Raw genomic sequence first — 72,089 nt, 5'->3', positions numbered from 1 at the left:
CATATTCAAGTCATGTAAATAAATAACTGATTTAATTAGAGATTAATCAAATCAATATAGAAATATCATTTAAAACTAAACAAACAATTCTTTTGAATTGAACATGTCTTAGACCTAATTTAATTTTTTGGATAGTAAACTTTTTCAATCCAATAAATCCGTATCAAATAATGAATTCGCCCAATCTAACCATAAAATATTCGGTTGATTCGAGTTGTTCGAATAATTTACGAAAAAAAATTTAATAAAAAAATTACTAATATAGAAAACCTTTGTTAATTTGTTTTTAAATACTGATTTAGTTTACTTGGTTTGATCCTGTTATTGGAGTAACTATTTTAACACTCTAATACATATAAAATAATTAAAAAAAAAACAAACAAACAACAAAAACAAGATGCCGAATTTAAAACGATCACTTATTATGTTTCTTTGCACGTTATATTTTCCTAAACAGTTTGTTGAGCTAATATTTTTAATCAATCCAACCATTTCATTTACCACCCAAATTTTCACCCTTAAAGAAAAGTAATAATAGTAATAGTAATAAATCCCTTTCTTATTTTTTATTCCTATTATCCTATAAAATCATTTTCCCCCTTAATCTAAAAATCATAAACTCACCAAGAAAATTAATCATGGAACTTCTTCCAAAACCCACAAAAAGCAATGTAATTTTTCTTCTTCTTTCTCTTTGAATTTCACTTTTTTTTTCTTTGTTTCATTCTATTGATGGTGTGGGCTTGACTTGTTATTCTACTTTTCATTGGTTTTTCTTTCCGATTTCTTAAAATGATTATGAGTTTTTGTTCAAAATCGAGATTGGTTGATTGAAAAACTTTGTTTCTTTCATGTAACCAACACAAAGATGAACTAATAAACCTAACTGTCGTTTTCAACATTATTTTATCGAGAAACAAAAAGAGACTGAATCATCTGTGATTTTGTTCGGCAGGTTACCGCGGTGAGAATCTCAGCCGTGATTGTACTAGCATTGGTGAGCTTAGCCACAGTGGACGCTATGAATCCACGTCTAAGTTCGAACTCTCTGAAATTTCAGGCCATCAATTGCCGAAAACACTCGGCGTTGCTGACAGAGTTTGGCGGCGTCGGTGACGGAGTAACTTCAAATACTCACGCGTTCCGAAAAGCGATTGAACATCTCAGCACACTCACGGCAGATGGTGGTGCTCAATTGATCGTGCCACCGGGGAAATGGTTGACTGGAAGTTTTAATCTGACTAGCCATTTCACACTTTTTATCGATAAAGAAGCAAAAATTCTTGCATCCAAGGTTCGACCTATCGAGTATTTTATTTTTATAAAGCTAACTTTGGGAGTGGTGATTTGAGTACTTTAATCTATAAGTACTTCAATCCAAAATAAATGAGTCAAATTTGTTCCTCTTAAGTGCAGAATGAATCAGAATGGCCACTTGTGGAAGTTCTCCCATCTTATGGAAGGGGAAGAGATGCTCCCGGTGGACGGTACAGCAGCCTCATCTTTGGAACTAATCTCACCGATGTGGTTATCACAGGTGATTATTTTTCTATTACTTTTTCACCTTCTATTTTTTTTTTTAAATGGTTTGGAAAATTATAATGGCTTCTGTGCTATTAGAATTAAATAAAAAAAAATTAAAGTAAATGAAAACATAACAAAAACATTTATGTAGAAAATAAAGTTGGGTTGGTCACATGGTGTAGGTAACAACGGTACAATCGACGGGCAGGGATCTTCTTGGTGGGAAAAATTTAAGAAAGGGGAGCTCAAGGTAACACGACCATATGTGATCGAGATCATGTACTCTGATCAAATCCAGATCTCGGATCTCACTTTGATCAACTCACCTTCTTGGTTTGTCCATCCGATTTATAGCAGGTTTCACTATTTCACTTCAATCCCATTATACTTATATTTTAGGATTAGACTTGAAAGAAGAAAAAAAAAAGAAAAAAAGAAAAAAAGAAAAGAAAAAAAAAGTTAAAACTTGTAATAATATACCATTCAAATCATTCCAACTAAAATTATATATATATATATATATATATATATATATATATATATATATATATATATATATATATATATATATAATATAATATTATTATGATTTATTTTTAATCTAGTTGGGTTTGGTTGAGTGAAAATGAAGAAATGTGATTATCCAAGAGCTTACTATCTTGGCTCCCGTTACCGTACCCAACACCGACGGAATCAATCCAGGTTCCCTTCTTCTTCACCTTTAAAACCTTAGGGTTCATTTCTTTGTCAATCCCTCTCCCAAATTCTCTATTCGATTTATCAGATTCTTGTTCCAACACTCGAATCGAAGACTGCTACATTGTCTCCGGTGACGATTGCATTGCCATCAAGAGCGGATGGGACCAATATGGTATCAAGTTCGGAATGCCGACCGAGGACCTTGTCATTCGCCACCTCACTTGCATATCACCAGATTCTGCAGGTATCGCCCTTGGTAGCGAAATGTGTGGCGGAATTCGCAACGTCAGGATCAAAAACGTCACTGCAATCAATACACAGTCTGCTGTCAGAATCAAAACCGCTCGCGGACGAGGTGGTTTCGTCAAGGACATTTTCGTCCGAAGAATGTTTCTATCCACGATGAAATACGTCTTCTGGATGACTGGAGACTACAAGTCACATGCAGATGACAAGTTTGATCCCTCAGCATTGCCGGTGATTAAGAACATTAATTACAGAGACGTGGTGGCTGAGAATGTTAATATGTCGGCGAATTTGGCAGGGATATCGGGAGATCCATTCACGGATATTTGTATTTCGAATGTGAAGATTGGATTGTCGAAGAAGCCTAAAAAGTTGCAGTGGAACTGTACAGAAGTTGAGGGATTTAGTAGTGATGTGGATCCGCCGCCATGTGCTCCACTGGCTAAGGCAGCAAAAAGTGGTGGATGTGACTTTCCTCAAGATAAGCTGCCAATTGAGAATGTTCAGTTGAAGTCGTGCTCTGTTCAAATTCCTGCCTTCTAGTAGAGACTTTGTTTTTTAAAAAATTCTATAGAATAAATGGTAATGAAAATTTTAATGAAGATATAGATCAAATGTCTTTTCCTTTAAAATTTATAAAACAAATAATAATAATAATAATAATTTTGAAAATAAGTTATTTCAACTAGATTTGTAATATTTAGTAACACTCAAACTCAAAATCATCAAGATAATACTCTAAATTTGAAAAAATAAAATGAAACCTCTTAAATCCAAATATGTATGAATCTACCATGAAGTTTTTATGGTATTAGTACGACATTGTATCAAATTCTGTATAATCTTTTTTATGTTTTTAGTACAACAATTATATGGGGTAGGAATTGAATCTTCTATCTTAAAGAAGAGAGTGCATATCAATTACCGTAAAGTAACACCTAAGTTTGAAAGAATTTAGAGAATAAAAGAACACCTAAGTTTGAAAGAATTTAGAGAATAAAAGATAAGAATGAAGAGAAAGGAACGTAAAAAGGACTAGGAAATTAAGTGATGTTTAAAGAGAAAAAAAGGAAGAAAATATTTTAGAATGAATTAGATGATTTTATTTTAGTTGTTTTTAGGAAGTGTGGGTCCATATTTTCTCCCATGGGTAGAATAGTAAATAAACATCTAATGACCCGCTTAGGATAGTCACCTAAGAGAATACAACTTTTAAATGATAGGTCTCATTCATGATTGCATGTACGGAGTATTTGTTAAAATACTCAAGCCACATGCTACTTCCTACTTTTATTTTCTACATTTGCAAAGCATCATTGCACAGTTGACGGTGACATGGCCATTTCATAAACCATGACACATGTATAGAATAGTTGTATTTAATTTCATAGACTATAGGTTAGTATAGGGTATTTATGTTTTATTTTTACGGATGTCTATTTTAATTTTATGTTGTTTTGTTTTAAAGACTTTTTAATAAACATTAAATCCATGGCAATGTTTTATGAATACGTCTCAAATGATTATTTCCGCATAAAATGGTTATATTATGTACATGATAACGATTTTAAGTTAGTACTTGAAAGCCCATAAAACGGTGAAATTCCAACAAGTTTACAAGGAGTTTGAATGGAAGATGTGATGTGATCAAGCCTGATTTGGTTTTCCTTCTTGGCTTGATGTGCTCTCAGTCCTTGAATATCGAGACCTACACACTACCAACACCATTCAAGAAATGAACCAGCTCTAGAGATGTGCCAAAGTGCTAATAATTTTATGTTGTAGTGTAGTTTTGATAAGTAGTGTGTTGAGTAAGGCATCAATCATTTTTAAGCAATGAACCGGGCTTCGACATTTCTTTGGAATTCATGACCTTGCAAAATGTGGCTCTCATGGGAAATTAGGTGCTCTACTAAAAAGTTCTCATATGGTATATGAGTGAGTGTAACGACCCTATATTTCTACTAACCTAAAGTCGTTACCTTCATCATAACATACTTTCTTGTGCGGAAATAAACATTTAAAACTTCATCATAAAACATTTTCATGGACTTACATGATCGAAAACATCTTTAAAATAACATAATGAAATATAAAATAAAAAAAATAAACATTAAAAGTAAAAACACCCTACATTAAATCAATTAATTGAGCAAATTAATATTTCACATGAGGATCATGCGTGACTCAATCCTGTTCCTCATTGAGTTATGAATTTGGACTCCAAAGGGTTGTCTTTTGATTTGCATGGGTGATAATTACTGTAACGACCCTAATATTTTACCTATTTAATCTAAAGTCATTACTATACTTTGAAATGCGGAATATACATTTAATGGGCCCTATTCATAAATGCGACTCGCACTCGCCTTTTATTACCTCAGAGAAAAAAATGATTACAACGAAAAAAGAGAACACATTATTGAAAGAAAGGAAAAGTAACAAAAAACTAAAAATGAATATTTTATTCTACCCTAAGGTTTATTATGCCAATACATTTCATCCTATACTACCTATACTAATGATGCAATCAAATTCAGCCTAGACTACGAAATGGAAAAAAACAACCAACTACCCTATGCATGTGCCACGATCCTGGGGTGTACGATGCCGTCGTCGTTGTCACATGGGTGCCTTGCCCTTATCTGCAAAAGTAAAGTAGCACGAGGCTTGAGTATTTCTAGAATACTCAGTAAGTGACCACCTATCGAGGTTATGCGACAAACACATGCAATGAAATGATGGGACCTATCGTTTCGTTTCGTTTCATTTCGTTTTCCCTACGGTGTAATCCTAACAGGTAATCGTGGACGTGTACCATATACTCTACACGCAGCCCATACGTGCGAGTATGGGCTCACCAGCTAGTTCGCACACCGCTGGGCCACTGTCCCTAGCCAGTGGGCATGCTCTGGGGGCCTACCGGGACCCGTTAAAACTAAAACCGTCACTGCAGTGCTATGCAGGGCATAACGATCATTGTCCTGCCATTTTGATGTACGCGTCCGTACCCTCGTGATGGGATAGGGGTATCCCCCCAAATGCATGATCACACAAAATGCATGAGGTCCCACTAGTCCTACAGTCATCATTTAATGAACATAACCCTATGTCACGTTTTCATGCTTACATGTCATTCTCATTCCCATTTCGTTACATATCATACATATTCCTAGCGGGGTTATGTATCATGCAATTTACCGTATTTCATGTCATACAATTCATTCAGTTACATTCCAATACTCATACAACAAGCCATAATCGTACAAGGGCCACACATCGTCACATGCATTCATATCACATCAACTAAGCAGCATAAATAACATACATTCACGTTCAAAAGATTTCGTACTCAAGCACATTAAGCTAGCATACAATTTAATGACACGTGCATAACCACGGGCACGTGCCAACATACAGCAATTAACGCGTAACCTACAACGGGTTAGCCACTTACTTGGTAGGCCTTAGCCGAAGTACTCCCTAGAATATAATGTAAGCTCCTAGCTCCTCGTGGACGTTCTACGCTTCCGTTGGTGGTTGGTTCCTATTGGTTCATGAGTCACTTCCGTTAGTATTTCACAAATAATAATAAATTCCCAACTGGAATTTGTGAAATACGACCTTAAAATGTTCCCTTTTATCTTAAATAGGGCCGAAATCAGGTCCGAGAGGGTAAGAACGGTGTCAAACGGGCTGAAAACAGGTTTCCCGAGCCGAGGAGCCGCCACCGAGCCGAACCGCTTGAACCGAGAGGAGCCGCGCTGCAGACGTGCCACGTGGCACAATCAGAGAGCGACGCGTGTGCAGGCGTCTCGAGTCGAGGCGCGGGTTAACGAGTCGCTCGCGGGTCTCGAGCCGAACGCGGGTGACGGGCAGCACGGTGATGGGCCGGCTCGCGGGTGAAGGTCGGGTGTTTGGGCTGCGGGTAACGTGGGTTCTGGGCCGACCGAAGGGACGGGGTTCGGTTCGAGTTTTCTGGATCCGGATCTTGGGTTGGACTTCGTCCTCTTTGCCCGACTGCCTGCGCGATTTTCCGGCGATCTCTCTCTCTCCTCGGCAACGTCGTCCCGACGTCCTTTTTCCCTCTTTTTTCCCCCGTTCCCAAGATTATCCTTCACCCTAACCCCATTTTTGGTACAGATTTCGTTGGTAAGGGCCTCGCACTCCCGGATCTGGAGAAGCTCGGAAGTCCGCCGTTCCGTCTTCCTTGCCGACGGTGTTTAGCGTACGGGATTCGTCTGAAACCTACTCCTGATGTGTGTAAAGGGTTCTGGAATTACTTTTGTGGTGTAAAATGGGGGTTTCGACGTTGATTCGTACGGTTCGGCTTCGCCGGAGTTCCGTCGGTTTTCTGTTCTCTCTCCTTTTTCCTCACCGTTTTCGTTTCTTTGCAGGTTCTATCAGGGTGGCTGAAGGTCGGGGACGCAATTTGTGGCATCCCAGCCCTCGGCTGCCCTTTGTGGGTCGTGTGCAAGCGAAAACTCCGGCGTTCGCTGGAGTTTTCGTTTCTGCCGACGATCCTCATTTCTTTTTTTGGTTCCGTTACAATTACTTTTGTAGCCAATTCAATATGCCTTACGACTTTGGGGACCTATGCCTTTCCATTTTGGGGACCTGGCCAAATATGGAGTCGAAAGCATAATTTCACGAAATGGAGTTCACTTTTTTCCAATATAAGGTAAGTAGTTGAATAGTTCCCTTGAGTGTTGATTTCAGAACTTGAAAAATGGGATCCCATTTCTCAATGTTTCGAGAGGGACGTAGTTTCTAATTAGATAATAAATAAATTATTTATAAGAGAATCGATGGTACTTCAGGCAAAAAATGTAATTACATGAGTAAAATAAACTTTAACCCAGTTATAATTATGAACAACTCACAATGAATTGACTAGCCTTAATGATTATATTAATGGACACAAAGAGTTTAATTTTTAATAATAATTTTGGTTATTTGATTTATAACTTAATATTATCTATTGTATGAAAAATTCAAGATTATTAGTATAATCTTGAACAATATGTACTTCACTTATTGGAGTATCACGTTCGAGTAATAATCTAAACAGTTTATAGTAAATAGATAATGGTGAGTGTCTTATCCTCATAATACTAATGATACCCCCACGTTGTAATTATTAAAAATGATTTGATCCAAATTATTCACGTGGGACATGGGGTATCGTATACAATGAGTTTGTATAAGACTCACCACATATATTTAATTTCTAAAATTAATATTTCGCGTGATGATCCAACGCGACTCGATCTTAATCCTCACTGAGTTGTGAATTTATGCCTCTGAATGGTTGTCTTTTGATTTTTCATAGGGTGATAATGGCGTTTTGTATCCAATACAATGTGCCTACAATTTTGGGGTCCTAGCGAAATAGGGAGCTGGAAACATAATCACAAAATGGATCCCATATAAAGTAAGTTGATGAATAGTTCCAAGTGTTGATTTCGGAACTTCTTAATGTCTCAAGAGGACCTTATTTTGTAATTGCATGGATAAAATAAACTTTTGACCTAGTTGTAATTATGAACAACTCAGGAAAAATTCACTAGTTTGTAATGATGATATTAATGGACACAACTTGTCATATAGTACATAAAAGTGTAACTCTAGATTTATAATAGGGTATCCTATGGTTAATGAATGAAAATTAATTAATTAAATATTTTAATTAATGAACTTTTATCTTGCCAATTCATAAGACTTAATTTGAAGTGCTTAAATTAATATTTAGTTATAGGCCCTTACTAGACTCAATTAAAACACATTGACATGATAGAGTTGAGGTTGTCAGATTCGATACCATGTACCCTATAAGCACCGGCCATCATAGATGAGGCACATTCTTATGCCAAAGAGGTAGATTCAGATTAGTCTCACTCCGTTTAAACCTTACTTAGAACTCAATCTGTTTCGAGTATATGGTATCATGTGTGAAAATAAAGTAGAGACTCTTATCAAGATTTCTGCTTCATAAACCAACTTTGAATGGATTAGGGACAACATGAATACACTATGAGATAGCATACTTGAGGATCCCTCCCTCCCAGATTATGACATGATATTACGATCCGACTTTAGTCATCACCTATTCCATAATATGTATGCATCCGGTCACAATTATAGAACCATAATATCCCTAGACCATATATCATGTGCAAAAATGATTTTGTGCTTCAACGAGACCTTTGTTTTAAAACTAGTCCTTGGGTGGACCAGATACCATATGGATATATTATGAGATGGGAGAAACGAGTGTATGGCATGATGTTATGGTCCTACTTTAGAATTGTAACCACAGTTAGGTTTAATAAAGAAATGGTTTAATATATATATTAAAAATATAAATAACAAAAAAAAAAAAAAAAAACTGACCACCTCTCCTTTAATCTCTCAGACCCTCCTCTAAAATACCTCCCTTATTCAGTAAACAAAACAGAAACTGGAAGAAAATATTTTCTGGAGGAAAAAAAAATGCATACAATGGAGAGGTAGTTAGACAATAATGATGGAGATGGTTAGACAATAATGAAGAGATCCAGGATAATAATGAGATCGTAGACAAATAAAGGTAGAGAGATGTCATTTGAAAAGGTTAGTAGTCGGATTTACCTTTTCCTTTCTATGGAGAATATCAACGATTATTTAGATTTAAGTTAGAAATTTAGAAATTATGTGTTGCAATGATCTGAATTAGAAATTATCTATCTATCAAGAGTCCATTACAATTTGTCAGAAAAAAAGGAAGATCTGGGAAGATAGGGAAAATGGGAAAACAATTTCAAATAAAAAAAACTAAGATTTGGAAAACAGATGAAAAGAGGGGGAAAAAAATGAAAATAGGGAAAAGGAAGATGGGGAAAACAATTTCAAATAAAAAAAAAAATTAAGATTTGGAAAAAGAGGGGAAAAAAAATGAAAGAAAGGCTGACAAAGAGAGGAAGATTAGGTAAACAAATAAAGAGGGGGAAAAATGAAAGAAAGGCCGAGAAAGAGAGGAAGATTAGATTTGGAAATAGTAAAGCAAAACAAAATCTGGGAATAGAATTGAACGGATGAATGAACAGAATTAAACCATTTAAAAAATTAAACAATTTAGATATGAGAGTAGAATTAAACTGGATGAAGAAACTGCTAAAAACAATTATAGAATTAAACCGTAGGAAGAAACTGATTAAAAGAATTAGATTTAAATTGCTTAAAAGAATTAGATTTAAATTGCTTAAAATAATTAGATACGGAGGTAGAATTGAACTGCTTCAAAGAATTCGAGTTAAAAAGAAAAAAAAAAAAAAAAAACGGGAAGGAAAATGGAATGTTCATATGACAAGTACGGTAAACATAATTAAAATATAACAGAGAAGAGAAATAAAGTGAGGGAAGAAAAATGGAAGATATGAGAAATTATTATATTTATATCTATAGGATATAATATTAAAGGTTGAATTATCCAAGTCGCTTGAAATATTAATAATATTGACATATCTTTAATTTAAGTTTTAAGTTTTATTATTCTATATAATTTAGAAACAATGAAAACATAGAACTCGATTTTTATTGAGGTCGTTTAGAGCTGTATTTCACACTGTTAGTTGGATTATTAATTAAAATGTGAAATACTAACAAAAGGTGACGAACGATATGATATGAAGCAAACCTTGACAACATTTGGTGTAGTTCTCGAGGAACGGGAGCTTACGTTAAAAAAATTAGGGAATACTTCGGCTAAGGCCAACCAGGTAAGTGGCTCACCCGTCGTAGGTTACGCGTTATTTGCTGTATGTTGGCACGTGCCCGTGGATATGCACGTGTCATTAAATTGTATCTAGTTTAAGGTGCTTAAGTACGAAATCATGTGAACGTGAATGTATGTTATGTATGCTGCTTAGTTGACGTGATATGTTATGCATGTGACGATGTGTGACCCTTGAACTATTATGGCTTGTTTGTATGAATATTTGAATGTAACTGCATGAATTGTATGACACGAAATACGGTAGATTGCATGAAACATAACCCCGCTAGGAATATGTATGATATGTAAAGAAATGAGAATGAGATTGACATGTAAGCATGAAAACGTGACAGGGGGTTATGTTCATTAATGATAATTGTAGGACTAGTGGGACCTCATGCATATTGTGTGTTCATGCATTTGGGGGGATACCTCTATCCCATCACGAGGGTACGGACGCGTACATCCAATGGCAGGACAACGATCGTTATGCTTTGCATAGCGCTGCCGTGACGGTTCTAGTTTTAACAGGTCCCAGTATAAGGGGCTAGAATAGGATGTTTTTTAAACTTAAACTCTTATTCATTTTATTTACTCTTTTGTTGTGTCGTTTTAAAGATGTTTTCGAAACACGTAAGTCCATGCCTGTGTTTTAAGATAAAGGTTATGTTTTATGGAATTTAAATGAAGTCTTCCGCATTTAATATTTATGGTATGTATACAGTAGAGACCTTAAATTAAGTATAAAAATTTGGGTCGTTACAAGAATTGTCATCTATTAGTTAGTATGTATGTACACAGATATTATCAAAATCATAATGTCCACAAGCCATTAGTGCCACTCAAACAGAGGTCGTGCATCACCATGACATGCATGGATCACTATATGGTCGTGCCTCACCATGGCATGCATGGATCACTATATAGTCATGCCTCACCCTGTGCATATATATGTATGTATCACATAGCACACACGCGCATTTATAATAGATACATATCTACATGCATAATCATACATATACATATATACACATCACACATATATAACATGTATGTACTTATACATTTTTATAATTTTCATCTTTTTTTTATAATTTTAATATTTTTCTGTTTTAAATGTGTAAAATGTTACCATATATTCCCTCTGTTTTTTTAAAAAAATATTTTCCAAATAATTGTAAAATTTGGAAGATTTCTACATTAAATAACAACTAATAGTCTGATTATTATAAATACTTTATTATAATTTTATTTGATAACAAATGATATATTTTTTTTTCTTTTTGAAAAATAAAATTATAGGTCATATTCAATTCCGTTCATATCTACTACCTTTGTTAGATATGCACGCTGTACTAATTAAAAAAAAAGCCAGTTGTACTAATTAAAAAAAAAAATGAAAAGACAGAAAATGAGGCAGAAGTATGAAAAGGCAAGTGGGTAGGTCTGCCACCTACCCAAAATCTTCTCTTTAAATCTTGTTGAAGTTGTTTTTGAAATAAGAAGGAAAAAAAAAAAAGAAAAGGGAACATTGGTAAGAGTCGTAGAAGCTGAAGAAGGAAAGGAAGGTCGCTGGAAGGAAGGAGCTGAGCGTTGGATTTAACGAACCGTTGGACCCGACCCGACCCAATTAGCAGATTCTGATCCACTACCCAAAACTAGGCTCGAAGGTATGCATGACCCTCGGTTCCAAGGCCAATGCTCGTATATTTGGACTATTTTTAACTCGAATCCTACTCAACTTCTATAGTTTTGATATAGTTTCTCGATGTAGGACCTAATTGTAGATCTTTGAACGAATTGGAAATTTGTTGAAGACCCGAAACAAGCTCGAAAAGTCTACAACAAGTAAGTAACCCATGGAGCAAGTTCTAAGAAATGCTTGTAAGAGTCGGTTTGGATTATGGGCAAATGAACTAGTATTATACTTAGGAGTTTGGTTAACATTAGTTTCATTTATGGTACTTCGATAACGTGAGTGTTTATACCTTGATTATAGTTAGGGTTATATAGCTTCCGCATGCATTATTGTGAATTTCTCTGATAAGCGTTTGGGTTTATGTGTTTCCAAGGAAGTCGAGATAGATTGTTATTTCTTAATTTGCATGATAAGTACGATGTGAGCCTTGATACTTTGTGCTGTTTTGTTTTGGGGTGTGGATAGCCCCTTTATTACCCATGTGTGAATTGAACTATTTTGCTATGTGCTAGATAGCGTGAATTATGAATTTCGTAGACTATGGGTTACCGTCTTTTAGTTGTCATCTATTGTAGATATGGATGGCCTTAGTAAGTATCATGCTGTAGTACCACGTCAGGGGTGCCTAGTGGGGGACCCATGGCCTTTTACTGATCTAATCCCGACCGGGGTGTAAGACAGGTAGTTTACTGACCCAGCCCGGCGAAGCGTAGTGACAGGTAGTTACTGATTCTTAGGAACAGGTAGTTAAGACCAGACACCACTAGGGAAAATCCACTGATTTAAGCTCATTAGATAGTTAGGTATGGAAAAAAATCCATATCAATGAAACTCCATGAGGTCTTCTTTTGAGACCATAGTAGTCTTTGCTAGAGATAGATTCGAGCATATAGTCAAAGTTTCCGTGTATAGGATTAAGTTCGATAAGAGCCTACAAGTAGGTTGCTTACTGAGTATTTTTATACTCATCCCATGTTGTTGCTATTTTTCAGGTGCTAAAAAGACCAATGTCGGAGGCGGGAATGTGTGGAGCCGTGCGGCTACAGTGGAGACCCTTAGATCGAGTCCTCTTTGTCCATGTCGTTTTAATGCCATTTTGATGTTTATTGGGGGAAAACTTATGCTATTTTGTAACTGTTTTTCTTTTGTTGTGTTTCCGCGGATCCCGTTATGTTTTGGAACTATTTGGATTTTTAATGCTTATCAGATAACATCAATTTTATTGTGTCTCCCGTTTTATCAAATGAAAATGTTGTAAGGCTTTTTATCCTAGAGTCCACGTAGCGATTCGTGATTCGATGTGTCGAAGAACGGTCGTTACAGTTTGGTATCAGAGCCTCAGGTTATTAGGTCCTGTAGACCCTCCTTTATCTAGAGTGTCAGTTGGGTCCACTGCAGCTTTGCTTGTAACCACGTTTCCTCCTCGACTTGGTAATCAAGAGAGTAAGTTACAAGTAGTAGTCCATAGTTGTAGTCGTATCATAGTTTAATGTTTCTATGATGAGACATTAATTCATGAACCTGCTATGGTTAAAGGCTTGAGATAATCAACTTGTAACTTGGGTATTGATGATGTAGATATTATGACACCCATAACTAGAAGTAATGGACGAGGGAGAGGTAGGCGAGCAGCCAGTGCTCCAGAGGAATCTGATTCTATCCAAGACTCAGCTCCTGAACAGACGTTGCCGGTTCAGTCGCCTGATCGTGTGCAAACGCCGCCAGTACAGACTCAGGGGCAGATAGGAGCCCCACCTTCAGGCCTGGTATTGATTTCCAACGAGGCCCTTCAGGCGCTCATACGGGCCGCTGGGGCCAACCATGGGGGGAATTTCGCTAGCATGACTAGAGAGCAGAAATTCATCAGGGACTTTAGGAAGCATGACCCTTCGACCTTCAAAGGGAAGGAAATTGATCCAATGGCTGCAGAAGCATGGGTAGAAGCGATTGAAACCATATTTGGGCATATGAATTGCCCTGAGGATCAGAAAGTGAACTGTGCCTCCTACATGCTCAAAAGCGAGGCACACTTTTGGTGGAAAACTGCTCAAAGGACATTGAAGGGTGGAGAGGAAGATGAGGAACCAATCTGTTGGCATGAAATGAAGAGGGCGTTTTTCCACAAGTACTACCCACTAGTGAATCAGTATCAAAATGAGGCCGCCTTCCTAAACCTGAGGCAAGGAAATAGGAGCTGACCCGATTGTTCCGATTTGCACCAGAGTAGGTCGATACGGAGGAAAAACGGATACGAAGATTTATTGCAGGTCTTCGAGAGGAAGGGAATAGTGGGGGCAGTGACACCCACTACATATGCAGCCGCCCTAAATGCTGCCACCATGATGGACGCCCAGCTCCAAAAGATGCTCAGGAGATTTGGGGGTCAAAGGAACCTCCTAGGTAAGTGGGAATGGAACGAGCATTCTGATAGGACATCACGACACGTGAACAGAGGAAGATCACATAAACCACCTCCAATAGAAAGACAACAGGGTGTTAGAAGTGAGGCCCTCAGACTTGAGAGGCCTACTTGCCCTACTTGTGGCACCAGACATACTGGGGAGTGTAGGGCAGGTTCAGACGCATGTTTCTATTGTGGAAAGAGTGATCATAAGAAGGTTGATTGCCCTCACCGAAGGCGCCAAGAGGAGAACAGGGCGTCAGGGTCAGGGCAAGGAGGCCGAGGGGGCATGGCGCAGAATCGCGGTACTGCTAGGGCAACTACAGGAAAGAGGGCGGATGACATGGACACCGTGGTGATAGGTACCTTACCAGTACTTGGCTTTCATGCTTTCGTATTATTTGACTTGGATCCACACACTCGTTCATATCTACTACCTTTGTTAGATATGCACGGTTAGGACTAGAGCCTTTAGGATACAGTTTATCGGTGTCTACGCCGTCAGGGGAGATTTTAGTAGTCAATGAGAGGGTGCAAACAAGTCAAATAGTAATAGCAGAATGACCTCTAGAGGTGGTGTTAATCGTTCTTAACATGACTGATTTTGACGTGATCCTCGGCATGGACTGGTTAGCTGAGAACCATGCAATTATTGATTGCAGGGCTACAGAGGTGATCTTTAGGCCACCTAATGAACAGAGCTTTAAATTTAAAGGGGTAGATTCTCGAAGCACTCCAAGGATTATCTCTACTCTAAAGGCAAGAAAAATAATGGGCCACGGAGCCTGGGCCTTATTCGCTAACGTAATGGACTCAAGGAAAGATACTCGTAGTATGATGAATGTGCCGGTAGTACAAGAGTTTAAAGATGTGTTTCCAGATGAACTGCCTGGGTTACTACAAGTCAGGGACATGGACTTTGCAATCGAACTGGAACCTGGTACAGCTTCAATCTCCAAGGCACCTTATAGAATGGCTCCTGCCGAGTTGAAGGAACTTAAGGAACAATTGCAGGATCTCTTAGATCGGGGTTTTATCAGACCAAGTGTATTGCCATGGGGAGCCCCAGTGCTTTTTGTCAAGAAGAAGGATGGGACCTTGAGATTGTGCATTGACTATAGGGAATTGAATAAAGTAACAATAAAAAACAAATACCCGTTGCCTCGAATTGACGATCTATTTGATCAATTGCAAGGTGCTTCAGTATTTTCAAAAATTGACCTACGATCGGGATACCATCAGTTGAGGATAGAGGAGGTCGATATCCCCAAGACAGCTTTCAGGAGCCGATATGGTCTTTATGAGTTTACCGTGATGTCGTTTGGACTTACGAACGCTCCAGCAGCATTCATGGATATGATGAATAGGGTGTTTAAGGATTTCTTGGATACATTTGTCATAGTATTCATTGACGACATATTAATATACTCCAAGACCGAGGAGGAGCACGGGGTGCACTTGCATCAAGTGTTGTCAAGGCTAAGGGCACATCGACTTTATGCCAAGTTTTCTAAATGTGAATTCTAGTTGCAGGAAGTGACCTTCTTGGGGCATGTTGTGTCAGGAAAGGGTATATCAGTGGATCCAACCAAAATCGAGGCAATTATAGATTGGCCCCGACCTACCTCGGCAACCGAAGTAAGGAGCTTCTTAGGTTTAGCTGGATACTATAGAAGATTCATCCAAGATTTCTCCAAAATAGCCGCCAACCTCACTCAACTAACAAGGAAATGGAAGGTGTTCTCGTGGAATAGTGCAAGTGAGCAAAGTTTTGGTGAACTTAAGCATCGACTGGTTACAGCGCCAGTACTTACAGTACCAGATGGCTCAGGCAACTTTGTGATTTATAGTGACGCATCAGGGAAGGGCCTAGGTTGTGTTTTGATGCAGAATGGCAAGGTCATAGCCTATGCTTCGAGACAGTTAAAGGACTATGAGAGAAACTACCCAACGGATGACCTGGAGTTAGCTGCCATAGTCTTTGCTCTAAAGATATGGTGGTGAGCGTATACAGATTTTCACCGATCACAAGAGCTTGAAATACTTATTCACTCAAAAGGAACTCAACATGAGGCAAAGGCGTTGGTTGGAGTTAGTCAAGGACTACGACATTGAAATAATATCACCCCGGTAAGGCTAATGTCGTAGCTGACGCACTAAGCAGGAAAACAGCTCACTCTTCGGTATTAGTCACAAGAGAGTGTAGGTTGCAAGAGGATATGGCGTCGGTTGAAATAGAAGAGGTGACAAGAGGTGCAGTTGAAAGATTGAGTCAGCTTAGAGTCGAGCCGGATTTAAGACAGCGAATCATAAATGCTCAGAGAAACAACCCTCACTTATACTCAATTTGTAAGCAGAATGAGGCAGTGAGAGAAGAAGGTTTCACCCTGTCTTCTGATGGAGGGCTACTGTGGCAGGGACGGTTATGTGTTCCTGCAAATAGTCAGATCAAGGAGGACCTCTTGACTGAAGCCCATGAATCGCTATATTCAGTACACCCTGGTAGTACCAAGATGTATCATGACTTGAAGAAGTGCTATTGGTAGCCAGGGATGAAGCGAGAAGTTGCCCTTAGAGTTAGTAAGTGTCTCACGTGCCAGCAGGTGAAGGCTCCTAGACAAAAACTCTCAGGCCTATTACAACCCCTAGACATTCCACAGTGGAAGTGGGAGGATATAGCCATGGACTTCATATCAGGATTTCCCAAGACCTCGAAGGGATACACAGTTATTTGGGTGATTATAGATAGGTTGACGAAATCCGCCAACTTCATTCCAGGTAAGGCTACCTATACGGTGGATAAGTGGGCAAAGTTGTATTTGGAACAAATTGTCAGACTACATGGGATTTCGGTCTCCATTGTGTCAGACAGCGATGCACGTTTTACCTCCCACTTTTGGAAAAGTTTGCAGAAGGCAATGGGGACCCAACTCAAATTCAGTACAGCGTTCCACCCCCAAACTGATGGCCAAACAGAGAGATTGAATCAGGTTCTAGAAGACATGTTGCGGGCATGCGTGGTTGATTTCGCCTGCAGTTGGGACGAATACCTTCACCTTATGGAATTTGCATATAATAACAGTTACCAGGCAACCATTCAGATGACACCTTTTCAGGCCCTGTACGGGCGAAGATGTCGGTCCCCAATTTTCTGGGAGGAAGTGGGGAAGCGACAATTGTTAGGGCCAGAGTTAGTGCAACTAACTAATGCAGCCGTGCAAAAAATCAGAGTACGAATTCAGACTGCTCAGAGCCGACAAAAAAGTTATGCAGACACACGTCGTAAGGGCTTAGAGTTCGCCGTTGGAGATCACGTCTTCCTAAAAGTTGCACCCATGAGAGGGGTGATGAGGTTTAGGAAGAAGGGCAAGTTGAGTCCAAGATTTATCGGTCCTTTCGACATCCTGGAGAGAGTTGGGCCTGTAGCGTACAGACTAGCCTTGCCACCTGCTCTAGCTGCCGTACACAACGTGTTCCACGTGTCTATGTTGCGTAAGTATACCCCAGATCCTTCTCATGTGATAAAGTATGCAAACCTTCCCTTGCAAAGGGATTTAAGTTACGAGGAGGAGCCCATCGGGATCGTAGCTACGAAAGTACAGAAGCTTAGAAACAAGGAGATTTTACTGGTCAAAGTGGTGTGGAAGAACCATCGCGTCGAGGAAGCAACCTGGGAGTTAGAGAGCGAGATGAGGGCCAAGTACCCTATATTCTTCTGGGATTAGGAACTTTTGGGGACGAAAGTTCTTAAGGGGGGAAGATTGTAATAACTCGTACAGTTGGCATTAAACGAAGAAAAGCCAGCTGTACTAATTATAAAAAAAATATATATATATGAAAAGACAGAAAATGAGGCAGAAATATGAAAAGGCAAGTGGGTAGGTCGGCCACCTACCCAAAATCTTCTCTTTAAATCTTGTTGAAGCTGTTTTTGAAATAACAAGGGAAAAAAAAAAAAAAGAAAAGGGAACATTGGTAAGAGTCGTAGAAGCTGAAGAAGGAAAGGAAGGTCGCTGGAAGGAAGGAGCTGAGCGTTGGATTTAACGAACCGTTGGACCCGACCCGACCCAATTAGCAGATTCTGATCCACTACCCAAGACTAGGCTCGAAGGTATGCATGACCCTCGGTTCCGAGGCCAATGCTCGTATATTTGGACTATTTTTAACTCGAATCCTACTCAACTTCTATAGTTTTGATATAGTTTCTCAATGTAGGACCTAATTGTAGATCTTTGAACGAATTGGAAATTTGTTGAAGACCCGAAACAAGCTCGAAAAGTCTACAACAAGTAAGTAACCGCATGGAGCAAGTTCTAAGAAATGCTTGTAGGAGTCGGTTTAGATTATGGGCAAATGATCTAGTATTATACTTACGAGTTTGGTTAACATTAGTTTCATTTATGGTACTTCGATAACGTGAGTGTTTATACCTTGATTATAGTTAGGGTTATATAGCTTCCGCATGCATTATTGTGAATTTCTCTGATAAGCGTTTGGGTTTATGTGTTTCCAAGGAAGTCGAGATAGATTGTTATTTCTTGATTTGCATGATAAGTATGATGTGAGCCTTGATACTTTGTGCTGTTTTGTTTTGGGTTGTGGATAGCCCCTTTATTGCCCATGTGTGAATTGGACTATTTTGCTATGTGCTAGATAGCGTGAATTATGAATTTCGTAGACTATGGGTTACTGTCTTTTAGTTGTCATCTATTGTAGATATGGATGGCCTTAGTAAGTATCATGCTGTAGTACCACGTCAGGGGTGCCTAGTGGGGGACCCATGGCCTTTTACTGATCTAAACCCGACCGGGGTGTAAGACAGGTAGTTTACTGACCCAGCCCGGCAAGGCGTAGTGACAGGTAGTTACTGATTCTTAGGAACAGGTAGTTAAGGCCAGACACCACTAGGGAAAATCCACTGATTTAAGCTCATTAAATATTTAGGTATGGAAGAAAATCCATATCAATGAAAATCCATGGGGTCTTCTTTTGAGACCATAGTAGTCTTTGCTAGAGATAGATTCGAGCATATAGTCAAAGTTTCCGTGTATAGGATTAAGTCCGATAAGAGACTACAAGTAGGTTGCTTACTGAGTATTTTTATACTCATCCCATGTTGTTGCTATTTTTCAGGTGCTAAGTAGACCAATGTCGGAGGCGGGAATGTGTGGAGCCGTGCGGCTACAGTGGAGACCCTTAGATCGAGTCCTGTTTGTAACTGTTTTTCTTTTGTTGTGTTTTCGCGATCCCGTTATGTTTTGGAACTATTTGGATTTTTAATGCTTATCAGATAACATCAATTTTATTGTGTCTCCTGCTTTATCAAATGAAAATGTTGTAAGGCTTTTTATCCTAGAGTGCACGTAGCGATTCGTGATTCGATGTGTCGAAGAACGGTCGTTACAGGACCAAAGACCATATGGATATATTATGAGATGGGAGAAACGAGTGTATGGCATGATGTTGTGGTCCTACTTTAGAATTGTCATCTATTATTTAGTATGTATGCACACAGATATTATCAAGATCATAACGTCCACAGGCCATCAGTGCCACTCAAACGGAGGTCGTGCATCACCATTACATGCATGGATCACTATATGGTCGTGCTTCACCATGGCATGCAAGGATCACTATATGGTCGTGCCTCACCCTATGCTTATATATGTATGTATCACCAACACACACGCACATATATAATAGATACATTTCTACATGCATTGATACACACATACATATACATATATACGCATCACACATATATATGTATGTATGTAGTTATACATTTTTATAATTTTCATCTTCATTTATAATTTTCATCTTTTTGTTTTGAATGTGCTAAATGTTTCCATATATGCCCTCTATATTTGTTCATTAAAAAAATATTAACCAAATAATTGTAAGATTTCCAACATTTTATATCAGATAATAATCTTTATATTAAATAGTCTGATTTTTATAAATACTTTATTATAATTTTATTCAATAACATTGTAGGTCATATTTCACTTCGATTTAAAAATAATTTTTGAAAATTTCTTAAAAAAGAAAAAAATATAAAAGAAAAATTTTAACAAAAATATCAAAAATAATAATAATAATAATAATTTTGAGTTATTCTCTTCCGCTCATATTCAACTCATTAAATTTTAATCAAATCAATATAGAAATATCAAAAACTAAACAAATAAATATTTTTGTTGAATAGGTTCCTAATTTAATTATTTAGATGGTAAAAAATTCCAATCAAATAATGAATTCCGCTTAAGTTAATCATAAAATATTCATATTAGGTTGATTGGAGTTATTCGAATAATTTATTAAAAAAAATTAATAAAAATAAAATGTTAATATGGAAATCATTTTATAATTTGTTTTTAAATATTAATTTAGTTGCCTTGGACTTGGGATTCGATGAAAATGATGATTTCGAGCTAACTTTTGGCGATCTTGACGGTCTTTTACTTCCCTATGAGGCTGACGATTTCCTCATCTCCGAAGATTTGGATCAAACTACCAATTCGTTGGATCAAACTCCCATGACTACCAAACTTCTTGAATATCCTTAAAATTACACCTTATTCCAATTCCCGGAGATGAGGAAATCGTAGTTTGATCCAAATCTTCGGAGATGAGGAAATCGTCAACCTCATAGGGAAGGAAAAGACGGTCAAGATCGTCAAAGGTTAGCTCGAAATCATCATTTTCGTTGAATCCCAAATCCAAGGTCGTGAAATAAACAGAAGGGTCACTAGGGGCAGCATAATTCGCATCTTTTGTAGAAACATCATCTTGATGTACAACGTTTGTTGGCTGGTCAAGAACCTCAGTGGTTAAGCAGTATTTCCAAATTGGATCTGAAGAATTTTTTCTTACGTGTACAACATTTGCTTTTGATTCTTGCATTTTGACTCGGCAATTTGGCTTAATATGGCCTGGCTTTCCGCAACGATGACACACCACTTTCACCTGACAATCTCGTTTAAAATGTCAGGTTTTCCACACCTGTAGCAAGCTTTAAATGGCTTCTTTGACGACGGCTCACTTTTGAATTGATTCACATTACTTGATGAAGGCTTTAAATGAAAATTTTCTCCTTTGATCTTTTACATACAACGCATCTTCTGACTTTGGGGAAAACTCGTTGCCGCTGGTCATTTGCTTAACCAAGGCTCCCTCATTTGAAAGAAGATTCTCCAGTAAAATTACCGTAGGCTGATTTGCCCACCCTTGTATTGAGGAAACCAAAGGCATAAATTCTTTTCGTAATCCACGAATAAGATAACTGTAACGACCCTAAATTTTCACATACTTAGAGTCGCTACTAACGTCTCATGCTCAACTATAATGCGGAAATATAACTCTTACATGAACATAGTTGATAACGTAAACTTCAAAAAAAACGTTTAAAACAACTTCTTCTCTAGAAAACACAGCCATGGTCTTACGTGTTTAAATATGAAATACTGAAATTTAGAGAAAACCAAAACAAATACAAAATAATTTAAAACAATGAAATGGAAAACAACCTATTCTAACTTAAGACTAGAAATTTAAATATGAATCTACCCTATGCACGTGCCACAGTCTCTACTCGCAATGCCGCTGTCCTCCGTACAAGTGCGCCTTGCCTTTACCTGAAAAATGATGTGGCACACGGCCTGAGTATTTCAAAGAATACTCAGTAAGTGGCCCCACTATAGGGGGCCATGCAAATGCAAACACTTGCAATCATGATTTAGGGACCTATCTCTAATCATCTTAGGGGTGGCCTCCAGTCTCGGACAAATTGGATGTGTAGTACTTCCCTACACATGACTCACACGTGCGAGTGTGAGTCCCCAGGGCGCTCGCACACCCCCTGGACCCTCTGGTCAAGCTAATCTGTAGCGACGTCCGGAGGTCAGCGGAACCCCATAGTGTCATGCGCCTCATGAACACCCTCATTTGTGTGCTTTCGCACCTGTGCGCATTCGCGCTCATCATAAGGTGCGCGTCCGCACTCATCATCTCTAGGGGAAGTAGCCCTATGCTTATGAACATACAAAATGCATGAGGTCCCTCTAAATCCATCGTAATGTCTCTTCTGACACAACCCTCTAGTCTCATCTCTTTGTTACTCTAGGTAACGCATACTCGTGGATATTTATATAAATATCATTTTCATGCTCTTAGGGTTGTGTCCTACATTGATCTAACGACATGATGCAATATGACACTCATCATCATCTAGCATGCTCAATATGGAAAACATCATCATATTAAGGTAAAAATCATGCAATCATCATGCTCATCATAATGCCACAACGTGCGTCAAACATATCAAGCGTCACTCAACAAAATATGTATATACTGCACATATCATCAAGCATCATAATCCACACATCATCATAACTCATACAATTATTTAGCCTATCCTATAGTAAGGTCACTTACCTGGTTAGCTTATACGGGTGTCACCAATTTATCCTTAATGAAAGTTCGATTTTTCCCTTTACATCCAAGCCAACCTATATGAATCCATGGCATCAATTTCATGTTCAATTCTCTAACTCTTACAATGGTTCATGTGCTAAACTTCATGCGAGCATTAAAGACTTTGCATGGATAAAGTCTTGGAACGTTATAATCGATTCTTACTCCAACTCTTCCCTTTTATTTTTCTCTCTCTGTATTTTTTTTCTTTTGATTTTGTATTTTGGCTTCTCTGTATTTCTCTGTATTTTCAGAGTATTTTCTCTTTTATTTCTATTTCTGCTCTCCTTATTATTTTTTTTTTCCTCTGTATGTCTTCTCTATACTCTCTCTTTCAGTTCTGTCTTTGCATTTCTTCCTATCTCTCTTTCCTCTTCTCTGCATTTTCTCTGTATTTTCACTGTATTTTCTCTTTTATTTCTATTTCTGCTCTCCTTATTATTTTTTTTTTCCTCTGTATGTCTTCTCTATACTCTCTCTTTCAGTTCTGTCTTTGCATTTCTTCCCTCTCTTTCCTTTTGATTTTGTTTTTTTTTTTCGGTAGGTCTTCTATGTACTCTCTCTTTTAGTTCTGTCTCTGCATTTCTTCCTGTCTTCCTGTCTCTCTTTCCTTTTGATTTTGTTTTTTTTTCTCTGTAGGTTTCTCTATGCTCTCTCTTTTAGTTCTGTCTCTACATTTCTTCCTGTCTCTCTTTCCTTTTGATTTTGCATTTCTTCCTGTGTTTTTTTTCTCTGTAGGTCTTCTCTGTGCTCTCTCTTTTAGTTCTGTCTCTGCATTTCTTCCTGTCTCTCTTTCCTTCCTTTTGATTTTGCATTTCTTCCTGTGTTTTTTTTCTCTGTAGGTCTTCTCCGTGCTCTCTCTTTTAGTTCTGTCTCTGCATTTCTTCCTGTCTCTCTTTCCTTTTGATTTTGCATTTCTTCCCGTGTCTTTTAGTTCTGTCTCTGCATTTCTTCCTGTCTCTCTTTCCTTTTGATTTTGCATTTCTTCTTGTGTCTTTTAGTTCTGTCTCTGCATTTATTCCTGTCTCTCTTTCCTTTTGATTTTGCATTTCTTCCAGTGTCTTTTAGTTCTGTCTCTGCATTTCTTCCTGTCTCTTTTTCCTTTTGATTTTGCATTTCTTCCTGTGTTTTTTTTCTCTGTAGGTCTTGTGCTCTCTCTTTTAGTTCTGTCTCTCCATTTCTTCCTGTCTCTCCATTTCTTCCTGTCTCTCTCTCTCTCCTTTTTATTTTGTTTACCGTATTTGGCCTCCTATCTATATATATATATATAATTTTTTTTTTTTGTCTTTTCTTACTGATTTTGTTAACAATATTCTGGTCTCTCTCCATCTACTATCTGTATTTTTCCTTTATTCTAATTAATTTTCTTTCCAAATCTTTCCTTTCTCTGGTTTTACATTTTTTTTTTCTTCCTTTTAATTCTGTTATCATTCAAATTCACAGATATCACGTATAAATTCTTCTTCCCAAATCTTTCCTTTCTTATTTACTTGTTAATTTTTGTTTAAACCGAATCTTTTCTTTCCTCTCTGTTCTGTATTTACTTCTTATCTTCTATCTTTTTCTCTATTTTTTTTTTTATTTTATTGACAGATATATTATCCTCAGTTAGTTAATTTTCTATAACCTGATAACCAAAATCTAAATAGATGCACACAAAGAAGAGATCTGGTTCTGAATAATTAAACAAAGGAAAAGGAAATTGATAGGATAAATGAAAAAGAGATCTGAAATATGACTTACCAGAAAGCAAGATCTCTCTCCAATAATTAAATCTCTGGCTTCAGTTGTAAATTTGGTTGTTGGTATTTTTTCTTTTTTTTCATTTTTTTTCATTGTAGGAACCACAGATGAATCCTGGATTCTGGATTTTGACTGATGAGTTCGTTGAGGAGAGATAGTTGGGAGAGGAAGGGGTTAGTGGAGAGTAGTTTAGGAAAATATTATTTTAATTATTTAATTATTATTATTATTATTATTATTATTCTTTTATTTGGGTCGTTACAATAAAGCCGTAATCGAACATCACTCACTGGCAGCTCAGCATCTAATTCTGAAATTTCAGAACATAGATTTTTCAATAGAAAAATTACCTTGAGTTACCACAGCTAGTTCATTCTCTAGAAATTGCAATCGAGATATATTTTTCATAGTGAACAACTTTTGAAGGGTTTCCCACACTTGCTTGGGTGACTTTAAATCACGAACATTATCAATATACTCCTTGCTAATCAAAGTTCGCAAGGTAAATAAACTTTTCCACATTTGATCTTCCATTGTTAGCGTAATTTTGCATTTTGTGGAGTATCTGCTGAAATTTCTGTGTCATCACTTCCATGCATAACTTCCAATAACTATAGTTATTGACAACAATCTTTTTCATAGCTACACCCATAGAAGGACCTCCACCATTCATCTCGTTGAGTAATAATATCAAACCGTACCAACTTGGCTCTGATACCAACGGTCACAATATCTCACGCTCAAAGGTGGGAATAAATATGAAATTATTATTACTCAAAGAAGATAATACAGGAACAACTGAAATAATAAACCGTTTACTGTGGCTTGTGTTTTAATAAGGCGGAGGGCTCCTATTTAAACAAAAATAAATCCTAATAGCTCCTACAAAAACTCTACTGAAATAAACTATTCCTCCTAATAAGGATGAATGGCTTAACAAGTTGACTAATTCCATCTAACAATAAGTTGCACTAATTTTGACAATTACTTGTGTTTGAGTGTTGCACTAATTTTGACAATTACTTGTGTTTGAGTCATAGTAAGTAATTTTTGTTCTTTTATTGTTTTTGAAAATGTATTAGAGAAAGTTTGACTTTCAAATTTTTGTATAGCTTAGACCTCGGCTACAAAGAACATGTGTCTCTTTTGCCGAGTGGTTAAGGCGTGTGCCTGCTAAGTACATGGGGTTTTCCTGCGAGAGTTTGAATCTCTCAGACGACGTGAAATAAAATTTTAATGCCGAGTTAATAAGATATTTGTATTTTTTTTTCTTTTATTTTTTTTCAAAATCTATTAGAAAAAGTTTAACTTTCAATTTTTTGTATAGCTTAGATCTCTACTACAAAAGACATGTGTTGCTTTGGCCAAGTGGTTAAGGCGTGTGCCTGCTAAGTACATGGGGTTTCCCCGCGAGAGTTCGAATCTCTTAGGCGACGTGAAATAAAATTTTAATGCCGAGTTAGTTAGGCTTAGACTTCTACTACAAGGGACATGTGTTGTTTTGGCATACATGGGGTTTCCCCGCGAGTTCGAATCTCTCAGCGACGTGAAAGACTTCTACTACAAGGGACATGTGTTGTTTTGGCGTACATGGGGTTTCCCCGCGAGTTCAAATCTCTCAGGCGACGTGAAATAAAATTTTAATGCCGAGTTAATTAGGCTTACCGAGTGGTTAAGGCCTGTGCTTGTTAAGTACATGGGGTTTCCCAGAGTTTCCAATCTCGTAGGTGACATGAACTAAAATTTTAATGTCGAATTAATTAGATATTTGTTTTTTTTTTCTTTTATTTTTTCTTAAATCTATTAGAGAAAGTTTGACTTCCAAATTTTTGTGTAGCTTAGACCTCTACTATAAAGGACATGTGTCGCTTTGGCCGAGTGGCTAAGGCGTGTGCATGCTAAGTACATGGGGTTTCCCCGCGATAGTTCAAATCTGTCAGGCACGCAAAATATAATTATAATTTTGAATTAATTAGATTTGGCTGAGTGGTTAAGGCGTGTGCCTGCTAAGTACATGGTGTTTTCCCGCGAGAGTTCGAGTCTGTCAGGCGACGCAAAATATAATTATAATTCTGAATTAAGTGTGCCTCCTAAGTACAAGAAATTTCCCTAATAGATATTGGGGCTTTGCAAAGATCTCTCCTACAAAAGACATAGGTTGATTTGGCAAAGTTGAGACATTTGGACCTCTCTTGACATATCCTATTGTCTTCAATCATAATGGAAAATGACATTTTTGCCCTTCATGCTTAATCTTTACCAAAATGGTGCACTTTCCTTTGAAATGTTTTTTATGTTGTGTGACCTTAGAGTAATATTTTTAGAAAGCATGTGAATGAAGATAAAGCATGCTCAAAGAATTTTCGTCAGTTTGTGGGGCCATCAAGTGCTAAATCAAGATTTCAAATTTGGGATTCAAAATTCTAATTTGAATCTTAGACATGTGTAGGTTAACACCACATCAATGAAAAATAAAATAGTTTAAATAAGTTGTAATCTAATTCTAGTTTTATCTCTTGGTTGATCCAAATTTTGTACAAGGAGGTGTTAATCTCTTTGATTCAAGAGTTCTTGCTTCAACAAACGCTTGGATCGCTGGGCTGAGAATTATGGTTTTCTTATCACCGGTTCTCACAATTTTCTTTATGGTTCCAGAAATTAGACTTCAAGATGGATCTATTAAAGATAATTTGGAGCAACTGAATACCAAAAGCTCAAGAACAAAGGACCCGAATGTCAACGTCGAGGTAAGTAGTCATCTTAGACTTTTCTTAAGAAATACTTTAGAAATCATTTGGATTTCATTAGGGAAATTAAGCTAAGTATGAATTAATGGAACCGTGAGTTTGTTGGGTTTTATGTCCTAAAACTCATAGTTTGTAAACAAAAACATATTATATTTTCAATAAAGTTATTATTGTTGTTTATTCAGTAAATATTGTTATTGAATAAAGTGAACTTTACGATCATTAATCTAAATTCAATAAACTAAGAACACTTTGGCTATAGTATGATTACTTGAACTATATGTAGAGACATAAGAGTGGATCAAGTTCAAGTATATAGTCAAAATGATCTATAGTATAAGGATAAGGCTGAGTACCTTATTCTGGGGACACTATGGATGCGGCCCACTTTTGTATATGATATAAACAATGTGATCACTAAATTGTACATGTGGAGACATGTGAGTGGGGGCGTCCTATGCAATGAGTATTGCATAAGATCGGACCATGAAGAAAACCACTCTCACTTTATAATGTCATTTACTGTTGAGACTGATTTTCTTTTCATTCGATAACCTAGGTAACTCGGTTTTAATCCTGAGCTAACCATGAACTCCTGTTTATTCGAAATTATCCTTAGATTTGCATGGGTGAGAGTGGCTCTAGTTCGCCGACTCAATAGGCCTTCCATTTCAGGGGTAAGACTGGGTGAATGGCTGGGGACGTGGGGTGCAAGATGGAATTCACTCCTACCCACTTTTAGGGATAGAAGAGAGGTAGTTCTCTTAAGCACTGACTCCAGGTCTTGAACAAGGGGCCCCACCCTCTAATTAGCCTGGGAGGGATTCGGTTTACTGGTTGGACCACAAACCAATTGTTCATTAGAGGATTAGTGAGACATAAGGAACAAGAAGTAACTTTAGGGGTAAAACGGTAAATTGACCCAGCTCTAGTTACGAACAACCTGTGAAGGATCGACTTACTAATCATGGTTATATCAAATGGACAGAAATATATCTATAGTGAGGGGAGTGCAACTACTAGGCTAAAGTGGAGTATCCTAGTAGTTAACGAATGTTGGTTAACCAGGTTAATGAGTTTAACCGGTTAATCTTGGATCGTTGGAGCCCATGATCTATAGGTCCATTATGTCACTCTGCTAGCTCATATCGGACTAAACCATAGAACAGTGTGACGAGTGAGTTTGAAGTGTTCGAATTCAAATTAGGGAATATGCGCTACATATATACGATATATTTAACCACATTTTTATTTTATTTACGAATTAAACAAAAAGAGAGATTGTGAGATATTTAAATAAAATTTAAATATCTTAATCAATTATGTGTCGGAATTGATTGGGATTGACATTTGAATTGATATTAAATATTAATTAAATAGTTTAATTAATCATTTAATATTACTTTAATTTGAAATTGATCATTCAAATTAATTGTTGAATAAAAAATGAAGAAGGTCAAAATGTTGACTTCTTTTAATGGAAAAATGCATGTCAGTGAAATTTTGAGGTGTCAAAATTTGGTTTAACCAAACTTCCATGCTTGCCAAATAAACCCCACAAATTTGAGTGAAATTTTGAGTGTCAAAATTTGGTTAACTTCAAACATGCATGCTCGCCACATAATCCCAAACATTTGAGTGGAATTTTTAGTGTCAAAATTTGGTGATCTCAAAATTGCATGAACATGCAAACATGACTCTTTAAATAGAGTGATCATGGTACATGGAAGGACTTGTTCTTCTTGGTGAAAAACCTTGGGAAAAACCTCTCACAAACACTCTCTTCACATATACAAAATCCTTCCCAAGTTTAGTCACTCACCGGATTCCACAATCCCGTTCTAAGGCCGAAGGATAGTGGAGAAGACATTAGTGGTAGTTCGAAACCGGTTCGTTAGGAAAAAGAAGTTTAAACTACAAAAGGTTAGTATCTAAACTCATTAAGTTTTAATAATTATGAACATGCTAGTTATTTACTATAATTGATGTTCTAAAAGTGCATAAGATCAAAATTGCTTCCGCATGTGTTATATTAACATCATCAGAGTTAAGATTCCGAACTAAGCGATTTGCTCGAGATTCAATTAACATTAAAATTATCAACTAAATAAACTCTGGTGCCCATTAAATTTTAATGCTAAGCATATGATGGCATATTAAGATTATATATGAAACTTTTTTGTCGTTAGAAAAGATTAAGTAGCTAAACCAAGTAATGGTGTAAAATAATCGTAATGCCCCTAAGGTAACCTACCTTCGATTCATGTTCCGAATGATCTCCAAATGTCATAAAATTGTTTCAGACGCCTTATTTCGTTATTTATAAGGATCATATTAATCATTAGATTATGTTTGGGGCTCGAACTAAGTTTAGGATGCTAAATGTCTAGAATGCCTCTAGAGTAATGTATCATTGGTTCATGACCTAAATGATATGAGATTTTTATAGAATGGAATAAGATGTAATTTCATGGGAGTTTGTTTAGAGGTTGAACCAAGAATAAAGTGTAAAATGACTCAAATGCCCCTACTTGCCTAAGCATTGGTTTATGGACCAAATGACCTAATATTTTATATATAGTCTATTTTCAAGGATACAGGGTGTTATGCAAGATTTAAAATTAGTATTTTTTCTTAGGGGTTATACAAAGAATAAATACAAAACCACAAAAATGACCTACATGCCTAAGCTTTGGTTTATGGACCAAATAACTCTAAATGACCTAAGATTTTATATATGCCTATTTTCAATTATATAAGAGGCTAGGAAAGTTTCCAAAGTTATTGGAGCATTCAGAGGGGCTAAACCAAGAAAGGAAAAATGACCAAAATACCCCTAAGACATGGACAATTTCAAGGTTCAAACTCCCTCCAAATGACTTAAAGATTTAAGTAAAGCCTATATATAGGGACATGAAGATCTACTCAAGAGTTCAGGGAGTTTGAAATATTTTAAGAGATAAATAAATGGCCAAACTACCTATATAAGGATTCTAATATGTTTTCAAGGCTACAAGTTTTATGAATCTTATAAGAGACATATGCCATGTAAGTTTCCAAGGACATTAGAACATGGTTGGGCTATAAGCCAAGACTTAAAGGAAATGACTAAACTACCCCTAAAGGCTCCTAGTAAGGATCCATGGTTTGTCTAATTATCTCAAGACACATGTTAGGATCCTTATAGAGACTTAGGAAAGTTGTTATGGAGTTCACATTTACATGGCATATGAGATTTTCGACTCATGTGTTGTTATGCTATGAGAATAACCTTTTGTGCAAGAACTAAAGAAACCATGAGACTAAGAAAACACTCCAAAGACAAGTACCAAGAAAATAGCACAACACCAACCCTTAGACCACCAAGACTCAAGAACATGAAGAGAAACTCATGTATGATATTACACAATTAGAACATATTTAGGGTATTACCCAACACTGAAACGGTAAAAGATGAAAAATACTCTTACCAACTTAAAATAATTCATGAAGATTCTAGTTATGACAAATATGGTCTCACGATTGACTTGAGCTCATGAGGATGACGTGTTACACAAACAAGAAATGTACACTTTAGGGCCATGAATTCTAAGCATGTCATGAAGATAGAGTGTGTTACCGGTACGCATTACCCTAGGGTTAGCCTATGAGGTTATGCAAAGATTTTCTAGCCTAACGATATGAACAAGACATGAGCATTACACACTCCATGCCCTAAAGTTATCATGATTTTAAAGAATGCTAGGTAATACTCTAATAATGTTCAAGGTGACCCATGACCTCTTACCATGCGGTGCTTCTTGAGGCCCATATTTTTCTCTTCTAGGTGGGATGCCCTGCATCACGGTTCTACATATTCAACCATGAAACATCGTAATCTTGACACACTCACGACAAGCCTTAAGAGAAACTTAAGCCCCATATATATTTTTCACCTGACTTTGTAGCTTTTTCAAACCTTAGGCGAAGTTTGTCTACGCAAATCTTAAACATGTTTTTTTTTCTTTTTTCGGATTATTGAAAATGATTATAGGTTTTTGTTCAAAACCGCAATTTGTTGAAGAACTTTTTTTTCTTATATCCGAAAATTCGAAAATGTAACCAATGCAAAGATGAACACATAAACCCGACCGCAGTTTCAGCATTATTTTCTTGAGCAACAAAAAGATATTGAATCATCTTCGATTTTTTTCGGCAGCTTACAGTGGCAACAATCTCGGCCATGATCGTACTGGCATTGGTGAGCTTAGCCACCATGGACGCTATAAATCCGCGCTTGAGTTCGAACTCTTTGAAATTTCAGGCGATCAATTGCCGGAAACACTCGGCGTTGCTGACAGAGTTTGGCGGCGTCAGCGACGGAGTAACTTCAAATACTCTCGTGTTCCGGAAAGCGATTGAACATCTCAACACACTGGCGGTGGATAGCAGTGCTCAATTGGTCGTGCCATCGGGGAAATGGCTGACCGAAAGTTTTAATCTGACTAGCCATTTGATATGAACCAAAAGATAACAAGCATACAATATACTTCAATGAAGATGTGAAGAAAAAGTTATCAAAATTATCAAAAGTTGTTTCAATTCATGCCACATTGAAGAAGAATGAAGTTTGATTGTTATAAATTTTGGGTGGGTTACAATTTAGAATTATTGTATTTTAAGACTTTTTATTAAATTTAGGTTACAATTACATAATGGTTGATTATGGCCATTAAGTATGAATGTTACGACTCTTGGGATGCCTGTAATAGTTTCATTTTGAGGCTATATAAGCCATGTATGTTGTATTTGTAAGCAGACTTGAAAAACATAGAAAGAAGCATTTATGCTTTTCTTTAGCCAATGGCTAAGTTTCTTTGCAATTCTATGTAGTTTAGATTGCATGTAGAATCATTCAAGCTCGACATGATCAATCTTGCTTGTGGAGTGATTCGAATCTCAAACAAGTGTTCTTGCGTTGAGATATTTGATCAACAAGAATCATTCAAGCTAGACATGATCGATCTTGCTTGTGGAGTGATTCGAATCTCAAACAATGTTCTTGCCTTGAGATATTCGATCAACAAGGTAATCCGAATCTTATTCCCCTTGTATTGATTCCTTATCTTATCATTTGGTATCAGAGCTTCAGGCTCAAGATCGGATATATGTTTCCTTTGCGTTTCTTTTCAATTTGTTTTTTTATCTTTTTCGTTTTCAATCTTTTTCCCCTTGTAGTTGATATGAACCAAGAGACATCAATCATACAATATGCTTCAATGAAGATGTGTAGAAAATATTGTTGAAATCATCAAAAGATATTTCAATTCATGCCACATTGAAGAAGAATGAAGTTTCATGTGATAAATTTTGGGTGGATTACAATTTAGAGTTATTGTATTTCATTAATGTAGTTTAAGAGTTTTTATTTACTTTAGTTACAATTACATAATGGCTAATTATGGTCATTAAGTATGAATGTTACAACTTTTGGTATACCTTAGTTTCATTCTGAGGCTATATAAAGCCATGTATGTTGTATTTGTAAGCAGGCTTGGAAAATATAGTAAAAGAAGCATTTGTGCTTTTCTTTAGCCAATGACTAAGTTTCTTTGCAATTCTATGTAGTTTAGGTTGCATGTAGAATCATTCAAGCTCGACATGATCAATCTTGCTTGTGAAGTGATTCGAATCTCAATCAAGTGTTCTTGTCTTGAGATATTTGATCAACAAGAATCATTCAAGCTAGACATGATCGATCTTGCTTATGGAGTGATTCGAATCTCAAACAAGGTTCTTGTCTTAAGATGTTCGATCAACAAGGTAATCTGAATCTTACCCCCCTTGTAGTTGATTCCTTATCTTATCATTTGGTATTAGAGCTTCAGGCTCAAGATCGGATATATGTTTCCTTTGCGTTTCTTCTCAATTTGATTTTTATTTATTTTCATCTTTTTAGTTTTTAATCAACCCAGAGTTCAAAATTCAATCTTTGCTCTATTTAAAATTTTGAGAGGTGAGAATGGGAGCTTCATTTGTGTAACTGAGTGTAAAAAGAGTGTCCTAAAATTCCTTGAGTGTATACTCGTGAGAGTGTTGTGAGGTCCTTCGTATTTCCACAACTTATTTTTTGCAGGAAAGTTTCACAAATAGATTCGAGGACAAATCCTCTTGAAGAAGTTGAGAATGATATGAACCAAAAGATATCAATCATACAATATACTTCAATGAAGATGTGAAGAAAAAGTTGTCAAAATTATCAAAAGTTGTTTCAATTCATGCCACATTGAAGAAGAATGAAGTTTGATTGTTATAAATTTTGGGAGGGTTACAGTTTAGAGTTATTGTATTTTAAGACTTTTTATTAAATTTAGGTTACAATTACATAATGGTTGATTATGGCCATTAAGTATGAATGTCACAATTCTTGGAATGCCATAATAGTTTCATTTTGAGGCTATATAAGCCAAGTATGTTGTATTTGTAAGCAGACTTGGAAAATATAGAAAGAAACATTTATGCTTTTCTTTAGCCAATGGCTAAGTTTCTTTGCAATTCTATGTAGTTTAGGTTGCATGTAGAATCATTCAAGCTCGACATGATCAATCTTGCATGTGGAGTGATTCGAATCTCAAACAAGTGTTCTTGGGTTGAGATATTTGATCAACAAGAATCATTCAAGCTAGACATGATCGATCTTGCTTGTGGAGTTATTCGAATCTCAAACAATGTTCTTGCCTTGAGATATTCGATCAACAAGGTAATCCGAATCTTATTCCCCTTGTATTGATTCCTTATCTTATCACCATTTCACACTTTTTATCGATAAAGAAGTTAAAATTCTTGCATCCTAGGTTGGACCTATGACTACTTTATTTTTATAAAGCTAACAATTTTGGGAGTGGTGATTTGAATTTTAATCTTTAATTGAAAATAAATGAGTTAAATTTGTTCCTCATAATTTAATGGTGCATAATTTATGGGAGGGGAAGAGATGCTCTGGGTGAACGGTAAAGCAGCCTCATCTTTGGAACTAATCTCACCGATGTGGTTATCACCGGTGATTATTTTTCTCTTACCTTTTAACATTCTAATTTTTTTTAAATGGTTTCCAAAATTGTATTCTTATAGGGTTATGTGTCATCCGAATTTAATAAAGAAAATTAAGGTAAATGAAAACATAAGAAAATTATTTATAGAAAATAAAGTTGGATTGATGACATGGTTTAGGTAACAACGGTACAATCGATCGTCAGGGATCTTCTTGGTGGGAAAAGTTTAAGAAAGGGGAGCTCAAGGTAACACGACCATATGTGATCGAGATCATGTACTTTGATCAAATCCAGATCTCAAATCTCACTTTGATCAACTCACCTTCTTGGTTCGTCCATCCCATCTATAGCAAGTTTGACTATTTCACTTCAATTCCAATATACTTGTATTTTATGATTATACTTAAAAAAAAAAAAAAATATAGTTAAAAGTTGTAATAGTATATCATTCAAATTACTCCCCACTCAAAAGAATTTTGAATTATATACATACATTATTATGATTTAATTTAGTTTGGTTTGGTTGGGTCAAATGTGATTATCCAAGGGCTTACCATCTTGGCTCCCGTTACCGTACCCAACATCGACGGAATCAATCCAGGTTCCCTTCTTCTATACCTTTAAAACTTTAGGGTTCTTTTCTTCGTCAATCTCTCTCCCTAATTCTCTATTCAATTCATCCAATTCTTGTTCCAACACTCGAATCGAATACTGCTACATTGTCTCTGGTGACGATTGCATCACCATCAAGAGTGGATGGGACCAATATGGTATCAAGTTCGGAATGCGGACTGAGACCTTGTCATTTGTTGCCTCACTTGCATCTCACCAGATTTTGCAGGTATCGCCCTTGGCAGCGAAATGTCGGCGGAATTCGAAACGTCAGGATCGAAAATGTCACTGCAATCAACACACAGTCTGCTATCAGAAACTACTTTGTATTTTAACTATGTTCGAGACGTCTAACTGAAACATCTGACCTTCCATAGCAAAATCATTTTCATGCATATACTAGCATTTAGTAGCTTACTAAACTATAGCTTCCCATTTACCGTACCAACTTTGCTAAACCTAAAAATCATCCATACTTCAATTTACATTCACATTCCATGCAAGGTAAATCATAACATATTCTACATTATAATAAACATAGAATGAAGGCAACAATAATTCAGTTAACTATAATACAGTAAATGGTGTCAAAATTCAATTATGAGTCATATTTTATAATGACCATGCAGTAACAACATACCCAATCAATGATGTTTCTTTTTTTTATCTTACGCATGACATACCTGACGATGACGGGACATCAGCGGTGGGACCATAGAACATTCACAAACTAGACATGTCTTGGTCATTCTTAGGTTCCGAAGAGGTCTACTAGGTTCCTAAAGAGGCAATGTGACTTAACACAAACTTACAACTTAGGAATCTCTATTCTAACTAATCAAATCTTTCTTAGTTTGGAAGCACTAGGGTTTAGACACTTGATCACCGCTCATGATCCTAGGGTTTTCAGTCAACTAGATGCGTCTTGATCTAGGTCAGCATCTAACTAGCTTGACTCTAGCGCCCTAGTCTTAACTATGTGCAGATAAACACACTTTACAAGGAGAACACACAATCGATCACTTGAAGCTAAGCATAATATATCATGAATTCATTCAAGCTCAACGAGGAGATAACGTCCATTTGTTGCTTGAAGCACAAACTACAGTATCCCAATCTATTTTCTAGCACAGTGAAAAGTATTTAAATCATCACGCAGCGTAAATCCTCATCCTAGGGGCATTTTAGTAATTTTTCTTGATATAAATAGCATTCTCATCCAAATTAACCTTCTAGTATCCTAAACATGCATATTTTATGTAACGACCCGAAATTTTCTACTTAATTTAAGGTCGCTACTATATACGTACCATAAACATTGAATGCGGAAGACTTCATTTAAATTTCATAAAACATAACCTTTATCTTAAAACACAATCATGGACTTACATGTTTCGAAAACATCCTTAAAATGACACAACAAAAGACTAAATAAAATGAATAAGAGTTTAAGTTAAAAACATCCTATTCTAGCTATGTCTAAGAAAATAAATACCACTATCCTACGCATGTGTCATGGTCTCGAATTGTGATGCCGTCGTCAGCCGTACAGGAAGGCCTTGCCTTAACCTGAAAAATGTAGTAGCACATGGCTTGAGTATTTAAAAAAATACTCAGTAAGTGACCCCACTATTGGGGTTAAATGCAACAATCACATGCAATGAGACGATGGGACCTATCTTTCATTCCGTTTTTCTTACGATGCTGTCCTAACGGGTAATTTTGGACGTGTATCATATGCTCTACACACAGCCCATACGTGCGAGTATGGGCTCACCAGCTAGTTAGCACACCACTGGACCACTTTTCTTATTCGGTGGGCATACTCTGGGAGCCCCTTAGGCCGGACACCCGCTAGAACTAGTAACCGTCATGGCAGCGCTATGCAAAGCATAACGACCGTTGTCCTGCCATTAGATGTACACGTCTATACCCTCGTGATGGGATAGGGGTATCCTCCCAAATGCATGAGCACACATAATGCATAAGGTCCCAAAACTTTTCCATTTTCATTATCCTTTAATACAACCCCGCTAGCATTATGTACATATCACATCATTTTTCATATCGTTTCAGATATTGTTCATCATTCATATCATATCGTTTCTCATTCTTCAGTTCTCAAACCATCTCAAATCATACATAATTCTAACGGGGTTATATTTCATACCATTTATCGTGATTTCATGTCATTCATATCATGCTGTATACACACAATTTAAGAGACCTAACATAACGTTTCATATACACATCATACCATGACATATTGCATCACAATGTATCATATTATAACCAAGTCATAACGTAAACACTTTGTAGTCTTATCGTTCTCTAACTTATCATAGACTTAACGTTCTTATACCTATCATAGACATATCATTACGTGAACGTACCTTAGTCATATCATCACAAGAACGTATCCTAACGCTATCGTTCTATCAATCCTAACGCTATCGTTCTATCAATCTATCACAAACCTATCCCTTTCTACCTGTAACCTAACCGTATTCTTCCATCAATATCTCTTATCCATATCACTATGGTATTTAACCTAACCTCAACGTTTCATGAACGTATTTTACTCCTATCGCTACATTTCGTTTTGTGCATCCTTCTCGTATCCTATCTCAAACATATCCTTGAACACATCGTACTGTAATTATTATCATACAATTCACATATTATAACATATACATAACATATAAGAAGCATATCGATCCACAGACAATTCACACATATCAATATATATGACACGTGCAGAACCACGGGGCACGTGTCAACATCAAATATAACCATGCCGATAGTAAGGTCACTTACCTGGCTAGCTTAAGTCATTGTCACGAATATATCCTTAATGAAAGTTCGATTTGGTCCTTTAAAATTGGAGTCAACCTATATGAGCCCATGATATTAGTTTCAGGTTTGAACTCTACAACATTATTTCTCTAATTTACATTGGTCCATTGTTAAAAGTCTTGAAATGTTATATATTTATAATTATATTTTTATTAAAAATCTTATATTTCATGGTTACTATTGTATAAGAAAGTAGATATAGCTATTTCAAGTTATTCTCGCCTTTACTCCTCTCTGTATTTACCTTTTGTATTTACGTTTCTCTCTATGTTTAGTTTGTGGTTTTTAATTCCCTAATTTCTTTTTTGTGGTTTTTTGTATTTACGTTACCTTTTTTTTTTATCTGTTTCCTTTTAATTCTGTTATCATGTATTCCAAATTTCTAGTGGATCCTGTTTCCAAATCTTTCCTTTTATCTCAATGTTTCCTATTCAGAAGTTTTATTGGTCATTCTATTTTTAATCTATTCATTTGGCTAGGGATAAAAATTTAATCTAATAACTAATCTGACCTGATTTACTAGAATCGTGTAAATTATTGACATTTAGTTTCTAACTCAAACCTTGATCATGGTAATAATTGAAGGAAAATCTAACTATAATTGGTTGTGATTTCTATTAAAGATGGATAAAAGAAAATGAAGATTTAATATATACCAGATATATCTTCACATAAATCTACTATGAATCTCATGTGTAAAAGCCATTTTTTTTTTTCTCAAGTAAATCTAACAATTATTGTTTTTCAGTTTTTTTTTTCTTTTCTTTTCAGTAATACTTTCTAACTTAAGATGGGTTGAGTAGAGATAATTGTGAGAAGGGAGAGAGGTTAGTGGAGTAGGGGAAAAGTTGTTTTTTTGTTTATTTATTTATTTATTATTATTATTATTATTTTTTAACTATTTTTTATAATTATTTTTATATTTTTATTTCATTATTTATTATTATTATTATTAGGCTATTACCTTCTAACTATCTAAGGCTTGATATCTCGTATTTTAGCATATCCTCTAATCCCTACAAATATTTCTCTTAACAAGATTATTTATGTTTCAATTTCATTAATGATTTCGAGATGGAAAATGCATGCAAAATTGGTCTAAAATAAAAAGCTCACCATTTCTTGAGGATCGTTGGAACTCCACCTTCCAGTTCTATTCAACTCCGGACCACTCTACGAAAGTTTTGCAAAATTCTTTCCAGAAGAACATACTCAAATTTCAGGATCTAATTTTACATCAATCTTTTGAATCTAGAGAAAAACCTCAACTAAAAACTCCAAACCTTTACCTCTCAATCTTTTTTTTTTTTTTTTTTTTTTTTTTTTTTTTTTTTTTTTACGGATTTGTACCGTACAATTTTCCAAACCTAACTTCTACAACATTCTTAGTAGGTTTCATGGAGCATCCACGAGAGTTTCTACGTGATACCTGGGAGGCTAAAATGACCAAAATGTCCCTCGAACGTTGACTTTATTTATTTATTTTGAGTTTTTACTATTATCTTTTATATTTTTCTAAGCGTTTTTCTTTTTAAATAATTTTGTAATTCGGCAGGTAAGACTTTCAATAAAATCCTGTCATTTTAAACTTTAAAGGAAAAATGGGGTATCTAATTATTGTGAGACTCTCAGGTGTTACACACTCACTTAAATTTTTAAAAAACAATTAAACTAAAATAGTTCTATCAATTTTTAATTAAATAGTTAATTTTTTATCATAAATAAATTGCATGGAAAGAAAATAATCAATATATCAACTTATTTAATTATCTCCAAATGAGATTCTAGAATATGGAAACTTTTTAATTCATAATTTTGATATTGTCATATTAACATTATTCCTTTGTTTTTAAACTCCTTATTCGAATCACTCCAAAAGAGAGCTCGACCAAAACTGCTTGGAAAACTCTAGCATCCGAATCTCAATACAAGAAAGGCAAAGAGACAACCTTATGCCTTAAAAAACAGAACATGCAACTTTCATTTTAATATAAAAAATCTTCCTACCAAAGCAAAAATATGCAATTATTTATAGCCTTGAAAATGTTGTAACTCTCATGCTCATAAATACGATAATAACTATAAATACGATAATGATCTAAAATTGAAAACCTTAAAAATAATACTGTAACTTGGAAATAATAATCCAAACATTTATGTTAAAAATAATAATCTAAAATTGAAAAGTACAATGAAACCTCCTAAATCCAAACATTTATGTTACCATTTATGGTACTTGTCGTCCACAATGAAGTTTTTGTAGCATGATTATCACACCTTGTTTCGTATCACTAAATGTGTAAGTTTTTTTTAGTACAACAATTATATGGTGTAGGATTTGAACCTTCTATCTCAAAAAAGAGTGTACAACAATTAATTTTTTTTTTGCAGGTCGAGACCTACACGCTACCAATCAGCATCACCATTCAAGAAATTAACTAGCTTTACAGATGTGCCAGAGTGCTAATATTTTGGTGTTGTAGTGTAATTTCGATAAATAGTGTGTTGAGAAAGGCATCAATGATTTTCAAGCAATGAACGGGGCCTAAATATTTCTTTTGAATTCGTGAGCTTGCAAAATGTGAGCAAGTCTCTTGGGAAAATTAGGTGCCATACTAAAAAGTTGCCCAATATTATATGAATGAGTACATGGCTGACTAGAACTCTTTGAGAGTTTTTGATGCAAATTGGAGCTATGAAATCATGCTAGATGAGGTTCTAAGCAAACTTAAGCAAGTAGTCAGGTTGAGTTCTCTTTAAGCGTTAAAGGTGGGTATCTTATGGGTTTCTTAGAATTTAAAATATACATGTAACGCCCCACAATATTGTCCTCTTTGGGCTTTTCATTTCGGGCTTCCCCTCAAGGCTTTAAAACGCGTTTGTTAGGGGGAGGTTTCCACACCCTTATAAATGGTGTTTTGTTCTCCTCCCCAACCAATGTGGGACATCACAATAAATGTTATGATAGAACGGAGTATGTTTGGAGACATAGATCATGAGACTAACTTGAGATGATTCTTTGACCATGTTAAGTTTAAATCCAAACATGTTTGATATGCCATATAGGAGCCATTTCACTACTTCAAAGCATGCAATCACCTTGTTTACTTCATGTTTCATGCTATAGTGAGAATAGGGCTTATATGTAAGGTTATAACTTATGTATCCTTGTTTAATTTACGTCTAGCATTGTTTTACGGTTGAGATTTATGTCCTGAAGTCGTAGTTAGTTATACTGTCATAATTTTGATTATTTTATTTACAATTTGATATTACTCATTGTATGAAAAATTCAAGAACGTGTAGTCTTAAACAATATATGATTGACTTACCGACGAATCTTAATAAATTAAAGAATATTTGTATATATGTATATGGATGTGTAGTTGTAGATAATATATAATGCATACTTATACATTTTTATAATTTTTATCCTCTTTTTGTTTTTAAATATGAAAATTTTTACCATACGTTCCCTCCATATTTTTAAATTAAAAAAAATATTTGCTATAGGTAATTTCTTTATTAAACAATAGACTTATCGTATGAAATATTAAGTGATTTTTATAAGTATTTTGTTATAATATGATTTGATCTTTTATTTTTCATCTTTTAAACCGATACACTTTCTTATTTTTTTTATTTTTTTGGAAAAATAAAGCAAATTCACCCTAATTGAACCATAAAATATTCAAGTTAAATTGATTATAAAAATAAAAAATGTTATTATAAAAACGTTTAATAATTTATTTTTAAATATAAAATTGATTGATTTGGTTTGATCCCGTTCCTAGAGTGAAACTATTTTAACATCCTAATACTTCTGAAACAATTTTAATAAAAACAAACAAATAACCAAAACAAAATGCCAAATTTAAAACCCTTTCACTTTTATATTTCTTTAGACATTGTATTGTCTTTTATTTACAAAGTTGTATTGTCCTTAATTTGACATTTATTCACGTAAATTCAACGGTTTCCTTTACAACTAAATTTTGACCCTCTAAATAATAATAATAATAATAAAAATTTCCTTTTCTATTTTTAATTCTTAAATTATCCTATAAAATCTTTTCTCCTCTTGATCTAAAAACCATAAACTCTAAAAGAAAATCCATCAGGATCTTCCTAAAAAATCTAGGAAAATCAATGTAATTTTTAAGGTAAAGGCAAGACGCCAATATACGGTTTACGAAAAGTTAGGTCCCCTTCATATGTTGCATGTGTTTGCATTTCTAACCCCAACAGTGGGGTGACTTAATGAGTATTTCATAAAATACTCGAGCCATGTGCTACCTACATTTCTAAGGTAAAGGCAAGACGCCAATATACGGTTAACGGCTGAGCTGAAGACACCATAGAAGTTGGACAGCGAATATTTTTAGGAGTTTATGTCTATTTCACTATTTTAAGTTATTCAATATTGTTTTATTTAGATTTATTTTGAATTCAGTTATGGAAGGTTTTATTTTGGGAGATAGGTTTGTTTTTGGATTTGTGAATCTATATGAAAGACTTTGTTGTGTTTTTCAAAGGTTATTTATGATAAGCTTCCGCGTAATGAATTATGTATGCATGGGTGACATCAGCTTTGAAAATAGGTCCAAGAGTAACATGTGGTCGATTGAAATGTTGTAACTCTCATCCCCACCAATACTAGGCCAATATCTAATTGCAACTTAAAACCTTAAAAATAATAATCTAAAATTAAAAAATTAAACTTCCTAAATCTAAACATATATCCCCTCAAGTTTTTATGGTATGATTAAAATACTTTATTTTATATCATTAAATGTTTAATTTTTATTTTATTAGTACAACAACAGTAGGATCCAAACCTCTTATTCCAAATAAGAGAACGTATATAAATTACTATGACATTATAGTCATGTTAGTGGCATTTTTAAACTAAAACACCTAAATTAGAAATAATTACTGTGAAACTACGAGATCTTCCGTTCTTGCAACCTCCAGTTTGTCAACCACCACCAATCTAACTACAAAGCCGCATGTTTCATGCTTACTAAACATGTTTGATATATCTCCCACGAGCCATTTCACTACTTCAAAGTATGTAAAAACGTGTTTGACTTCCTACTTTAATTTTGTACGATTCATGATTATAAAAAAAGTCTGTCTAAGTATGATTAGAACGGCTATATTGAGAATAGACATTATATGTAAAGTTATGAATTTATATATCCTTGTTTCATCAATGTCTAGCCTGGTTTTACTATTGAAATTTGTCATATGTCTAAAATTTCATGAGCAAAAGAATTCAGGTAGTAGGTTTGTGGCTCACGTGCTTCACCTTAAAATACTTAACTTTAACTTCATCTTTCTCACTTTGTTCAAGACTTGCTTCCTTCCATCAACTAGATCAATATTTAATCCATTTCTTGCATTACATTGTCCCCTGAGTAATAATAATTTGTTTTTATATCAATACTTTAATTACATATTTCATAGTGGCGCAATTTTCTTTTGACACTACCACTTTTAATATCTGTAGCAGACTATATGATATTGTCGTCCATCAAGCTTCCTTGGTCATTTTCATTTTAAACTATTTACTCGTTAATATACATTGGTACATTACTTTCCATCTCTATTGTCATAATATTGTGTATTTTAACTATGTTCAAGACGTCTAACTGAAACATCTAACTGTAACGACCCAAAAAAAAGAATAATAATAATTAAATAATTAAAATAATATTTTCCCTAAACTACTCTCCACTCACCCCTTCCTCCCCAAACTATCTCTCTTCAACCAACTCAGTCAAAATCCCAAATCAGAATACAGTATTCATAAGTGGTTCCTACAAAAAAAAAAAAAAATACCAACAACCAGATTTACAACAGAGCTGGAGATTTAATTATTGGAGAGAGATCTTGTTTTCTTATTACGGTAAGTCATATTTCAGATCTCTTTTTCATTTATCAGATCTCTTTTTCATTTATCCTATCGATTTCCCTTCCTTTGTCTAATTATTCAAAATAAGATCTCTTTTCCCTGCCCATCTATTTAGATTTTCGTTATCAGTTCTATAACCGAGGCTAATATCTGTCAATAGAATAAAAAAAAATATACAGAACAGAGAGAAAAAAAAATGGAAGATAAAGTAAATACAGAACAGAGAGGAAAAAATGGAAGATAAGAAGTAAATAGAGAACAGAGAGGAAAGAAAAGATTCAGTTTAAAAAAAATTAACAAGTAAATAAGGAAGGAAAGATTTGGGAAGAAGAATTTATATGTGAGATCTGTCAATTTGAATGATAACAGAATTAAAAGTAAGAAGAAAAAAAAAAAAGGAAAACCAGAGAAAGGGAAGATTTGGAAAGAAGAATTAATTAGAATACAGTAACAAGACAGAGAGGCCAAATAAGCCTGGAGAGATATATAGGAGGCCAAATACTGTAAACAAAATCAAAAGGGAGGAGAGACATGAAGAAATGCAGACAAAAGAAAAAAAATAAATAAAGAGACAAAATCAAAAGGAAAGAAAGAAATGGAGAGAAAAGAAAAAAAGAATAAAGAGGGCAGGACAAAACAGAAGAGTACAAAAAAAATAATAAAGAGAGCAGGACAGAAATAACAGAGAAAATAAATACTAAATCAAAAGACAGAAAAAACAAAACTTAATCGATGGGATTGACCAATAATATGATTAATAAGAATCGATTAAAAAATTGGTGAATAATATGTTTTGAACAAAAATTGAGAGAAAAAGCAGAGTATAGGAAGAATATCAGAAGACAAGAAAGTAGTCACTCGAAATAAAAAAATAGAAAATGAAATCTTATTATAAATAGAATATATATATAATATGTATATATATTTAGATGTATATTATAACGTTCCAAGACTTTATCCATGCAAAGTCTTTAATGCTCGCATGAAGTTTAGCACATGAACCATTGTAAGAGTTAGAGAATTGAACATGAAATTGATGCTATGGATTCATATAGGTTGGGTTGGATACAAAGAGGAAAATCGAACTTTAATTAAGGATAAATTGGTGACACCCGTATAAGCTAACCAGGTAAGTGGTCTTTCTAAAGGATAGGCTAAAAATTGTATGAGTTACGATGATGTATGAACTATGTCGTACGATGCAGTATGTGAGTTATGATGATGTATGAGTTATGATGATGTGTGAGTTACGATACTTGATGATGTGCTCAGTATATATATATTTTGATGAATGTCGTACTTGATATGTTTGATGTACTTTGTGGCAATATGATGAGTATGATGATTGTGTGACGTTTACCTTAATATGATGACGTTTTCCATATTGAGCATGCTATATGATGATGAGTGCCATATTGCATCATGTCGTTAGATCGACATAGGACACAACCCTAAGAGCGTGAAAATGATATTAATATAAATATCCACGAGTATTTGTTACCTAGAGTAACAAAGAGATGAGACTAGAGGGTTGTGTTAGAAGAGACATTATGATGGATTTAGAGGGACCTCATGCATATTGTATGTTCATAAGCATAGGGCTACTTCCCCTAGAGATGATGAGTGCGGACGCGCACCATATGATGAGCGCGAATGCGCACAGGTGCGAATGCACACAGATGAGGGTGTTCATGAGGCGCATAACACTATGGGGTTCTGCTGACCTCCGGACGTCGCTACAGATTAGCTTGATCAGAGGGTCCAGGGGGTGTGCAAGCGCCCTGGGATTCACACTCGCACGTGTGAGTTATGTGTAAGGAAGTACTACACATCCAATTTGTCCGAGACTGGAGGCCACTCCTAAGATGATTAGAGATAGGTCCCTAAATCATGATTGCATGTGTTTGCATTTGCATGGCCCCTATAGTGGGGCCACTTACTGAGTATTCTTTGAAATACTCAGGCCGTGTGCCACATCATTTTTTAGGTAAAGGCAAGGCGCACTTGTACGGAGGATGGCGGCATCGCGAGCAGAGACTGTGGCACGTGCATAGGGAAGATTCATATTTAAATTTCTAGTCTTAAGTTAGAATAGGTTGTTTTGCATTTCATTGTTTTAAATTATTTTGTATTTGTTTTTGTTTTCTCTAAATTTTAGTATTTCATATTTAAACACGTAAGACCATGGCTGTGTTTTCCAGAGAAGAAGTTGTTTTAAACGTTTTTTTGAAGTTTACGTTATCAACTATGTTCATGTAAGAGTTATATTTCCACATTATAGATGAGCATGAGACGTTAGTAGCGACTCTGAGTATGTGAAAATTTAGGGTCGTTACAGTTGGTATCAGAGCTCTAGGTTTTAGATTCTGTAGACTAGCCTACAATGTAGGCTTGGCACGTTCCATGGTCCCAACGTCGATGCCCCGTCACCGTCAGGTACGCCTTGCACAAGATAAGAGAAGAGAAACGTTTTCAAACTCGCATGCATTTTTATGTTAATGTTACTGAAATTGTTGTTATATTTCACGTATTTATTTAAGAGCATGATGTGATGTGTTGCATGCTGAGTGATTTTGTTTGCAATATGATGTGAACTTAGTAGATGTGATGCATAGCATAATTTCGTAGGTAATGAGCCTTAGACTTAAGAGATGCTATCTTGGTTTCTAGAACCATGCTGCCTAGACCATGCGAAAGAGTAAGACGAGGAAGGGGACGACCTCCTATTAGAGATAGAGGACGACGTGAGGCTGAAGAGAGCCCACCTCGAGAGGGATCAGAGACAGGGTTTGAATTAGAACCCTTATTGTATGTATGGTCGGAAAGCAGCCCTGAGAGGGTAGACGTAGTAACTAAGGATAGAGTAAAGAATGATCAAGCAATAGTATCCAACCAAACTCTAAGCGTAGTCCTAATAGTAGTAAAGATGACCGACTTCAACGTAGTACTAGGCATGGATTGACTAGTTGCAAACCGTGCTAGTATAGACTGTCGCAAAAAAAAAAAATATAATGATATTCTCGCCACCGGTGTGACCTAGCTTTAAATTTAAATGCACAAGTACTAGGACTACCCCAAATGTAGTCTCGATGATGAAAGCAAAGAGATTAGTCCAACAAGGCGGTTGAACTATATTAGTAGGTGTTGTAGACGAAAGAGGAAAAGAAAAGACCCTTGAAAACTTGCCAATAGTAAAGGAGTTCTCAGATGTATTTCTGGACGACCTACCTGGAATACCCCTTCCCGAGCGGTCGACTTCGTCATCGAACTCGAGCTGGGAACTGGGCCTATTTCTAAAGCACCCTATCGCATGGCGCTAGCAGAGTTGAAGGAACTCAAGGCGCAATTACAAGACTTACGGGATAAATGGTTCATTCGACCTAGCATAATCCCCTGGGCTGCGCTAGTGTTTGTTCAGAAGAAAGATGGATCGATGCGTTTGTGCATCGATTACAGAGTGTTAAATAAGAGAACCATAAAGAACAAATACCTCTGCCTAGAATAGAAGACTTATTCGATCAACTCAGAGAGGCAACGATATTTTCTAAGATAGATCTGCGATCAGGTTACCATTAAATAAATAGTAAAGAAAGAGACGTACCTAAGACAGCATTTAGGACAAGGTATGATCGCTACAAGTTTGTGGTAGTGTCATTTGGCCTCACCAATGCTCCAGCTGTGTTAATGGAGTTAATGAACCGAGTGTTCAAGGACTGTCTAGACACTTTTGTGATCGTGCTCATTGATGACATCCTAGTGTACTAAAAAACAAACTTGGTACACCAGGAACACCTCTGAAAAGTCCTAGCCACCCTAAGAGAGAACAAGTTGTATGCCAAGTTCTCAAAGTGTGAATTTTGGTTACGATAAGTCTCTTTCCTAGGATACGTGGCAACAAAGGACGGAGTATCCATAGATCCTACTAAGGTCATAGCGGTCACGAAGTTAGAACACCCAACTTCGGTAACATCAGTATGGAGTTTTTTGGGACTAGCGAGATACTATCGAAGGTTCGTGTAGGACTTCGCTAGAATAGCCCGCCTTTGACACAGCTAACGAGAAAGGCGTACCATTTATATGAAATGATGCTTGTGAGGCAATCTTCCAAAACCTAAAATAGAGATTGATAACCATCCCGGTATTCACGGTTCCCAAGATCTCAGAAGAGTACGTAATCTATAGTGATGCCTTCAAAGAATGGACTAGGATGTGTGTTAATGCAACACGTTAAAGTTGTTGCATACGCGTCCCGTCAACTAAAAGAATACGAAGATAATTACCCTACCCACGATCTGGAGTTGGCCGCTGTAGTGTTCGCGCTGAAAATTTGGTGACACTATCTGTATGGAGAGAAAATTCAAAGTTTAACCGACCACAAGATTTTAAATATTTCTTCACCCAGAAAGAGTTAAATATGAGACAGAGAAGGTGGTTAGAATTGGTGAAGGACTACGATGTAGATATCCAGTACCACCCTGGAAAAGCAAATGTGGTCGCAGACGCTTTGAGTAGAAAGGTGGCCCACTCTTCGGCCCTCATTACGAGGGAAGTAAGGGTACAAAGAGAATTTGAGGGAGCCAACATAGTTGTAGCGACCGAGAGAGTCATGGCACAACTGGCCCGACTTACAGTGCAACCTACACTTAGGCAAAGAATGGTTACCTCCCAACGAGAGGATCCAAACCTACAGAAAGTATTAAGTCAGCTAGCTGAGAGTCTAGTAATGGATTCTCAAAGACCTTAGATGAAGGGCTATTGTATTAGGGACGCCTATATGTCTCGACAATAGAGGAGCTAAGGAAGGAAATACTAACGAAGGTCACAACTCGCCATTTGTCATGCACCAAGGAGATACAAAGATGAATTTAAAACAACACTTTCGATGGAAGAGCATGAAGAGGGATGTGGCCGAGTTTGTGAGCAAGTCCTTAGTTTGTCAACAAGTGAAAGCTCCTAAATAAAAGGCAGCGGGGTTGTTGCAGCCCCTAAGCATACTAGAGTGGAAGTGGGAAAGCATAGCAATGGACTTCATAGTAGGATTACCCAAAACGCTTAAAGGCTATACAATGATCGGGTAGTTGTCGATAGGTTGACCAAGTCGGAACACTTCCTACCTGGGAAAGCTACATATACAGTTGACAATTGGGCAAAGCTGTATGTGAAAGAAGTAGTAAGACTACATGGAGTCCCAGTATCTATAGTGTCGGATCGAGACCCACGCTTTACATCAGCGTTCTAGCTCAAACTTCAAAAAGCGCTGGGTACCCGCCTCGACTTTAGTACCGCCTTTCACCCCTAAACAGATGGACAAACGGAGCGTTTAAACCAAATTCTAGAGGACATGCTACGCGCTTGCATACTAGATTTTAAGGGAAGTTAGGATTCCAAACTCTACCAGATGGAATTCTCGTATAATAACAGCTTCCAAGCAATTATTGGAATGGCACCGTTTGAGGCCCGATACGAAAAATTGTGTAGGTCCCCACTATACTAGGATGAAGTAGGCGAGAGAGAGTTAGTAGGACCCAAGCTGGTTCGACTCACCAATGAGGCTGTCCAGAAAATTCGAGCAAGGATGCGTATCGCTCAAAGTAGACAAAAAAGCTACGCCGATGTAATGCGTAGAAGCCTGGAGTTTGAGATAGGGGACCTACGTTAATTGCAAGAATAAAGCAATCAATGACTTTTCGCAAGCTGACAAGTATTACATAATGATGGAGAAAGCAATAAAGACTTAAGAGAAAGAGATAACCTTTTCTATTTAAAAAAGAAATAACAGAATGATTCACATGACTCAGACGAGTATGCCATAAAGCATATGAAGCACGTAAAGATTTGTTTCTAAGGACTGAAATAAAAGCAGAGTTGCCGCACTCCAGCACATATAGTCCTCCATCTCTTTTACCGGTGGCCACCACCCTTCCTATTTGACGATTCTGGATAGTAATAAGATTATTAATAAATGTAACGGAGAGAGGAAAATCAGACGTTAATTTACTGATGGAAAGAAGATTTTTAGTGAGATGAGGGACAACCAAGACATCTAATAAGTGAATATTTTGAACAGGAGAAAGAGTACCGGTGTGGGTAATGGGTAGGGATGCACCGTTTCCTACGATCACAGAGTCCTTACCCGTATAATTTTTAGACTGATCCAAAATAGATGGGTCGGCAGTCATATGGGCCGAAGCCCCAGTGTCCAGAAACCAATCAGCAACATCGGGTCCAGCAATAGAACATGACGTGTTAAAGGCTTCAGCAAGGTGAGCATGAGAAGAATCAGGTCGAACATACCGTTGGTTGCAGCGGTCAGCATAATGGCCCTCGTTGCGGCATATTTGGCAGTGAGGTGGTCGACGACCCTAACCTGAGTGGGTTCATCCTCAATTGGAAGAGTTGTTTTTGTGGGAATAAGAACGACCTCGCTGGTTGTTAGAGGAACCAAGGTAGCTTCTATGGGTGTGACCACGATTAGTGGATGTGAATGCTGTAGGAGTTGAGTCGGAGGTTTTCTATGTTATGTATTTGTATATAGCACATACCTATACATTTTTTTAAATTTTCATCCTTTTTGTTTTTAAATGTAAAAAATTTACCATATATTCATTCTATATTTTTTTTTTACTTGGAAGGATTTGCATTAAATTTCAAATATCTACTTAATAATAATTATTTATTGATAAAAAAAAATTAGCTAATTTCTATATTAGATAATGACTCCATATTAAATAGTTTCTTAATAAATAAAAAAATATAAAAGAAAATTTTAACAAAAATATCAAAAGAATAAATGGAGATTAATATTGAGTTATACTTACCATATTTGAAGAGATTTCCGCCCATATACAAGTCATGTGAATAAATAACTGATTTAATTAGAGGTTAATCAAATCAATATAGAAATATCATTTAAAACTAAACAAACAATTATTTTGAATTGAACATGTTTTAGACCTAATTTAATTTTTTGGATAGTAAACTTTTTCAATCCAATAAATCCTTATCAAATAATGAATTCGCCTAATCTAACCATAAAATATTCGGTTGATTCGAGTTGTTCGAATAATTTACTAAAAAAACTTAATAAAAATTAATTACTAATATAGAAAACCTTTGTTAATTTGTTTTTAAATACTGATTTATTTTACTTGGTTTGATCGTGTTCTTGGAGTAACTATTTTAACACTCTAATACATATAAAATAATTAAAAAAAAAAAAAAAACAACAACAAAAACAAGATGCCAAATTTAAAATGATCTCACTTATTATGTTTCTTTACACGTTATATTTTCTAAACTGTTTGTTGAGCTAATATTTTTAATCAATCCAACCATTTCATTTACCACCCAAATTTTCACCCTTAAAAAAAAAAGTAATAATAGTAATAGTAATAAATCCCTTTCTTATTTTTTATTCCTAAATTATCCTATAAAATCATTTTTCCCCTTAATCTAAAAATCATAAACTCACCAAGAAAATTAATCATGGAACATCCTCCAAAACCCACAAAAATCAATGTAATTTTTCTTCTTCTTTCTTTTTGAATTTCACTTTTTTTTTCTTTGTTTCATTCTATTGATGGTGTGGGCTTGACTTGTTATTCTACTTTTCATTGGTTTTTCTTTCCGATTACTTAAAATGATTATGAGTTTTTGTTCAAAATCGGGATTGGTTGATTGAAAAACTTTGTTTCTTTCATGTAACCAACACAAAGATGAACTAATAAACCTAACTGTCGTTTTCAACATTATTTTATCGAGAAACAAAAAGAGATTGAATCATCTGTGATTTTGTTCGGCAGGTTACCGCGGTGAGAATCTCAGCCGTGATTGTACTGGCATTGGTGAGCTTAGCCACAATGGACACTATGAATCCACGTCTAAGTTTGAACTCTCTGAAATTTCAGGCCATCAATTGCCGAAAACACTCGGCGTTGCTAACGGAGTTTGGCGGCGTCGGTGACGGAGTAACTTCAAATACTCACGCGTTCCGAAAAGCGATTGAACATCTCAGCACACTCGCGGCAGATGGTGGTGCTCAATTGATCGTGCCGTCGGGGAAATGACTGACTGGAAGTTTTAATCTGACTAGCCATTTCACACTTTTTATCGATAAAGAAGCAAAAATTCTTGCATCCGAGGTTCGACCCATCGAATATTTTATTTTTATAAAGCTAAATTTGGGAGTGGTGATTTGAGTACTTTAATCTATAAGTACTTCAATCCAAAATAAATGAGTCGAATTTGTTCCTCTTAAGTGAAAAATGAATCAGAATGGCCACTTGTGGAAGTTCTCCAATCTTATGGAGGAGGAAGAGATGCTCCCCATGGACGGTACAGCAGCCTCATCTTTGGAACTAATCTCACCGATGTGGTTATCACAGGTGATTATTTTTCTATTACTTTTTCACATTCTATTTTTTTTTTAAATGGTTTGCAAAATTATAATGCTTCTGTGCTATTAGAATTAAATAAAAAAAAATTAAAGTAAATGAAAACATAACAAAAACATTTATAGAAAAATAAAGTTGGGTTGGTCACATGGTGTAGGTAACAACGGTACAATCGATGGGCAGGGATCTTCTTGGTGGGAAAAATTTAAGAAAGGGGAGCTCAAGGTAACACGACCATATGAGATCGAGATCATGTACTCTGATCAAATCCAGATCAAATCTCGGATCTCACTTTGATCAACTCACCTTCTTGGTTTGTCCATCCGATTTATAGCAGGTTTCACTATTTCACTTCAATCCCATTATTCTTATATTTTAGGATTATGCTTGAAAGAAGAAAAAAAAGAAAAAAAAAAAAAGAAAAGAAAAAAAAAAGTTAAAACTTGTAATAATATACCATTCAAATCATTCCAACTAAAATATATATATATATATATATATATATATATATATATATATATATATATATATATATATATATATATATATATATATATTATTATTATGATTTATTTTTAATCTAGTTGGGTTTGGTTGGGTGAAAATGCGATTATCCAAGGGCTTACTATCTTGGCTCCCGTTACCGTACCCAACACCGACGGAATCAATCCAGGTTCCCTTCTTCTTCACCTTTAAAACCTTAGGGTTCATTTCTTTGTCAATCCCTCTCCCTAATTCTCTATTCGATTTATCAGATTCTTGTTCCAACACTCGAATCGAAGACTGCTACATTGTCTCCGGTGACGATTGCATTGCCATCAAGAGCGGATGGGACCAATATGGTATCAAGTTCGGAATGCCGACCGAGGACCTTGTCATTCGCCACCTCACTTGCATATCACCAGATTCTGCAGGTATCGCCCTTGGCAGCGAAATGTCTGGCGGAATTCGCAACGTCAGGATCGAAAACGTCACTGCAATCAATACACAGTCTGCTTTTCAGAATCAAAACCGCTCACGGACGAGGTGGTTTCGTCAAGGACATTTTCGTCCGAAGAATGTTTCTATCCACGATGAAATATGTCTTCTGGATGACTGGAGACTACAAATCGCATGCAGATGACAAGTTTGATCCCTCAGCATTGCCGGTGATTAAGAACATTAATTACAGAGACTTGGTGGTTGAGAATGTTAATATGTCGGCGAATTTGGCAGAGATATCGGGAGATCCATTCACGGATATTTGTATTTCGAATGTGAAGATTGGATTGTCGAAGAAGCCTAAAAAGTTGCAGTGAAACTGTACAAAAGTTGAGGGATTTAGTAGTGATGTGGATCCGCCGCCATGTGCTCCACTGGCTAAGGCAGCGAAAAGTGGTGGATGTGACTTTCCTGAAGATAAGCTGCCAATTGAGAATGTTCAGTTGAAGTCGTGCTCTGTTGAAATTCCTGCCTTCTAGTAGAGACTTTGTTTTTTAAAAAATTCTATAGAATAAATGGTAATGAAAAATTTAATGAAAATATAGATCAAATGTCTTTTCCTTTAAAATTTATAAAACAAAAATAATAATAATAATAATAATAATAATAATAATAATTTTGAAAATAAGTTATTTCAACTCGATTTGTAATATTTAGTAACACTCAAACTCAAAATCATCAAGATAATACTCTAAATTTGAAAAAATAAAATGAAACCTCTTAAATCCAAATATGTATGAATCTACCATGAAGTTTTTATGGTATTAGTACGACATTGTATCAAATTCTGTATAATCTTTTTTATGTTTTTTGTACAACAATTATATGGGGTAGGAATTGAATCTTCTATCTTAAAGAAGAGAGTGCATATCAATTACCGTAAAGTAACACCTAAGTTTGAAAGAATTTAGAGAATAAAAGAACACCTAAGTTTGAAAGAATTTAGAGAATAAAAGATAAGAATGAAGAGAAAGGAACCTAAAAAGGACTAGGAAATTAAGTGATGTTTAAAGAGAAAAAAAGGAAGAAAATATTTTAGAATCAATTAGAAGATTTTATTTTAGTTGTTTTTAGGAAGTGTGGGTCCATTTGCTCCCATGGGTAGAATAGTAAATAAACATCTAATGACCCGCTTAGGATAGTCACCTAAGAGAATACAACTTTTAAATGATAGGTCTCATTCATGATTGCTTGTACGGAGTATTTGTTAAAATACTCAAGCCACATGCTACTTGCTACTTTTATTTTCTACATTTGCAAAGCATCATTGCACAGTTGACGGTGACGTGGCCATTTCATAAACCATGACACATGTATAGAATAGTTGTATTTAATTTCATAGACTATAGTTTAGTATAGGGTATTTATGTTTTATTTTTACTCATGTCTATTTTAATTTTATGTTGTTTTGTTTTAAAGACTTTTTAATAAACATTAAATCCATGGCAATGTTTTATGAATACGTCTCAAATGATTATTTCCGCATAAAATGGTTATATTATGTACATGATAACGATTTTAAGTTAGTACTTGAAAGCCCGTAAAACGGTAAAATTCCAACAAGTTTACAAGGAGTTTGAATGGAAGATGTGATGTGATCAAGCCTGATTTGGTTTTCCTTCTTGGCTTGATGTGCTCTCAGTCCTTGAATATCGAGACCTACACACTACCAACACCATTCAAGAAATGAACCAGCTCTAGAGATGTGCCAAAGTGCTAATAATTTTATGTTGTAGTGTAGTTTTGATAAGTAGTGTGTTGAGTAAGGCATCAATCATTTTTAAGCAATGAACCGGGCTTCGACATTTCTTTGGAATTCATGACCTAGCAAAATGTGGCTCTCATGGGAAATTAGGTGCTCTACTAAAACGTTCTCATATGGTATATGAGTGAGTGTAACGACCCTATATTTCTACTAACCTAAAGTCGTTACCTTCATCATAACATACTTTCTTGTGCGGAAATAAATATTTAAAACTTCATCATAAAACATTTTCATGGACTTACATGCTCAAAAACATCTTTAAAATAACCTAATGAAATATAAAATAAAAAAATAAACATTAAAAGTAAAAACACCCTACATTAAATCAATTAATTGAGCAAATTAATATTTCACATGAAGATCATGGGTGACTCAATCTTGTTCCTCATTGAGTTATGAATTTCGACTCCAAAGGGTTGTCTTTTGATTTGCATGGGTGATAATTACTGTAACGACCCTAATATTTTACCTATTTAATCTAAAGTCATTACTATACTTTGAAATGCGGAATATACATTTAATGGGCCCTATTCATAAATGCGACTCGCACTCGCCTTTTATTACCTCAGAGAAAAAAATGATTACTAAAAATGAATATTTTATTCTACCCTAAGGTTTATTATGCAAATACATTTCATCCTATACTACCTATACTAATGATGCAACCAAATTCAGCCTAGACTACGAAATGGGAAAAAACAACCAACTACCCTATGCATGTGCCATGATCTTGGGGTGTACGATGCCGTCGTCGTTGTCACATGGGTGCCTTGCCCTTATCTGCAAAAGTAAAGTAGCACGAGGCTTGAGTATTTCTAGAATACTCAGTAAGTGACCCCCTATCGAGGTTATGCGACAAACACATGCAATGAAATGATGGGACCTATCGTTTCGTTTCGTTTCATTTCGTTTTCCCTACGGTGTAATCCTAACAGGTAATCGTGGACGTGTACCATATACTCTACACGCAGCCCATACGTGCGAGTATGGGCACACCAGCTAGTTCACACACCGCTGGGCCACTGTCCCTAGCCGGTGGGCATGCTCTGGGGCCTACCGAGACCCGTTAAAACTAAAACCGTCACGGCAGCGCTATGCAGGGCATAACGATTGTTGTCCTGCCATTTGGATGTATACGTCCGTACCCTCGTGATGGGATAGGGGTATCCCCCCAAATGCATGTTCACACAAAATGCATGAGGTCCCACTAGTCCTACAGTCATCATTTAATGAACATAACCCCGTGTCACGTTTTCATGCTTACATGTCATTCTCATTCTCATTTCGTTACATATCATACATATTCCTAGCGGGGTTATATATCATGCAATTTACCATATTTCATGTCATACAATTCATTCAGTTACATTCCAATACTCATACAACAAGCCATAATCGTACAAGGGCCACACATCGTCACATGCATTCATATCACATCAACTAAGCAGCATAAATAACATACATTCACGTTCACATGATTTCGTACTCAAGCACATTAAGCTAGCATACAATTTAATTACACGTGCATAACCACGGGCACGTGCCAACATACAGCAATTAACGCGTAACCTACAACGGGTGAGCCACTTACTTGGTAGGCCTTAGCTGAAGTACTCCCTATAATATAACGTAAGCTCCTATCTCCTCGTGGACGTTCTACACTTCCGTTGGTGGTTGGTTCCTATTGGTTTATGAGTCACTTCCGTTAGTATTTTACAAATAATAATAAATTCCCAACTGGAATTTGTGAAATACGACCTTAAAATGTTCCCTTTTACCTTAAACAGGGTCGAAACCAGGTTCGGGAGGGTCGGAATGGTGTCAAACGGGCTGGAAACAGGTTTCCCGAGCCGAATAAGCCGCCGGAGCCGAGGAGCCGCCGCCGAGCCGATGAAGCCGCCTGAGCCAAGAGGAGCCGCGCTGCAGACGTGCCACGTGGCACAATCCGAGGGACCTGGCCAAATATTGAGTCGAAAGCATAATTTTACAAAATGGAATTCACTTTTTTCAATATAAGGTAAGTTGTTGAATAACCCTTGAGTGTTGATTTCAGAACTTGAAAATGGGATCCCACCTTCTCAATGTTTCGAGAGGGGCGTAGTTTCTAATTAGATCATAAATAAATTATTTATAAGAGAATGGATGTTATTCGGGCAAAAAATGTAATTGTAGTTGTAAAATAAACTTTAACCCAATTATAATTATGAACAACTCACAAATAATTGACTAGCTTGTGATGATTATATATTAATGGAGACGAAGAATTTAATTTTTAATAATAATTTTTGTTATTGGATTTATAATTTAATATTATCTATTGTATGAAAGAGTATAATCTTGAACAATATGTACTTCACTTACTGGAGTAATAATCTATTGATATCCTCATAATACTATTGATATCCCCATTGTAAACAGTTTATAGTAAATGGATAATGTTGAGGGTCTTATCCTCATAATACTATTGATATCCCCATTGTAATTATTAAAAATGATTTATCCAAATTATTCACGTGGGACATGCGAGTTGATTATCATATACATGAGTTTGTATAAGACTCACCACATATATTTAATTTCTCTTTTTAAATCAATTAATTAAAAAAACTAATATTTCGCATGATGATCCAACGTGACTCATCTTAATCCTCATTGAGTTATGAATTTATGTCTGTGAAGGGTTGTCTTTTGATTTGCATGGGTGATAATGGCGTTTTGTATCCAATACAATGTGCCTACAATTTTGAGGTCCTGACCAAACAGGGAGCTCTAAACATAATTTCACAAAATGGATTGCATATAAAGTAAGTTGATGAATAATTCCCTTAAGTGCTGATTTTGGAACTTGAAAAAAAATGGGATCCCACCTTCTCAATGTTTCAAGAGGGGCTTTTGACCTAGTTGTAATTATAAACCCCTCAGAAAAAATTAACTAGTTTGTAATGATGATATTAATGGGCACAACTTATCATATAGTACATTGTAACTCTAGATTTATAATAGGGTATCTTATGGTTAATGAATGAAAATTAATTAATTAAATAGTTTAATTAATCAACTGTTATATTATTAATGGAGGTAGGCGTCCCCTTGCCAACTCATAAGACTTAATTTGAAGTACTTAAATTAATATTTAGTTATAGGGCTCCTACTAGACTCAATTAAAACACATTGACATGATAGAGTTGAGGTTGTGAGATTGGATAACATCCATGTACCCTATAAGCACGGGCCATCATAGATGAGGCACATTCTTATGCCAATGAGGTAGATTCATAGTAGTCCCACTACGATTAAACCTTACTTAGAACTCAATCTGTTTCGAGTATATGGTATCGTGTATGGAAATAAAGTAGAGGTTCTTATCAAGACTTCTGTTTCATAAACCAACTTTAAATGGATTAGGGACAACATGAATACACTATGAGATGGCTACGTGAGGATCCCTCCCTCCCAGATTATGACATGATATTATGATCCGACTTTAGTCATCACCTATTCCTTACTATGTATACATTCGGTCACAATTATACAACCATAATATCCCTAGACCATATATCATGAGCGAAAATGATTTTGTGCTTAACAAGACCTTTGTTTTGTAAACTAGTCCTTGGGTGGACCAAAGACCATATGGATATATTATAAGATGGGAGGAAAGTGTATGGCACGATGTTGTGGTCCTACTTTAAAATTGTCATCTATTATTTAGTATGGATGCACACAGATATTATCAAGATCATAACATCCACAGGCCATCAGTACCACTCAAACGGAGGTCGTGCATCACCATGACATGCATGGATCACTATATGGTCGTGCTTCACCATGGCATGCATGGATCACTATATGGTCGTGCCTCACCCTATGCTTATATATGTATGTATCACACAACACACACGCACATATATAATAGATACATATCTACATGCATAGATACACACATACATATACATATATACGCATCACACATATATATGTATGTAGTTATACATTTTTATAATTTTCATCTTCTTTTATAATTTTAATCTTTTTGTTTTGAATGTGCAAAATGGTTCCATATATGCCCTCTATATTCATTTATTAAAAAAATATTTCCCAAATAATTGTAAAATTTCCAACATATTATCTAATATTAAACAGTCTGATTTTTATAAATACTTTATTATAATTTTATTCAATAACAATCGATATACTTTTTTTATTTTTTTATTTTTTGAAAAATAAAATTGTAGGTCATATTTCACTTCGATTTAAAAATAAATTTTGAAAATTTCTTAAAAAAGAAAAAAATATAAAAGAAAAAATTTAACAAAAATATAAAAAAAAAAATAATAATTTTGAGTTACTCTCTTTCGCTCATATTCAACTCATTAAATTTTAATCAAATCAATATAGAAATATAAAAAACTAAACAAATAAATATTTTGGTTGAATAGGTTCCTAATTTAATTATTTAGATGGTAAAAAATTAGTTAATCATAAAATATTCATATTAGGTTGATTGGAGTTATTCGAATAATTTATTAAAAAAAATTAATAAAAATAAAATGTTAATATGGAAATCATTTTATAATTTGTTTTTAAATATTAATTTAGTTGCCTTGGACTTGGGATTCGATGAAAATGATGATTTCGAGCTAACCTTTGGCGATCTTGACGGTCTTTTCCTTCCCTATGAGGCTGACGATTTCCTCATCTCCGAAGATTTGGATCAAACTACCAATTCGTTGGATCAAACTCCCATGACTACCAAACTTCTTGAATATCCTTAAAATTACACCTTATTCCAATTCCCAGAGATGAGGAAATCGTAGTTTGATCCAAATCTTCGGAGATGAGGAAATCGTCAACCTCATAGGGAAGGAAAAGACGGTCAAGATCGCCAAAGGTTAGCTCGAAATCATCATTTTCGTTGAATCCCAAATCCAAGGTCGTGAAATAAATAGAAGGGTCACTAGGGGCGGCATAATTGGCATCTTTTGTAGAAACATCATCTTGATGTACAACGTTTGTTGGCTGGTCAAGAACCTCAGTGGTTAAGCAGTATTCCCAAATTCGATCTGAAGAATTTTTTCTTACGTGTACAACATTTGCATTTGATTCCTGCATTTTGACTCGGCAATTTGGCTTAATATGGCCTGACTTTCCGCAACAATGACACACCACTTTCACCTAACAATCTCGTTTAAAATGGCCAGGTTTTCCATACCTGTAGCAAGCTTTAAATGGCTTTTTTGACGACTGCTCACTTTTGAATTGATTCACATTACTTGATGAAGGCTTTAAATGAAAATTTTCTCCTTTGATCTTTGACATACAAAGCATCTTCTGACTTTGGGGAAAACTCGTTGCCGCTGGTCATTTGCTTAACCAAGACTCCCTCATTTGAATGAAAATGAGGATTCTCCAGTTCAATTACTGTAGGCTGATTTGCCCACCTTTGTATTGAGGAAACAAAAGGCATAAATTCTTTTCGTAATCCACGAATAAGATAACGCCGTAATCGAACATCACTCACTAATCGAACATCACTCACTGGCTCCTCAGCATCTAATTCTGAAATTTCAGAACATAGATTTTTCAATAGAAAAATTACCTTGAGTTACCACAGCTAGTTGATTCTCTATAAATTGCAATCATATTTTTCTTAGTGAACAACTTTTGAAGGGTTTCCCACACTTGCTTGGGTGACTTTAAATCACGAACATTATCAATATACTCCTTGCTAATCAAAGTTCGCAAGGTAAATAAGGCTTTTCCACATTTGATCTTCCATTGTTGGCGTAATTTTGCATTTTGTGGAGTATCTGCTGAAATTTTTGTGTCATCACCTTCAATTAAATCCCACAAATCTTGCCCTTGTAGATAAGCTTCCATGCATAACTTCCAATAACTATAGTTATTGACAACAATCTTTTCCATAGCTACACCCATAGAAGCACCTCCACCATTCATCTCGTTGAGTAATAATATCAAACCGTATCAACTTGGCTCTGATACCAACGGTCACAATATCTCACGCTCAAAGGTGGGAATAAATATAATAATCAACTGAAATAATAAACGGTTTACTGTGGCTTGTGTTTTAATAAGGCGGAGGGCTCCTATTTAAACAAAAATAAATCCTATAAATAGCTCCTACAAAAACTCTACTAAAATAAACTATTCCTCATAAAAGGCTTAACAAGTTGACTAATTCCATCTAACAATAAGTTGCAAATTATTTGTGTTTGAGTGTTGCACTAATTTTGACAATTACTCGTGTTTGAGTCATAGTAAGTAATTTTTGTTCTTTTATTGTTTTTGAAAATGTATTAGAGAAAGTTTGACTTTCAAATTTTTGTATAGCTTAGACCTCTGCTACAAAAAACACGTGTATCTTTTGCCGAGTGGTTAAGGCGTGTGCCTGCCAAGTACATGAGGTTTCCCTGTGAGAGTTTGAATCTCTCAGACGACGTGAAATAAACTTTTAATGCCGAGTTAATAAGATATTTGTATTTTTTTTTCTTTTATTTTTTTTCAAAATCTATTAGAAAAAGTTTAACTTTCACATTTTTGTATAGCTTAGATCTCTACTACAAAAGATATGTGTCGCTTTGGCCGAGTGGTTAAGGTTTGTGCTTGCTAAGTACATGGGGTTTCCACGCGAGAGTTCGAATCTCAGGCGATGTGAAATAAAATTTTAATGCCGAGTTAATTAGGCTTAGACTTCTACTACAAGGGACATGTGTTGTTTTGGCCGAGTGGTTAAGGCCTGTGCTTGCTAAGTACATGGGTCCAATCTCTCAATCGTGAACTAAAATTTTAATGTCGAATTAATTAGATATTTGTTTTTTTTTTCTTTTATTTTTTTAAAAATCTATTAGAGAAAGTTTGACTTTCAAATTTTTGTATAGCTTAGACCTCTACTACAAAGGACATGTGTGGCTTTGGCCGAGTGGCCAAGGCGTCTGCATGCTAAGTACATGGGGTTTCCCCGCGATAATTCAAATCTGTCGTCAGGTGACCCAAAATATAATTATAATTCTTTTCCTATAAATAATTAAAATTTTGAAATTTTTTAAAAAATTAGGAAAATGACATTTTTGCCCTTCATGCTTAAGTTCTCCAAATGCCTAAGTCCTTCTATTTCTTGCTCAAGGGTGGGTAAACCTAAAAGCCAAAGGATGAGAGAAAATGAAATCCTCAAAGGGATTAAGACAAACGTACCTATGGCAGCATGAAAACAATTGGGGGTGACACTCGAGGAAAAGATCATGTCACAACCGAATAAAGGAGGGTACATGAATGAAGTGAGAGGGATCCGAATGAGAGTACTTCTAAAGATATAATGACTAAGAAACTTAAAAGTTACCATCTTTACCAAAATGGTGCACTTTCCTTCGGTAGGTTCAACAAAGAAATTCTAAAATTAAGTATGCTTTTCTTGGAAATGTTTTTTATGTTGTGTGACCTTAGAGAAATATTTTTAGAAAGCATGTGAATGAAGATAAAGCATGCTCAAAGAATTTGCGTCAGTTTGTGGGAATAATCTTCAATCTTAGAAGTGAGAAACAAATGCTATGACCACATGTTGCAGTAGAATGTTGGGGTCATCAAGTGTTAAATCCAGATTTCAAATTTGGGATTCAAAATTCTAATTTGAATCTTAGACATGTGTAGGTTAACACGACATCAATGAAAAATAAAATAGTTTAAATAAGTTGTATAAGGAGGTAATCTAATTCTAGTTTTATCTCTGGGTTGATCCAAATTTTGTACAAGGAGGTGTTAATCTCTTTGATTCAAGAGTTCTTGCTTCAACAAAAGCTTGGATCGCTGGGCTGAGAATTATGGTTTCCTTATCACCGGTTCTCACAATTTTCTTTATGGTCCAGAAATTAGACTTCAAGATGGATCTATTAAAGATAATTTGGAGCAACCGAATACCAAAAGCTCAAGAACAAAGGACCCGAATGTCAACGTCGAGGTAAGTAGTCATCTTACACTTTTCTTAAGAAATACTTTAGAAATCATTTGGATTTCATTAGGGAACTTAAGCTAAGTATGAATTAATGGAACCGTGAGTTTGTTGGGTTTTATGTCCTAAAACTCATAGTTTGTAAACAAAAACATATTATATTTTCAATAAAGTTATTATGGTTGTTTATTCAGTAAATATTGTTATTGAATAAAGTGAACTTTACGATCATTAATCTAAATCCAAAAAACTAAGAACACTTTGGCTATAGTATGATTACTTGAACTATATGTAAAGACATAAGAGTGGATCAAGTTCAAGTATATAGTCAAAATGATCTATAGTATAAGGATAAGGCTGAGTACCTTATTCTGGGGACAATATGGATGCGGCCCACTTTTGTATATGATATAAACAATGTGATCACTAAATTGTACATGCGGAGACATGTGAGTGGGGGCGTCCTATGCAATGAGTATTGCATAAGATCGGACCATGAAGAAAATCACTCTCACTTTATAATGTCGTTTACTGTTGAGACTGATTTTCTTTTCATTCGATAACCTAGGTAACTCGGTTTTAATCTTGAGCTAACCATGAACTCCTGTTTATTCGGAATTATCCTTAGTTTTGCATAGGTGAGAGTGGCTCTAGTTCGCCGACTCACTAGGCCTCCCATTTTAGGGGTAAGACTGGGTGAATGGCTGGGGACGTGAGGTGCAAGATGGAATTCACTCCTACCCAATTTTAGGGATAGAAGAGAGGTAGTTCCCTTAAGCACCGACTTCAGGTCTTGAACAAGGGGCCCCACCTTCTAATTAGCCTGAGAGGGATTCGGTTTACTGGTTGGACCACAAACCAATTGTTCATTAGAGGATTAGTGAGACATAAGGAACAAGAAGTAACTTTAGGGGTAAAACGGTAAATTGACCCGGCTCTAGTTACGAACAACCTGTGAAGGATCGACTTACTAATCATGGTTATATCAATTGGACAGAAATATATCTATAGTGAGGGGAGTGCAACTACTAGGCTAAAGTGGAGTGTCCTAGTAGTTAACGAATGTTGGTTAACCAGGTTAATGAGTTTAACCGGTTAATCTTGGATCGTTGGAGCCCATGATCTATAGGTCCATTATGTCCCGCTGCTAGCTCATATCGGACTAAACCATAGAACAGTGTGACGAGTGAGTTCGAATTCAAAATAGGGAATATGCGCTACATATATACGATATATTTAACCACATTTTTGTTTTATTTACGAATTAAACAAAAAGAGAGAATTTGAGATATTTAAATAAGATTTAAATATCTTAATCAATTATGTGTCGGAATTGATTGGGATTGGCATTTGAATTGATATTAAATATTAATTAAATAGTTTAATTAATCATTTAATATTACTTTAATTTGAAATTGATCATTCAAATTAATTGTTGAATAAAAAATGAAGAAAGTCACAATGTTGACTTCATTTAATGGAAAATGCATGTTAGTGGAATTTTGAGTTGTCAAAATTTGGTTTAACCAAACTTGCATGCTTGCCAAATAAACCCCCACGAATTTGAGTGGAATTTTGAGTGTGAAAATTTGGTTAACTTCAAACATGCATGCTCGCCACATAATCCCAAACATTTGAGTGGAATTTTTAGTGTCAAAATTTGGTGATCTCAAATTTGCATGAACATGCAAACATGACTCTTTAAATAGAGTGATCATGGTACATGGAAGGACTTCTTCTTCTTGGTGAAAAACCTTGAGAAAAACCTCTCACAAACACTCTCTTCACATATACAAAATCCCTCCCAAGTTTAGTCACTCACCGGATTCCACAATCCCGTTCTAAGGTCGGAGGATAGTGGAGAAGACACTAGTGGTGGTTCGAAATCGGTTCGTGAGGAAAAAGAAGTTTGAACTACAAAAGGTTAGTATCTAAACTCATTAAGTTTTAATACTTATGAACATACTAGTTATTTACTCTAATTGATGTTCTAAAAGTGCATAAGATCCAAATTGCTTCCGCATGTGTTATATTAACACCATCAGAGTTAAGATTCCGAACTAAGCGATTTGCTCGAGATTCAATTAACATTAAAATTAGCAACTAAATAAACTCTGGTGCCCATGAAATTTTAATGCTAAGCATATGATGGCATATTAAGATTATATATGAAACTTTTTTGTCGTTAGAAAAGATTAAGTAGCTAAACCAAGTAATGGTGTAAAATAATCGTAATGCCCCTAAGGTAACCTACCTTCGATTCATGTTCTGAATGATCTCCAAATGTCATAAAATTGTTTCAGACGCCTTATTTCGTTATTTATAAGGATCATATTAAGTTTTTGAATCATTAGATTATGTTTGGGGCTCGAACCAAGTTTAGGATGCTAAATGACTAGAATGCCTCTAGAGTAACGTATCATTGGTTCATGACCTAAATGATATGAGATTTTTATAGAATGGAATAAGATGTAATTTTAAGGATATTCAAGAAGTTTGGTAGTCATGGGAGTTCGTTTAGGGGTTGAACCAAGAATAAAGTGTAAAATGACTCAAATGCCCCTACTTGCCTAAGCATTGGTTTATGGACCAAATGACCTAATATTTTATATATAGTCTATTTTCAAGGATATAAGGTGTTATGAAAGATTTAAAATTAGTATTTTTTTTAGGGGTTATACAAAGAATCAAAACCACAAAAATGACCTACATGCCTAAGCTTTGGTTTATGGACCAAATAACTCTAAATGACCTAAGATTTTATATATGCCTATTTTCAATTATATAAGAGGCTATGAAAGTTTTCGAAATTATTGGAGCATGCAGAGGGGCTAAACCAAGAACAAGGATAAAATGACTAAAATACTCTTAAGACATGGACAATTTCAAGGTTCAAACTCCCTCCAAATGACTTAAAGATTTAAGTAAAGCCTATATATAGGGACATGAAGATCTACCCAAGAGTTTCAGGGAGTTTGAAATATTTTAAGAGATAAATAAATGGCCAAAATACCTATATAAGGATTCTAATATGTTTTCAAGGCCGAATAGGACAAGTTTTATGAATCTTATAAGAGACATATGCCATGTAAGTTTCCAAGGACATTAGAACATGGTTGGGCTATAAGCCAAGACTTAAAGGAAATGACTAAACTACCCCTAAAGGCTCCTAGTAAGGATCCATGGTTTGTCTAATTATCTCAAGACACATGTTAGGATCCTTATAGAGACTTAGGAAAGTTGTTATGGAGTTCACATATACATGGCCTATGAGATTTTCGACTCATGTGTTGTTATGCTATGAGAATAACCTTTTGTGCAAGAACTAAAGAAACCATGAGACTAGGAAAACACTCCAAAGACAAGTACCAAGAAAATAGCACAACACCAACCCTTAGACCACCAAGACTCAAGAACATGAAGAGAAACTCAGGTATGATATTACACAATTAGAACATATTTAGGGTATGACCCAACACTGAAACGAAACGGTAAAAGATGAAAAATACTCTTACCAACTTAAAATAATTCATGAAGATTCTAGTTATGACAAATATGGTCTCACGATTGGCTTGAGCTCATGAGGATGACGTGTTACACAAACAAGAAATGTACACTTTAGGGCCATGAATTCTAAGCATGTCATGAAGATAGAGTGTGTTACCGGTACGCATTACCCTAGGGTTAGCCTATGAGGTTATGCAAAGATTTTCTAGCCTAACGATATGAACAAGACATGAGCATTACACACTCCATGCCCTAAAGTTATCATGATTTTAAAGAATGCTAGGTAATACTCTAATTATGTTCAAGGTGACCCATGACCTCTTACCATGCGGTGCTTCTTGAGGCCCATATTTTTCTCTTCTAGGTGGGATGCCCTGCATCACGGTTCTACATATTCAACCATGCAATGTCGTAATCTTGACACACTCACGACAAGCCTTAAGAGAAACTTAAGCCCCATATATATTTTTCACCTGACTTTGTGGCTTTTTCAAACCTTAGGCGAGGTTTGTCTACGCCAATCGAACATCGCTTGTGTAGAATCCAAACTTGTTCGATCACACATGCCACTTACACGTGCATGTTCAATCATCTGCGATACAACTGATTTGCCTCTACACTAGACCAAATGATATGAACCAAGGTATCAATCATACAATATAAGTTTTAGTGAAGATGTGAAAATAATGTTGTTCAAATTATCACAAGATGTTGCAATTTATGCCACATTAAAGAAGAATCAAGCTCCATTTATTCTTGAATGACTACAAATTTTTTGTGGATGATAATTTATTTCTTTAATACATTTTAATGTTTATTTACATAATGGCTAATTATGGTCATAATGTATATACCTAGTGAATAGTTATGGTCATGAAGTATGAAAGTTACAACTCTTGGATTGCCTTATGGAAGGTTAATTGAGGCTATATAAAGTCATGTATGTTATCTTTGTACAATAGACTTGGAAAATATAGTAAACGGAGCATTTGTGCTTCCATTTAGCCAGTGGCTAAGTTTATTTGCATTTCTGTATAGTTTAGGTTGTATGTAGAATCATTTTGTTGGGAGTTATGCCCTAAAGCCTTGTAATTAATTATTTAGTTTTTAACAATAATTTTATTATTTTATTTATAATTTAATTGTTATCTATAGTATGAAAATCCAAGGTTATTAATGTAATCTTGAACAGTATGTGGTTGACATACAAGAGGATCGTGTTCAAGTAATAACTTAAAGAGTCTATAGTATATGGATAAGGTTGCGTGCCTTATCCTGGTAATACTATTGATATGGCCCACTTTGTAATCGTTACAAATGATTTCATCCAAATCGTTCATGCGGAGACATGTAAGTGGGGGTATCCTATACAATGAGTTTGTATAAGACTGGACAAAGAAATATTTAATCTATCTTTATAGATCCATTAATTGAGAAGATTAATATTTCACATGATGATCATATGCGACTCGATCTTAATCCTGAGTGAGTTATAAACTCTGGCCTGTGAGAGCTTGTCCCTTAATTTACATGGGTGAGAATGAATGTTTTAGCCGATTGAATATGCCTACTATTTTGGGAACTTGACCAAACAGAGAGTTGGGAATATAGCATCGTGAGATGGAATTCACTCCTTTCATATAAGGAAAGTAGATGAGTTGTTCTCTTAAGTACTGATTTCGGGACTTGAATAATGAGGCCTCACCCTCTCATTGCCCTGAGAGGGACTTGGTTTATGATTCGATCATAAACAAATTGTTCATTAGAGAATCAGTGGTACTTAAGGTGAAAGATGTACTTATAGGGGTAAAACGGACTTTTGACCCAGCTGTAATTATGAACAATTCGTGAAGTATCGACTTGCTTATAATGGTTATATCAATGGACATAACTTGTCCTACAGTGCATAAGGGTGCAACTCTAGGTCTAGAGTGGAGTGACCTATTAATGAATGAAAATTGATTAATTAAAGAGTTTAATTAATTAATTTTATATCATTGGAGCTTATAATCGGTAGGTTCATAAGGTCTCTTGCTGGCTCTAAATAGTGCTAAAATGTTCAATTTATTTGAAAGAAAATTTGAAGTGTTCAAATTGATATTTAATATATTAAATATATTAAATATAAAAGAGAAAATAAATTTAATTTGAAATGTCAAATTAATATTTAATATATTAGATATATTAAATAAATAAAGAAAATATATTTAATTTAAAGAGTTCAAATTAATATTTAATATATTAGATATATTAAATAAATAAAGAAAATATATTTAATTTAAAGAGTTCAAATTAATATTTAATATATTAGATATATTAAAAAGGAAAAATATATTTATTGTATTAGATACAATTAAATATTAAATCAATTAATGTAGATACATTTAATAAAAATATATTTGAAATTTGAATGAGATTCAAATTAATTAAATATATATTATGATATTTGAATGAGATTCAAATTAATTAAATATATATTATGACATTTTATAATATCTAAATATGATTTGTACGAAGTATTATATTCTAATATATTAAATATACAAATATATTATTTGGCAAATATTCTCTAAGAGTCCCTGTAAATAGGATCCTTCGTTGAGCCAAAACACATCAATCTCTCCCACTTTCTCTAAAGAATCAAATTACATCTTTAAAGAATTTTTTAAACTATTATTCTCCCATGGATTTTCTTTCCAGAGACTCCCACAAGCCTTGACATTGTGTTCGAGTCATAGCAAGGAAGATCTCATGGAATGTTAAAGAGCTTTTGCATGGTTGGAAAACTTCAAGGACTTGCAAGCTATGGTTTCTACAAGGTAGAGTTTTTACTCTTCTATTTATTGCTTTTGTTTTAATTCATAATAAAATCAAAACTGGTCTCAATGCTTCCGCTACATGGATGAAGAGTTCATTCCCTTCACATTCAAGCTTCACATGATCAATCTTACTTGTGAAGTGATTCAAATCTCAAACAAGTGTTATTGCATTGAGATATTTGATTAACAAGCTAATCGGGATTTTACTTTCCCTTGGAGTGATTATTTATCATTAGGACTAATGTTTTTGACATTTTCTGTGTAATTCTACCTAGTTTAGATCGCATGTTTAGAATCATTCAAACTTAGATATAATCGATCTTGCTTCTCAAGTGATTCTTGCCTTGAGATATTCGATCAACAAGGTAATCTGAATCTTACTTCCCTTGTAGTGACTCCTTATCATTTAGTATCAGAGCTTTCCCTTGGGTTGATTCCTTATCCATTGGTACTAGAGCTTTCACTTGGATTGATTCATTATTATTTGATATAAGAACTTTCCTTCCTTTGACTCCTTATCATTTGTTAACATAATGGTTGATTATGGCCATTAAGTATGAATGTTACAACTCTTGGAATGCCTTTAATAGTTTCATTTTGAGGCTATATAAGCCATGTATGTTGTATTTGCAAGCAGACTTGGAAAATATAGAAAGAAGCATTTATGCTCTTTAGCCAATGGCTAAGTTTCTTTGAAATTCTATGTAGTTTAGGTTGCATGTAGAATCATTCAAGCTCGACATGATCAATCTTGCTTGTGGAGTGATTCGAATCTCAAACAAGTGTTCTTGCGTTGAGATGTTTGATCAACAAGAATCATTCAAGCTAGACATGATCGATCTTGCTTGCGGAGTGATTCGAATCTCAAACAATGTTCTTGCCTTGAGATATTCGATCAACAAGGTAATCTGAATGTTACCCCCCTTGTAGTTGATTCCTTATCTTATCATTTGGTATCAGAGCTTCAGGCTCAAGATCGGATATATGTTTCCTTTGCGTTTCTTTTCAATTTGTTTTTTTATCTTTTTCGTTTTCAATCTTTTTCCCCTTGTAGTTGATATGAACCAAGAGACATCAATCATACAATATGCTTCAATGAAGATGTGTAGAAAATATTGTTGAAATCATCAAAAGATATTTCAATTCATGCCACATTGAAGAAGAATGAAGTTTCATGTGATAAATTTTCGGTGGATTACAATTTAGAGTTATCGTATTTCATTAATGTAGTTTAAGAGTTTTTATTTACTTTAGTTACAATTACATAATGGCTAATTATGGTCATTAAGTATGAATGTTACAACTTTTGGTATGCTTTAATAGTTTCATTTTGAGGCTATATAAAGCCATGTAGGTTGTATTTGTAATCAGACTTGGAAAATATAGTAAAAGAAGCATTTGTGCTTTTCTTTAGCCAATGGCTAAGCTTCTTTGCAGTTCTATGTAGTTTAGGTTGCATGTAGAATCATTCAAGCTCGACATGATCAATCTTGCTTGTGGAGTGATTCGAATCTCAATCAAGTGTTCTTGTCTTGAGCTATTTGATCAACAAGAATCATTCAAGCTAGACATGATCGATCTTGCTTGTGGGAGTGATTCGAATCTCAAACAAGGTTCTTGTCTTGAGATATTCGATCAACAAGGTAATCCGAATCTTACCCCCCTTGTAGTTGATTCCTTATCTTATCATTTGGTATCAGAGCTTCAGGCTCAAGATCGGATATATGCTTCCTTTGCGTTTCTTCTCAATTTGATTTTTATTTATTTTCATCTTTTTAGTTTTTAATCAACCGAGAGTTAAAAATTCAATCTTTGCTCAATTTAAAATTTTGAGAGGTGAGAATGGGAGCTTCATTTGTGTAACTGAGTGTAAAAAGAGTGTCCTAAAATTCCTTGAGTGTATACTCGTGAGAGAGTGTTGTGAGGTCCTTCGTATTTCCATAACTTATTTTTTGCAGCAAAGTTTCACAAATAGATTCGAGGACGAATCCTCTTGAAGAAGTGGAGAATGATAAGAACCAAAAGATATCAATCATACAATATACTTCAATGAAGATGCGAAGAAAAAGTTGTCAAAATTATCAAAAGTTGTTTCAATTCATGCCACATTGAAGAAGAATGAAGTTTGATTGTTATAAATTTTGGGTGGGTTACAATTTAGAGTTATTGTATTTTAAGACTTTTTATTAAATTTAAGTTACAATTACATAATGGTTGATTATGGTCATTAACTATGAATGTTACAACTCTTGGATGCCTTTAATAGTTTCATTTTAAGGCTATATAAGCCATGTATGTTGTATTTGTAAGCAGACTTGGAAAATATAGAAAGAAGCATTTATGCTTTTCTTTAGCCAATGGCTAAGTTTCTTTGCAATTCTATGTAGTTTAGGTTGCATGTAGAATCATTCAAGCTCGACATGATCAATCTTGCCTGTGGAGTGATTCGAATCTCAAACAAGTGTTCTTGCGTTGAGATATTTGATCAACAAGAATCATTCAAGCTAGACATGATTGATCTTGCTTGTGGAGTCATTCGAATCTCAAACAATGTTCTTGCCTTGAGATATTCGATCAACAACGTAATCCGAATCTTATTCCCCTTGTATTGATTCCTTATCTTATCACTATTTCACACTTTTTATCGATAAAGAAGCTAAAATTCTTGCATCCTAGGTTGGACCTATGACTACTTTATTTTTATAAAGCTAACAATTTTGGGAGTGGTGGTTTGAATTTTAATCTTTAATTGAAAATAAATGAGTTAAATTTGTTCCTCATAATTTAATGGTGCATAATTTAATAGTGCATAATTTATGGGAGGGGAAGAGATACTCTAGGTGAACGGTATAGCAGCCTCATCTTTGGAACTAATCTCACCGATGTGGTTATCACCGGTGATTATTTTTCTCTTACCTTTTAACATTCTAATTTTTTTTAAATGGTTTCCAAAATTGT

At 35.3% G+C, this 72,089-nt stretch overlaps 1 protein-coding gene, 1 non-coding gene and 1 pseudogene across 2 annotated transcripts; all 3 read left to right on the top strand.

Annotated features, from left to right (window-relative positions):
* Positions 1–638: 638 nt before the first annotated feature.
* LOC147789715 (putative polygalacturonase) lies at positions 639–3,012 on the top strand. Its single transcript, XM_087116951.1, has 6 exons — positions 639–671; positions 956–1,294; positions 1,417–1,537; positions 1,707–1,881; positions 2,156–2,226; positions 2,309–3,012. Exons 1-6 carry the CDS (start codon positions 639–641, stop codon positions 3,010–3,012), a joined length of 1,443 nt encoding a protein of 480 aa, XP_086973077.1.
* Positions 3,013–25,894: 22,882 nt separating this feature from the next.
* Positions 25,895–25,976, top strand: TRNAR-UCU (transfer RNA arginine (anticodon UCU)). Its single transcript has one exon. It is a non-coding gene; the product is annotated as a tRNA-Ser (tRNA).
* Positions 25,977–51,562: 25,586 nt separating this feature from the next.
* LOC147789714 (putative polygalacturonase) lies at positions 51,563–53,556 on the top strand (annotated as a pseudogene).
* The last annotated feature ends 18,533 nt before the right edge of the window (positions 53,557–72,089 follow it).

This window comes from Cucurbita pepo, chromosome 13 (genome assembly GCF_057944985.1).
Source record: "Cucurbita pepo subsp. pepo isolate OVF chromosome 13, ASM5794498v1, whole genome shotgun sequence".
NCBI classification, from domain to species: Eukaryota; Viridiplantae; Streptophyta; class Magnoliopsida; order Cucurbitales; family Cucurbitaceae; genus Cucurbita; species Cucurbita pepo.
The sequence above is the reverse complement of the archived record's forward strand: the minus strand, read 5'-3'. Positions and strand labels throughout refer to the sequence as shown.

Excerpts from the sequence above, each read along its gene's own strand:
- LOC147789715 (XM_087116951.1), top strand. The coding sequence starts at position 639 with ATGGAACTTCTTCCAAAACCCACAAAAAGCAAT. Across the intron at positions 672-955 it reads CAAAACCCACAAAAAGCAAT|GTTACCGCGGTGAGAATCTC; the intron begins GTAATTTTTCTT and ends TTTGTTCGGCAG. Across the intron at positions 1,538-1,706 it reads CACCGATGTGGTTATCACAG|GTAACAACGGTACAATCGAC; the intron begins GTGATTATTTTT and ends CACATGGTGTAG.